The sequence below is a fragment of the Clarias gariepinus genome, chromosome 14 (genome assembly GCF_024256425.1).
Source record: "Clarias gariepinus isolate MV-2021 ecotype Netherlands chromosome 14, CGAR_prim_01v2, whole genome shotgun sequence".
Lineage (NCBI taxonomy): Eukaryota > Metazoa > Chordata > Actinopteri > Siluriformes > Clariidae > Clarias > Clarias gariepinus.
The window spans coordinates 16,308,922-16,365,892 of NC_071113.1; the positions used below are offsets into that span (position 1 = coordinate 16,308,922).

The window sequence follows — 56,971 nt, forward strand, 5'->3', positions numbered from 1 at the left end:
ATCAATAAAAGAAAGATTTTTTTTTTGTACATTGGTCAGATCTTGCTTTTTCAATGATACCTTTTTCACATTTCATACATTGAAGGACCAGTCTCAGAAAAGTTTTTGTCTGTGTGTTTTTTCAGCTGATTTGGGGGGAAAAATTCAGTAATTACTTAGTATCTGCCTGAAGTTAAAACTGTGAAATAAATGAAATCAAACTGTGGAGTATAAAGGACATTATGAGCAGTTATGTGTTTTCAGATTACATCACAGCATCCAGGTTTATATATAGCACTTTTACCCTCAAGGTGGCTATACACGTCACTCTACAGAGCCAATCAATTAGATAGTTTACTGTGTATTTATACACGTGAATAGGGTAAATGTGCATAGAATATGCAGAAGACACAGAAATGACGACACCCATAAGGCATTCAAAGCCTCACAAAACACAACGAACACACGACACAGCATGGCTTACTCCAAGAAAAAAAAAGCAAGTACACTATGAAATCTTAACCTTGCGCTATTAATGAAACCAAAATGTTAAGTAAAGGGAAGTTATGAGCAGTTTTGAGCCAGATTATGAACCACATTTATTTTTTATGGTGTACTTCGCATGCATCAAACTGTGGGCGTGTCTTAAATCAACCACTGGACAGAAATTAATGATACATTTGCAGTACTACAGTTTCACCATAAAAGAAATCTAAATGTTAAGTAAAAGCAATCGTATGAACAGTTAGGTGCCAGATTTAATAATCTACTCTAAAATAAGCTACTAATCAGCTACTTGCTCACCTGCACCCATAGATATTAATTATACAAGCTAAACTGAATATATTCACTGGGATTAGTTAATATTTTCACTGGTGAAATAACGGCGCTGACAAGGTATAAGTGAATTCTAATGCACGAGTCATTTTAAGACAAACCCTTTCTTTACTCTCCGATTACCAAACAAGGAGTGTGTGTGGCTGACAGCGAAAAAAGTACAACTTAGCCTTAATAGAGCATAAGATACTCCACCTTACAAAACTGTATTACTTTGTATTAATAAGGTAAGCAGAGAATTTTGCAGGCGAACATGTACGTGGCCTTCAACCTCAAATAATAATCACTTATTACACTAAAGCTGATCAGCTTATTCCATCATCCTGCTTTAACATTCTAACTATTATTTACACACTCTCTACCCATCAACGACAGGTACTTTCACTAGCCAGGCATAAAATAGGAAGCTGCAGAGATGTGCTGGAGTTGCATCCAGAAGAGGCACAAATAAATCAATCACAGTCAAAAGCACCCCTGAAAAAGCAGAGGAGAATTTTCCAGTTTTATTTCTCTTCTAGCACAAAATTTGTGTCATCTTTCAGCTGAGCCAAATCTCAAGCCAAATGTTCGATTTGAAGTAGCTGATGGTGGCTTTGATGGGGTTTGGAACACACAGGTCGAAGAGCATGTTTGGATCTAAACACAACATATCACAACGAAGGAGGTAGCCCAGCAATATAGGATGTGGTATGGAAAGAGTTCACTGCGGTACAAGAGACGGAGAAAGTAAATATCTCATGAAAAGTAGAAAAGGAGAGACAGAAGAACGCAGAGACGTGACGAGAAAGGTGCTATGTAACATTTGCAACTTCATGTTGTTGCTAGGTTACTATCTCATGATTAGTATAAACCAGTGCTGGGTATACAATGCACATGTGCAGCATTTTTATACACACACTATAGTCCCAAAGCACCTAAGCCCCAAATACATTTCACACAATGCAAAAAATCCTATTGTTCTTCTGTTGCTAAGGAATCTGGTGTAAATTCCTCTGCTCGCATCACTTGCTGCTTTTTAGTTTGCCATCTGCTAATGCATCTCACATTTGATCCTGTTCTCTCTGTCGGCAAGGCAAGCTTTCTCATCACAAATATGCTAATGAGCTCATATTCCTGATCCCACTGAGTATACAAAACAGGCAAATGAATCTGCACTCAAAACAGCCATCATCAGCAATAGGGTGAGCTGATCTGAGATGAGACTCGTGTTTGTTAGCGCCCTGTGATTGACATAATTACACCCCAGCCATGCTGAGATAGGGAGGTAGGTAATGGTGTAATATGCACCTACTGTAGATGATTCATACATGCATTTCAACGTTTGTCATTAGCCATTGCATTACCACAATGGGGTGTGAACGTTGTTTATACAGTGGCTTATGTAAGCACAATATGACATAAAATTATCTTAAAGTGTGAGCATCAATTATCTATACATTAGACGAGTCTAATGGTCAGAGAGATGGAAAAAATAATAATAATAACCATCTACAGACATAGACAGCTAAAGCGCGAGATGGATGGTGTAATAGGCGAACAATCTGATTAAGTGACTACCCCCAGATAGTTTTTCTGTACTGACAGTGCTCTAGTTGAATATTTTTCATATGTCTGACATCTTGAATGAGCTGAAGAAAGAGAGACAGAAGCAAAATCCCAGTAGATGGGACGATGCATTATGTAGAAACAGATGTTAGAAGTCTTAGGAAAAAAAACAGATGTCTGAACCTTTCAAGTCCGTCCCAAACATCTGATCAATTCCAAAGTGAATACAATATGACAAGTGAAAAAACATCCAAGATGAATATAAATTTTTCAACTGTAATAAAAATTCTGTCACACTGATGGAAATACTATCAACATATTGCATTGTCACCTACCACACTGTGTATAAAAATCCTACTCAGCTACACCTGAGATCTGGAGCCTATCCCAGGAACACTGGGCATGAAGCAGGAACAGAGTCACCAGTCCACCTACTGGCAGGTTTTAATTTGTGAGGTAGAAGGAAACTGGAGAGCTTGAAGGAAGTATTCACAGTCATAGGAAGGGCATAAAAAACTCAATACTGGCAGTAATCTGACCTCCAGATCAAACCATGTACCCTACTAGGTCAACTCCACTATCTTGAAAAAAACATCACAATGCTCTTGTTTCTGCATCCCAAACTGAACTAAGAGTGAGCCAGAAGGTGCTCTTATTGTTCCGTAGTTTGCACTGGGCACCATTAAAAGGAGCTCCAGATTGCCATTGACATTACTGAGCCTCTCACTCAATTTGGCATGTGAAGCAAGCCAAGTGATAGTTAGTTGATGCTAAACTTCCATATTGTGCACATCTGTGCTGTAATTGCTTGCATTTTTAACCAAATTAGAGAAGACTCAACACAGCATTTCCAAAGGCTCTAATTAAAGCTCCAACAGCTCTGATGAAAATCACACTTTCCTAAAGGGTCTTCATCATCACTCTCTCACCATCACGCATTACCACATTCACCACCAATCTCTGATCTGGCGCTCACTCATTAAACCTCATCATCACTTTACATGGTTATGGAGCATTAAGGACATGTAAACCTAATGCTTGTTAAACCAAAGCAAATCCATATGACCACATAATGGACAGAAGGTGGATATGGTGAATGTCTTTGTTGTAATCTCTACAAAATCATAGTACAAAATCTTTACATGTCCAGGCTAAATGTGTGGTGTCTCTACTATTATCATCTGATCATATTTTACCAGGATCCTTAGCAAACATTATAGATGAAAAAGTAACGTACACATTCTTGTATTCTCCACACCTCCTCCGCAGTGAAAGCACTGTTTCTCTCCAGTATGTGGTATTCATTCAGGCTTTAAGCCAGCCATCATGCACCTATATGAGACATTTTTATATCTTTCTTTTGTTCTCAAAGCGTGTCAGCTTAGTTGCAGGAAAAAACGCAGACTACATTCAAGCATGCAGATCATTATACACCTACGGTATACGTTCTTGGTTGCATTTGCATTCACCATTGTTCCCAGGCAAACATACATTTTTTTTTTCCAGACTGCACCTGACAGTTCTCAAAGGTGCTTTTTTCCTACCACAGAGTAAGGGCTCTATTCGAATTTACAGGGGTATTGCATGTTTGCAAATGTTGGCTGATTTCACCCTGTTTGCTCAAGGCTCTCCTGAGTGAGATAATGTCAGCACAAGCTAATGAGCTGTGAGGAATGCATTCATTATATCACCGAATAAAAAAAAAGAAGGCTACAGATATTAAAGGTGAGCAGGGTTAAACTGCGCATTTGGAAACAATGCTAATTTCATAACTCTGATTAAGAAGTCATTGGGCGACAATAACCTTTCCGGCAGACTCATTAAACCTTGGGTCACTCAGTCTTACGCTGAGAAAGACTGACTGACATTCTAACCGGAGACAGCTAAGTTTCATTAATGTGACAGAAGCCAGGACAGGTCAGAGAGCTCCAACTCCCTTAGTCAACTCTGAAACTGTGGGCAGATGTCTGGTATATTGTATGCGATGTCTTTATTGATCCACCTTGACTTTCCGGCTGATGCAGGACATGGTGAAACTGGACAATAGGACTTGCGCAGAGGGAAACCCAAGCATCCCTTTTTTTTTTTTTTTTTGGTCTGGTTTCTATTTTCCTGTGGCTTATTTGCTTTGCACTGCTGTAGAAGCAATGATTAAGTGACAATTTGTCAGAATGACATGAGGATAAACTAGCTCTGTTCTCAATTGTCCCCTGTTCTCATCAGGATGAGAGGTGGCATCTATTCTGTTCTGCACTGTCCTTTCATGCTGTTCATCATTTTGTTTTTCAGATTCCTCTCACAAACAAATATAAGCAATAATGTATTGTCTACGGCTCCCACCGGTCATGCTATACGCCATGACAAAACACTTTCTTCTAGTGGCTTGAACTGAGTTTTAAGATCAGAAGGAGCTGGGCATTTACCAAGTATGTCGCATCAGAGCAACCAACACTCTACAAGTTTCCACAACTTAGTATGCCGCTCAATCAGCCCATTTTGCATTATTTATCTCTTTGGGGAATACACACAGGAGGCTTGAAATACCCACAACCACACATAACCCATTTACTGAGATGTTGCAGGGACTCAGAAGTGTACAGTACTTCCATATGGTAGACTTTAAAAGGCTGCATCTGGCCTTCTCAGCTCATGAGAAGCACTCCTCAACTGCTTAAATACTTGCCTCGGGGTCCTGACTGTACTAAACTCATATTCCGTCCCCAGGCCCAAAGCTCACATTTCCACCAACCACACAGCTATCATCTTCCTCTACTTTTATTACATCCTCTCCTCCCACACAGACATCCAGACTCATGTTTCTCACAGATATGCTATTAAACCAGTTAACTGCATTTAAACAGGAAAAACGACTGGATTCTCTGAGTCTGAGCTCAACTGAGTAATGTTAATTCACTTATGTGGGGTGAAGAGACACAGGCTGGTTCACTTGCATGGCCCAGACTATGATAATTCTGTATGTGTGTATGGCTTAATTAGCACTGACATGGCAGAGTCAGTCAAAAAAGAGGCTGGAGGTTTTCATGAGCCATGAGCCAGCAAAGCTGAGAGGCTTTTATTTTTAAGACATGACCCATTTAGATCTCAGCAGAACTTTTGTTATAGCTCATTTGACTAGTCGGTTCATGTAGCTCAGTCTGTACCTCAAAATATCCACGGTGTAGCGTTAGCTAGGAGAAGATTTTTGCAGTGTGAGACCAGCATGAACAGACTTCTAAAAATGCGAAACACTGACAATAACCGTCTCTGACTTTTGTTTCGGCCTATAGTGCGTTACCATGGCAATGCGCTCACCTTTTTTTGTGCTGTCATGGCTAGGCTGCAGAAACAGAAGTCACTTCGATGATTAGCATAGTTAAAGCTCACAGCAAAGCAGGCCTGCCAGCACAGAGGCCGGCAGCAACGGAAGAACAGAGCAGGCCATGAGAAGTAGGGCTTAAATAAGGACTAATTAAATTGCAAAAGTCATGCTCTCATTCCCACTTGCTGAACTTTTACACCACTCTCCAACCAAATGTTCAACTTGCGTAGGCTTGAGAGAACACACAGCATGGCAAAGCTCAAATGTGGTCCTTTTGCAGAATCATGACTAATGGGATGAGATTAAGAGCGAAAGTTCCCCAAGCAAGCATCCATGTTTCTTGATAAGCAAATTGGCTTCTCTTTGCGGTTCAGGTGATGATCAAATGACACTTTGCTAGTGGGACCAAGGACAAACCAGCCTTTAAATCTCTGCCTGCTGTTTTTTTTTTTTTTTTTTGTCAGGATAACAGCTGTCCATTATTTTGTTTTGCTTTGCCAGCTTGTGCCTATCCTCCTGCTGTCTCGCTTACTGTCTCACAAGCGAAATTTAAAATTTTTTAAGTTCCTTAATGCGTCCTCAAACAAAAGTCTCCCACCAGGAACCAAAGAGCAGGTCCCTAAACAGAAAGGACCCTTCATCCAGGGGTATAGAGCACTCTGGTAAAGAACATCGAGCTGCACAGAGGAGGGTTGTTTCTGAAAGAGTGCTCTCTGAAGACTACATCAACAGACAGCGATGTCTGAGCCGCTGACATTTGCAAGTGAAGACGCGCCAAGTAAAACCTATTGACATGCACACCGACCCCCTGTGGCCCACTGTTGTCTTTCAGCAGTCAGCAGGTACAGACAGGCCTTTGACAAAGCCAGACCCTTGCATTTCCGCTTATATTATTTATTTCATTTCAAGTGCCAGTCGTGCACAGGCATATTGGCTGGAGGACAGAGGCAGTGGGAGGCTATCAGGACGCACACTTGACACATCAGTGAGCAGGGCAGCAAAGAGGAACCGAGCTGTTGCTCTGGTTGGAATTGGTGATTTTTAAAGTGAAGCTGTAAAAGCTGGACACCAGGGATTTCAGTGTGATCCTTATTTTACATTAATAAGGTAAATACATGAGAGACACTATAAATTGGTGCCTTTGTCTGCATACCTTTTATCATACACTACCATGCGTCTTCCACTCACTATAAACCTGAAAAAATTCTATTCCAAATGAACAGTTGATAAATATTGATTAGGATGAGGTCTTATTTTTTTTTTATTTTCAGCAAGCCTTTTCCTCCTGATATTATCACTCTAGTCATGGCTCGTGCCCACCTGTCAGACAGAGAAGGCAAAGGCTATCTCGTACCTTTTTTTGAGGCACATTAAGCCAACCGGCTGAATCCTTTTGCCTCCTCATGCAATGCCAGCGGCAACGTAACACACGTGAAGGAAGGAGCTATTCCGCTTTCCCCCAAATGAGCTCACAGTTGCACATGATTGGTTCGTGTTGCTGTGATTGATAGGGGAGAAAGAGTATGCCACCTATGCTTCCCTGAGAGTGGGCTAAGTTTGCCCTCTTTAATTCCAAGCTTGCAAGCTGTTTCTATTGCCCAACTTGGAGCCCTTTTTGGTGCCTGACATGCCTTGGTTAGAGGTGCAGGGAATGTGGAGATGGTGTCCATCAGGGTGCATCACGCTAAACATACCGATTTACTACCATGCCAGTCTTCTAATTAGACCCCAAAACATCTACCCATGTTTCTGGGTTGAGAGAAGGGGAACCGAGACAGACACAGGAAAAAGATGTGACGTGGCATCTTATCTTTAAAGTGCAGGAAAGGATCAGGTACCCCTAAGGCTGTTAAATAAGCATGGGTACTGCTAAAGTGTAAAAGTGCCCTATTTATTCATGAACACAAGGTTACACTTTCAACTCTCAGCAGGCAAATAAACAAGATTAAAAAGTAGACAGCTGCATCCTTACACTGTGCTTCTCCAGGTTGTAAGAAACCTGACACTACATACAAGCAAATTCCAAATACCTTCAGTGTGAGCTGTTCATTAGGATCGTGTAGATTTTTTAATTAGTGATTAAACGTGACAATTTGACATTAGGGTGTGTTATCAGGACAGAGTAAACAATAAATTATTTATAAAACAATGTCAGGGGGGACACAAACAAAAATTTGCATAGGGAAGCAGGATGAAGAAGGGCAACATGTTTCTCCCTGGAGGTTTGTCCAAGTTACAAGGCAAACATGGTGTGATCACCTGGAACTGAAGCACATCGCTGTGGGAGGCAGCCATTTGTCTTTGTGTGTCCTATTACTTGCAATCAGTTCTCAGCTGATTAACAGTGTTTGGGAATACAAAGTATAATGTTGCAAGAAGAGGAGGGAGGAGGAAAAGATTCACGCACCTGGTGAAAGAAAAGAGCTTAATCTACAGTAAACGCCTGTTCTTCCAGACATCCATGAGGACAACTCAGTACGGTTTGACATTTCAGAAACAAATCCAGAATGTTCTGGGTTGACCGAATCTGAGTTTCGTTAATGATTTACTATTTCTCATCTTACTAGAAAGGAACTAGGCAGATCGCTATTTTCTGTCCTCTCTGACCAGGTGCAAACACATTGGGGGACAAAAAACAGTACTGTGTAATCTAAGCAGCTGTATGCTTCTACTAACCAGTAGCTAAGGAGAAATTGGACATGTTCTGAACAGGGACATATGGGAGATGTCTTCTCACATCATACTTACTCGTGATAGGAATGCAGATCCCAGTGTGGCACATTGTACAACACTGCCATCTGTTGACAACCAAGCCGAGGATCTCATTTCCCCAGAACTGGGTTGAGAGGCGACGTTATTGTTTCAACAAAAAAACGGGGGTTGGGGGGGGCGGTGAGAGACATGCTGTATATGGAAAATGGCACTTAAAGAGACATTGCTGGAGATGTGTATGATTGCAGCTTGCAGCAGAGACATGGTGGTAGATGATGGCTCTTGTCTCTGTGGGGTGTCCCTGAGTGCCGAAGGACTCTTTTTTATCTGGCAGCAGGATAACACTCACAGTCTCAGATCTGATTTGTGTCTGTGTCAGAGGGCATGCCGTGACTGAAATGAGATGCTAATTATGCTCACAGATATGGAATCTAGTCAATCAATACTCAACAGCAAGCAGCTCAGAATGAGTGGATTTTAAAGACTGGTTGCTTGTTAGATCGGATGATAAAGTAACTGTAGCTGTATGATGAATTCATAGTTTTTGGGGTTACAGCGAATAACCCACTTGTGTGCTTAAGTAATTGTTATACTGCTCAGCTGTAACATATTGCAATGGCACCTGTCAAAGCATGAGGTATATTAGGCATCAAGTGAAAAATCAGTTCTCAAAGTTGATGTTAGAAGCAGGACAAAGGTGTCAGAACACACAGCGCATCACAGCTTGCTTTCAGTGGAGACCTGTCAGTGTGCCCATGCTGAACCCTGTCCACTGGCCAAAGTGTCTACCGTGGGCACAGGAGCATCAGAACTGAACATGCATCAGTGGAGGACATGCTCTGGTCTGGTGATGATGTTTTCTTTTGTGTTATGTGGATGGCCAGGTGCTTGTCTTACCTGAGGGGGAAATGGCTAGCGGATGCACTATTGGAAAAAGACAAGCTGGAGAAGGCAATGGAATGTGATCTACCACAGTGCAAAAATGTTTCAGGAATGGTGTGGAGAACACGACAAGGTGTTAACTTAAAATAATCTCATCAGATCTTAATCTGACTGAGCATCTCTGTGATGTGCTGGATAAACAAGACTGATCCATGGAGGCGCCACCTCACAATTTACAGAACTTAAACGCTGCTTATGTCTCGGTCTAGTGTAGTCCATGCCTACACACATCAGAGCTTTTTTTATTGATCTACACAATCTTAGTCAGTTAGTTTTAACACTTAGACTAATCTATGCATTAAAGAGGTACTACTTGACATATTGTTCCTCAGATTATGGCCACTAGATGGAGAGCTCCACCGTTCCTATTACAGATGTGCACCATGAGCCCATTTTAGACTCAGAGCTAAGCAACTGTCATATGTGTTCACTGATAAGCTACATATCTGAAATATGGCCATGTAAAATGTTTGTACATTAGACCTCACAATGTATGAGCATATCACTGCCACAGCAATTCATCATGCAGTAACGTGCCTAGGGATACGCAGAAATACCCGACGTGCCTGTAAAACAGACAGGAGACACACAAAAATCCATAATAAACGATGGCTTGTCTGATAAATGTATAAATATAAATAAAATGTTTTTGTTGTTTTTAATATTAAGATCAGGCATGCACATAAGCTTACTGACAGATATAGGCCACAAGATATTTAATTTTGAACATGGAAAACCACTAACGCCCAGCCATTGTCAGCCAATTAAAGGCAATTAAAGTGTTATTTTAGAAATGTATTTATTTACACATCAATTCATTCAGATTTTATAAGTCATAAATATGTTTTAAAGCCAGTCATAGTTGTGGCCTTTATTTATTCATTTTTTATTCATTGTGAGTGAACTGTCTCAATGTTGCAGTGACATGTGAAAACACCCTGGATGGGATGCTAGTCTATTTATGTGCATGTGCATAAATGATGCATACAGTACTGTATATGCACATGGTTTCTCAGCGAGAAATGTCCCCATTGTTATTGTTATACAGGTCACATTATGAAGAGCTACATTCATCCTTTCTCTTTAAACGCTGACATTCTAATGGAATCACAGAAGGAGGAGTAATAGGCTGAACTGAGGGCCAGATCTGATTACATGTCCATCCTGAATCTGAAATGAGAAATCAATTAGCTATACAGATAGCATTGTTTAAATTACTCTGAATCAATATCTCAGACTGCTTATACAGCATGCTCTTCAAAGTGTGATTAATGTGGCAGTGAATAATTATCCCTAGGACCTTTCCCTCATACCGGACCCTCAAAAAAAAAAAGATTTGTGGGTTTGACACATGCAGAATAAGACTTTTTCCTGGCTAATTGAAACACCATATATGATACTTCCTACCACTAATCTCACATTGATTTTCCTTTTATCACCCCACAGATAGAAGGACACTGTAGCACTTAGTCTGATGAGAATCTCTAGTATAACAACCTGGCATTGTTATAATATGTATATTGGAACATCAAATTTGTATAATGTGTCCCTGAACTCATATCACAGGTATGATTAATGCACACAAAAATAAACAAAAACAATCAGCAAAAGTTCTCAGTGAAACTGTGTGTTTGTCCCTTTTTTGTGTTTGTCTCTGTACATGCACACACACATACACACACATACACACTACCATCACCATCCAATCTCTATGTGAAGGAAGTTGTTTAGATCATCTCTTCCCCTTCACGACTCATAAATCACGATCTTAATGCGTGTTGTCTTATTTAAAGAGTACATAGTCACATAAATTAATGTGCAGCAGAAGAATTACAGTCCTTATTACAGTACTAATGCAATCCTCCGGATACACACAATTGATTTTGCATTCGAACTTGTGATTGATTAAGGGGTGGTCTTCACTTCAATTACCCTGATTATTTACTTTGATGAAATTAACCAACCTCTTAACATGAGACAGCAGTGTAAATAAGTATGTTGAACTTTGTGTAATATAATGACACTGCTGTTCCCTGTTAAATGGTTGATTAATTTCCTAACCAAAAAAAAAACAGCCAGTATTTAACACAGAATGAATCTCTTGCAGGTATTTACCACTAATTGTAATGTCATTCTTTTTATAAAACTGGGTGATAATAACATAGCGGATTTTTATATCACACACTCTTGTGCACAGGCAGGCACATGTGTCAGTTACATAGGTAAATAGGAGGAAGGTGTTGATACATTTACAACATTGATTTTTATAATAGTTCTGACCTGATATTTTTGAGCTAATTTTATTTAGGTATTGAACATTTCATGTAAGATGGCTTTTTCTACCATGAGAGGACTCTATCTATCTATCTATCTATCTATCTATCTATCTATCTATCTGTGTGTGTGTGTGTGTGTGTGTGTGTGTGTGTGTGTGTGTGTGTGTGTGTGTGTGTGTGTGTGTGTGTTGGCAAACTGCTCTGGTATAAGGAGGGTGCTACCACAGAAAAGTAATAAACTTGAGTATAGTATCGCACCAGTGGTTAAGTTTAATTATGCATTAACAACAATGTATACATATGACTTGACTATCTTTAATTATTCATTCATTTTGTAGAATCAATCTCTTAATATGGTACTCACATACTAACTCCATGTATCTGATTATTGATTGACATCTGCATCTTTGTTATTCATGGTACAACAGACCTAATTTAATTGAATGCCTTTTCAGCAGGATGTCACTTATTTTCAAAATTGGCCTTAAATATTGATCAGGCCACTTACGGTCTTCTTTAGACAACTGCAGTGAATTTTTATTTTTCTAATTAATTACATTTTACACCATCAGACAATATCAATCACAAATGCTTAACGCTTTCATTAATTTTAATTTTTTTTTAAGCAAAGTAAATAACTGAACTTGGATACATTTTAATTTACTAGCATGATATTAAATGGCGATAAAACGGGCTGAAGACCTGGGGTAATAAATTGGACTTGAGTAATTATATTACTTATATTTATATATATATATAACTTTACATAACTATTACAGTGGGGCAAAAAAGTATTTAGTCAGCCACCAATCGTGCAAGTTCTTCCACTTAAAAAGGTGAAAGAGGCCTGTAATTTTAATTATAGGTATACCTCAACTATGAGAGACAAAATAAGAAAAAAAATCCAGAAAATCACATTGTAGAATTTTTAATGAATTAATTGGTAAATTCCTCTGTAAAATAAGTATTTGGTCACCTACAAACAAGCAAGATTTCTAGCTCTAACAGACCTGTAATTTCTTCTTTAAGAGACTTCTCTGTCCTCCACTCGGCATCTGTTATCAGTATAAAAGACACCTGTCCACAACCTCAAACAGTCACACTCCAAACTTCAGTATGGCCAAGACCTAAGAGCTGTCAACAAAATTAGACCTGCACCAGGCTGGAAAGACTGAATCTGCAATAGGTAAGCAGCTTGGTGTGAAGAAATCAACTGTGGGAGCAATTATTAGAAAATGGAAGACATACAAGACCACTGATAATCTCCCTCAATCTGGGGCTCCACGCAAGATCTCACCCTGTGGGGTCAAAAAGATCACAAGAATTGTGAGCAAAAATCCCAGAACCACACGGGGGACCTAGTGAATGACCTGCAGAGAGCTGGGACCAAAGTAACAAAGGCTACCATCAGTAACACACTGCACCACCAGGGACTCAAATCCTGCAGTGCCAGACGTGTCCCCCTGCTTAAGCCAGTACATGTCTAGGCCTGTCTGAAGTTTGCCAAAGAGCATTTGGATGATCCAGAAGAGGATTGGGAGAATGTCATATGGTCAGATGAAACCAAAATAGAACTTTTTGGTAAAAACTCTGAGTTGCATCCAAAGAACACCATACCTACTGTGAAGCATGGGGGTGGAATCATCATGATTTGGGGCTGTTTTTCTGCAAAGGGACCAGGACGACTGATCCATGTAAAAGAATGTATGAATGGAGCCATGTACTGTAACAAACCTCCTTCCATCAGCAAGGGCATTAAAGATAAAATGTGTCTGGGTCTTCCAGCATGACAATGATCCCAAACACACCGCCCGGGCAACGAAAGAGTCGCTTGGTAAGAGGCATTTCAAGGTCCAGGAGTGGCCTAGCCAGTCTTCAGATCTCAAACCCATAGAAAATCTTTGGAGGGAGTTGAAAGTCTGTGTTGCCCAGCGACAGCCCCAAAACATCACTACTCGAGAGGAGATCTGCATGGAGGAATGGGCCACAATACCAGCAATGTATGTGAAAACCTTGTGACTTACAGAAAACTCTGTCATTGCCAACAAGGAGTATATAACAAAGTATGTAACAAAGTTTACGTTTACATTCTGGACCATTGCACAAAGAAACTTTAATAACCATTGCACAAAGTCACTTTTTCTATGCATATTTGCACACCATTATAGTTCTATGTGTACAGTATATTTCATTTTCAGGTTCTATTTTTTCTAGTTAAATTTTATTTAAATTTTTTATTTAAATTTTCTATCATATTTCTTCTATTGATATTTATTACTTATTATAAGTTTTAATTCTCTTTTTAAGCTCACTGGCAGTCGTGTAAGCATTTTACTACATTTCGTACTGTGTATGACTGTGTATGTGACAAATAAAATTTGAATTTTGAATTTGAAAGTATTGAGATGAAATTTTGGTATTGACAAAATACTTATTTTCCACCATAATTTGCAAATAAATTCTTAAAAAATCCTACAATGTGATTTTCTGGATTTCTTTATTTTATTTTGTCTCTCTCATCTTTTTAAGGGGGAGAACTTGCACAATTGGTGGCTGACTAAATACCTTTATTACTGATACATTGCAGTATCAATGATAAAGGTGCAAAACATTTTAAGATGCATCTGTAATTTGATAATTTTACCAAGAAAAAGAAAGAATGTTTAAGATATCCTTCCAACTCATGTTAGACAGGACTGCTACTATACTTATGGTAAAGAAGGTAAATAGTAAACATGAAATACTATTATGTACATACCTTCATTAATGGTTCTTTGTAGTGTATCTGCATGTTAAAATTATTAGAGTTTTTTATGTTAATATTTTCTTATTTGCAATAACAGAACTTGCAGAACATAAAAAACATTTCAGACATAAAAATAGCAAATAGCAATTTCAGACATTATACAGTACAGTGTTCCAGCATGATATTTAAATATGACTTCCTCAAAGGTCTTTAGACGGTGGAGTGTTCTCTGGACAGCACTCTAACCTTTTATCGGTTTCTCCAGAAGCACAAGTCTTGATTTCAATCTATTCATTTTATGTACTGCTTTTCCTACTTCTGTGTAGGGTTGCAAGTGGGCCTAGAGCCCATCCCAGGACACAAGATGGGAGACACTCTGGACAGATGGCAACTCATCTCAGGGCACAAGCACACACACACACAGTCATAAATTATGGGTCAATTTTGAAAAGCAAATCAGCCTGCACTGCCTGTTGCCGGACTGATGGGTAAAACTGGAGTACCTGGAGCACTGACCAAGCATGCAAACTCCACAATCACATAAGCACAATAGGGGCAAGGAGACAATGCTAACCGGAGAAAATGCGCCTGTGCAACGTACAACCACTTGTTTTCTTTACTTTTCTTTTTTTTTTTAGAGTGGACACTATGTATACCACATGGCTTGTGAACATGTACGTCTTGGGGGAAATAGTGATATGACAACTAACTAAAAAATAAAGACACTTAGACTTATAATGCAAGAACAGTACCGGTCATCACCCCTAAAATACAACCAAAATGTTTCATTATGTAACCTAGCCTCTGTATATACTCTATTTAACTATCTATATCTGGGGTGGGAAATATCCATATACTATAGTTATCTTTTCATGACCCAACCATAACTTAGGTCAAAAGCAAGGCAGGATAACCGAGCAGGAAGGGCAAGAGAGTGAAAGTGCTCCTGACAGTAGCCAATCCCTGAGCAGTGTCCGGGAGGATGACGTCGCTCCTTTTAGGCGCAGCGGCGCGTCCATGTTCAGATTCTCTTTAAGTCAAGCGATTGGGAGAGCGCAGTGCCACTGAGCCCCTGTGGGACACTGGAGAGAGTGGAAGCTGTCCTGGCTGTTGGTTCACGAGCTAAACCCTGGAAATAATATGCGAAATAACATCGAGAAATTCCAACAGAAGTCCAACTAGCTCGTCGGGACAAACAGGAGTCGTAGGAAAAAAGTGTTGAAGATAAACAGGCGCTGAAAGTCCGGGCGCACTGAGCCAAACTCCAAACCAAACCACGCATAGACAAACAAACAGACGGAAATCAACTTTTATTTTTTTTTATTTTTTTTTTGCTGTTATAGAGTCATCCTTTTGCTGAGGACACTAAACACACCGTTATAGAAAAGAGTCCGGGAATGTCCGTTACGCACGCGCGTCTGTATCTCACTCTGGATCGGTTCGGTTTGTAGAACCAGGGGACGTGATTGTGTTTGTTCGGGCTGTGTCCCAATACAATATCAAGCTCGACTCGGAGTGTCAGTCTGGATGTACAGCTGCGCTATGTGTAGCCAGTTCTTCTGGTGCGGTGCGCAGTCCGCGCGCGGAGGATTTATCTGGGAAACCGTGACGTCCCGCAGTTTGTAACAAAGTTGCTTTAGTGTGAAAACGGACCAGAAACAGAAAAAAGCCACGATGACCTTCTTAACTTTTTGGATATTGTTTCCTCTTTTGGGTAAGTTGACTTTGCATGTGTCCAAACGTGCGGACAGGTAGTCCCTTAAACTCACATCCTTACAGTAAACACATTTATATCACCTGTAATGTGGATCCAGGCTTTTTTAAAAATCGTAAATGCTTTGCATGGAAGGGATTTTCTCTCTCTCTTTTTGTTTTTTTACTTATCATTAGCAGATATGATAAAATAAAAATACATGTTTTATTCTAAAATAGAATTAAAAACAGTATTCTATTTGTCTAATGTGTACAAAATATAATAAGTTTATTTATTAACTGTACTTTGTTATACATAACTACAATAATGTTTCCATGCACATTTACCCATTTACCTTGTATGTGTTTCCATATATTACTTTAATTCCGATACAGAAATAAATGCTGTTTTGTACAGATGTGCTGCATGTGTCGGTATGTGCTGAGCTGGCGCAGACTCGAGCATCCCGGCTGGATTGTGTCCGGGCTCATGAGCAGTGTCTGGGTCGGTATGGCTGTAGCTCTGCCTTCCGCACAATGAGGCAGTGCTTGGCGGGTACAGGGGGCAACTTCAGCGCACTCAGCGAGCCAGAGGCACAGGATGAGTGCAGGAATGCCATGGAGTCCATGAGACAGAGCTCTCTATATAACTGCAAATGCAAGAGAGGCATGAAGAAAGAGAAGAAGTGCCTGCGCATCTTTTGGAGTGTCTATCACAGTTTACACGGTGCGTAAAAAATGGATTGGATGCTTAAAATAAGTAAATAAGCTGTTCTGCATTTGAGAAGATAAAGATTGTTGTTGTAAACTCTATCCTGCATGGCAAGACCACTCTGCTTTTAACTGTCTGGAAGTCATTTACACTTTGACCTTGAGTTGAAAAACTTTTGAATAGAGGATTATTGGGAATTGAGAATAGGACTCTAGAGCAACACATTTCCATCTAAAGCGGGGTAATAATTCTGCAAGCTGTGTTCATGTATGTAATGCTTTGCAACTGCGCTATGCAGCCTCCTGGCACTTCTCCTAGTGTTGTTTTCTAGTGCGCTAATTGAGTTGTTTGTTCTCATTTTCCAGGCAATGATTTGCTGGAGGACTCTCCATACGAGCCAGTGAACAGCCGTCTGTCTGACATATTCCGCCTGGCTCCCATCATATCAGGCAAGCCTGCTGTGGTTATAGCATATCCTGCTGAAATAGAAAGCATTTTGAAAGCAATATCACAAACTAGAAGTCTCAATGTAGCTATGTTTTATGCTGGGTCTATTCACCCTTGTTAAGTTATATGAATGTGCTCAGTGATCATTGATTCTCTTCTGTTTCTCGTGCTGCTTTATCTACTTTACTGGCATTTTATAATGATAAATAAGCCAGTTATCTTTGAAATACTGCGGTAGACCTGAATTGATGATTGCCTCCTTAGGATAATTGTCAGAGACACCAGGTTATTTATCCTCCTATTTTATGGTGGTGTGTGAGACCTAGTGTTATGCTGAAGTTGGAATGTCTTAAAATAAAGTAATGCTCTGTAGGTGGTGCTGTTTAACCCCAGGTATTATTTTGCAAATAGATCTACAGGAATTAAAGCACCATGTATTTTACTAGAGCTGTCTTGCATTGTGAACCTACAGTATTAAACCTCCAAATATTCACGGTTAGTCTCAGTGTCTTGTCCAATCTCTGTGGAATCTGAGGGCTTAGCCAAAATCGTTAATGATCTGATTCTGAATTGGATCAAATATTATTGCTTGAGGCTCAGACTGGAGGGATTATCATGTACAAACTCATCCTCATAGCTTCTCATCAGTGGGCATTTAAAAGCAAAAAGTCTAGCAATCAATACAAATGCATCACCTTTATAAGATTAGAAGATTACTCATTTCCCAAAGCCATTACAGCCACCTACCTGCAGGTCAGCATTCTTGTCACAGTTAGACACAGAGTACAAGCCAGTGGAGGAAGGAAACATGGTTCAGAATGAGAAGGCCTGTACAACTCATGTAATTACTTTTTGGCCATTGGAGAAAAATAAATAACAAAGCAATTGAGTTTGGATTTTTTTTTTTTTTTTTTTGCCTCAGTAATGTTTACATCACTCTGCTTTTGTGCGTCAATGCACTGCAGGTGCATTAAATCATGCGAGCTTTACAGACTAAGCAGTGAGGAATGCACTTAGCAGAATTATCTCCATATTTGAAAAAATTGAACAGATAAATTAATTTAAAAAACATAATTAAATCATGCATTCGTTCAGCTAACACTCCAAACGCCAGAAAAAGTTTTATTGAATAAAAGCCCACTATAAAGGGGTACAGTGGTGTTGGCTGGTCACAGCATCTTTCAGTATTCATTCATAGCTGTCTGATGCAGGGGCAGACACCATTCTTATAACTGCCACTACATATCTGTGCTGAGAGTCCATCTTGCAAAGCTCTGAATGGCGAGAGCAGTCTGATTCTTATCCTGGGTCTCTCACTACAGGAGGCACAAGATTTACAGCTTCACTGTTTAACTGCAATAGGCAACCAAACCTTTATACTCAGAACAGCTGGAATTTCTGAGGTAAAACAGATTCATAAATACAATTAGTTTTACCCTTTACATGCAAAGTAACTATATTTATGGTCAGTAATATTAATTATAAGAAATGGGAAGTAATGGTTTGTGTGGCAATTTATGTATTGCCACACTGACTCCCTAATTGGCACCTAGGTATGGTAATAATATCGTATCATCTGCTCCCTACTAATTCATACCGAAATTTGGTATTATCAAAACAGCGTGTTTATATGGTTTGTATGTACATTATTATTATGTTTATGTACATCAATAACATTATTCCATTTTAGTTTTTTTTTATCTACATTAATTATTAAATGACAGATTGTTGTTTATGAAATCTTTTTTGTATTCTTACAAAAGGATAATACATTTACTATTTAAATATTTAAAAGTAAAAAATTCAGATGACGTGCACTTTTAAGTAACAAAAAACATCCAAGGGATATGCATATTTTTTATGCATGAAATTGTTACATATTTGCAGCCTATCTTACTACTAAAATAAATGCCTGAATCTTTTATATCTAATCCACCCACATGAAAGGAAATGTGTTAATGGAGCATAATGGGTGACTTATCCTAATCCTGCCACTTCGTCTCAGCTCCTGTGTATATTTACTAAAGTAGCATTCTGTGCAGTAGAATTCTGTAGTATAAGTCTGAGACCATATTTCATTTAAAATTTGAAATTTAAAATACACAGTTGATGATCAATGTATGAAATATAAATTGAATATAAGATTCTGCACTATTTTAGTCCCTATTTAAATGTAAGTTATGTGTCATAGGGCCATGTTAACTGTTTTTTTTTGTTTGTTTTACAAAAGATTTCCCTTGGGTCTAATCTTTTCTAATGAAACGTGTCCAAATTACATTTTGATGGATTTAATCAAATAATGAATCAAAAGGTTTTGCTGCAAACTTTGCTTTAAAAAAAAACTGAAAGAGGAGAAAACCAAATACTGAGAAATTCTAAAACGAATGTAAATATTTTAAACATTCTATTTTTCACTGTAATTTTTGTAATAACAATTATAATGAAAATGTATACCTTTGCATATTCCTCTGCAGTTAAGCATGTTATTACACAGGTCAATTCAGTAAATCTTTGGAAGAAAGTAAAACGATATAGTCATCAGAGTAACTAATTTCACTGATACTTTTCAACTTATCAGCAGTTAGCAATTCTCTAATTGCTACAGTAAAAGGGCCTAATAAAACCAAACGCCATTATTTTAGCAAATGTCTTTACTAAGCCTTTACACTTCCTTTAAGGAATACTACACTTTGAGATCAATACAAATAGCTGCATTAACAATCAGCTTATTGCTGAGCAAGACACTTAACTACCAGAACAGCCCAAACTCTTACATGCCTATCTTTCTTACAAAGAAATAATAATGATAAATGGTAATGGGATTATCTCTCTGCTAATAAATATGTGATTAAGGATGGTGCTGTTGCAGAGGTGGCTCTGAGACATCAGTTGTTGTACGGCCAGGGTTATAGCAAGGGTTGAATTGCAAATTTCTGCTTTTACTCCTTATGACTTTTGACAGCATTGTGCTTTAGTTATATATCCTTTGGATGTACGGTATATAACTGCTGAAAATCAAGCTTAAATTTCTATTAAATATCATTTAGGATCCAGAGATAAATTTTCTTACATGTGAAGCAAAATGGATACTAGTGGCTGGTGCACTGCCAAACTAATGATAGTTGTAGTGATTATGGTTTCAGTGCCATTAATATATGGTAGAATAGTATACAGTTTGTTTGCCTCAACTGCCAAAGGACAAAAGGAACAGAAGGCATGTCTACACTGGGCACTCGGTGGCTTGTGTGGAGCCTCGCTGTGACTCAGGTCTTTTCTCAGAAGGGTTTATTACACCATTTATCCAAACCAAGCAGCATGTGACACACAGGCTAATACCCATTAGAATGGATTCACAAAGAAATGTTTGAATTAAAGCATGCCTCTACTTTATAAATCAGGAGAGGAGATGGCCTTGAGAGAGCACTTATTCAGCCACCTACAATACAAGGGGTTAGTATTTTTCCGGAAAGAGAGAAAAAAAGTCCGAAAAATTAATAAATAAAAAAAGAGAAATAAACACAAAACGAGACACATGAATATAGTTACAAATAAATCGAAATGATCAGTTGCTCACATTTGGTTTCGGAGAAAAAAGCAGATCCACATTCTCGCCTATACACCTGGATAAATGGTTTTTGAGCTGTGATCACATTTTTTAAGGGAAAGGAGAGCTTTGTAAGCAACTCTTTGGAAAATTGCTGAATGACAGCACATCAAGGGATAAGCTAAAATAAACATGGACGACAGAAGGCTGTGCATGGGAGAAAGATCATTCTGAACAGCTACCAGTTTCTAGAACGTACACTGGGCTGGTCAAACTAGTGGACCATTTTTGCCAGCTGGTAATTGCTTTGATAAAAACATTTTCTGAATATCTGTTATTAGTGCTACACATTGGATAATCTATTTCTAAATAAAAACAACAGGAAGGCAAACCAAAAATATCAAACATATTGTATATTGATCAATTATGTCTAGTAATAAGGAAAGCAAAGATGGTGTACCAGTTTGACCAGCTGGTAGCTTGTGAGACCGAGCTGAAATTTTCAGCTGTGTAGCTAAATCTCAGTATTTTATACTGCATATATCAGCACAAAAATGCCTCTAGCCATTTCTTCATTTGCAATAAAAAACCAGTAATGTAAATACAGCCTTGTGCTAGAGGAAGAGGTGATACACACTAGGAAATCAACAGAGCAGTATTTACTGTTCAACCATTCTTAGCTCCTGAGATGTTAATTGATTAAACTTTGTTAATTGATTTCTTTTGCTTTGGTTTGCAAGTTTATCAGTAAGTTACTAGACTGCTACTATTCTGTATTTCTTCTTTAGAACATCTAGAGGTAAGAAATTTGTTTGCATCATGAATTTTTTGTTCATAAAGATGATTTGATTTGATTTGTTAAAGTCAGATGTTAAGTATATTTAGTCCAGTTATGTAGAATGTAGAAAGTAATCCGATTAATGAAATTTAATTTCGTTTCATGGAAGTGGAAAAGTTGAAATTTGTTCCACAGAAGTCAAATCAAATTTAAATTTTTGTCATATGCACAACCATACACAGCATGCAGTAAAATGTTTAGCAACAGCCCTTGAACTAAAAAAATTTAGATTAAAAAAAAAAAATAAAGCATATAAAATAAGAATATAATAATAGAAGAAAAAATGAATATAAAAAAGAAAATATTCAAATAAGGAATATAGAATATAAAATAAGAATCTTATATATATTTTTTTAAATACAGTATAGAAAATATATATTTAAAAAAAACTCTTGGCTGTGAAATTTACATTATGCACAAGTACAAGTAATAAAAAAAATGTAATTAAAAATTGAGATGGAATTGAGGTGAATTGTCCAGTCATGATCATAGCAGCATAACAGTGTGCCAAGAATGTGCAAATGAGTTAAATGTGCAAATGTGCATTGATGTGCAATGTGCTGAATGGTATATGAGTGTGAACAGAATGTTTAATCCTTAGTGGTGTTGTGATTGAGATTCTGTATAGCCTGCGGGAAAAAGCGTTCCTCAGGCTCTCTGTTTTGGCCTAAAGGGAGCGGAAGCGCTTTTCGGACCACAACAGAAAGAACAGTTCATTGTTGGGGTGGGTGGGGTCCTTCACCATCTTCCTGACCTTGGTCCAACACCGCTTGTATTAGATTGAGTGCAGGTCAGGGAGCTCAGTGCGGATTATGCGATCAGTTGATCGAACCACCCTCTGAAGAGCTCGTCTGTCCTGCATGGTTCTGTTTTCAGACCAGGTTGTGATGTTTCCCATCAGAATGGTCTCTATGTAAAAGTTCCTGAGCACCTTAGAGGGCAGTCGAAAGTCTCTCAAGTGTCTGAGGTGGTAGAGACGCTGCTAGCCTTTTTCCTCACATCGTTGATGTGACAGGACCATGACAGGTCCTGCGTGATGTGAACACCAAGGAATCTGAAGCTGTCCACTCTCTCCCTCCACTGGGCTCTCGTTGATCATGGGAGTCTGGTAGTTCCTATCCTGCTTTGTACTAAAGTCCACTATCATCTCCTTTGTCTTGCTGACATTCAGGAGGCGGCTGTTCCTCTGACACCAGTTCTCCAGATTCCCAATCCCCTCAAGGTAGGCCGTCTCATCGTTGTCAGAGATCAGGCCCACCATGATAGTGTCGTCAACAAACTTAATGAAGGTGGTGGATTTGGTAGTGAGACATGTCTGCCAATTGGAGATCCACTAACACATAGATGGAGTCCCATGTGCTCCAGCTTGGTGGTGAGTGTGGAGGGAATTATAGTGTTAAACACCGAACTGTAGTCGACAAAGAGCATTTGAACATAATTCCCTTTCCTAGTGTCCAGGTAAGTGAGTGATGTGTGTGAAAGAGGTGTGAAATGGCATCATCTATTAAACGGTTCGGACGGTATGGAAACTGTTGTGGATCCAGTGTGCCAGGTACTGAAGAAGTGATGATGCCTTTGACCAGCTGCTTAAAGCACTTCATCAGTACTAAAGTCAGGGCTATAGGGCGATAATCACTGAGGGAAGCAGGATGGGGTTTCTTTGGGACAGGAACAATGATTGACTCTACTGTGAGGCTTCCCATACTTGTACGTGAGAATTTATTTCTGCTTTTTTGCTTTTGGCTGATGAGACTTGCACCATTAAATTATACAAATTTTGGAATTCTGCTATGGGGCACAGCATTGTTTATGTATCATCTTTCAGCTGAATACTGACATTTTGAGGAAATACTGAATATATTAAGAGGGACTTGTTATGAAAAATTTACTTTTTAGTCATTTTAAACCCAGTGTGTGTGCGTGTCTGTGTGTGCATGTGCATGTGTGTGTACAAACAGTTGTTTTAGTGTTTATCTAAGATAAAGCTTTTAGTTTAAAGCTAAATTTACGGGTTAGTATGGTCATCTTTAATTCCAGGGTTAACAGTTCAAATCTTATCTTTACTTTGAATGTTGGTTCTCCATCTGCTTAGTACAGTAGGTTTCCTCCAGGTTCTCCATTTTCCTCCCACAGTCTGAGTACACGTAGTCTAAGCTGATTTGGTGTTTCCAAATTGCTTGTAGTGTGTGATTTGGTGTGTGAGTATGTGTGCAGGTGCATTGCAATGTGTTGGCACCCCATGCAGGGTGTACCTCACCTTACAGACTATATATGAATGGATAGTATAAATAATATATGGATGATTGTGGCTTTTTGACTGGCTGCCTACTTTCCCCATTTTGAGTAAGAATTTGAAAACTGAAACATTTAAAAAGCAGCATGTGTTCTCCTAACAGCTCTCAAGGGACACAAGTTTCCTGAATAATTTTATAACAAATGCCACAAAAGTAAATGGCACTCATGCTAAAAGTAAAAGTCCAGAAGATCTTCTTGGCTTTTCTCCTGAAAGAGGGCACCGCTGTGTGTGAGTGTGGGTGGTCAGAGTTAAAGTGTGTGAGAGGATAGTGTGGGTCTGTCTGTCAAATGCGAGGAAAATGGATGAACTTGAAACAGCATGAGCATGTAATTAGAGTAGAAAAGTGAGAATTATTAAGAATCCATTGTATGAGGCTGAACAATTGTTAGCTTGAATAATTATAAATATAGAGCTCTTTTCATTTCCTTTTTACATGAAAACGCTATTGATGTGACTCTAATTTAGTTCTGGATATGAATATATTTTGAGTGAGATTTGATTTATTAATACTTACTTACTGTATAAAGCCATAGTTCAGTACTCCAGACAGTAGATTCTCTCTTCTTTAAAATGTTTGGCTTGCTCTAAATCTGAAACCTAATGTAGTATTCTGTTGAATTGCCATCGTGTTTGAGGGGGGGGAAAAATCCTTTCAGTTCATTCTCTGCTATTGGCATGAATTTCAACCAGGCTATACAAGACAGACTATATTAAAAATGGAAATATGGCCCTGTCAGCGTTTATTGTTTGAAAGTGCAATTCGATTCGGTCTCCTTTTTAAGCATTGATATTGACGTGGGTGCATGCACGGTGTACGAATGCCAAGTATCCAGTCACTAGCAGCATGTGAGACGGAGAAAGAGGAAGGTTTGTGGAGCTGAAATGAAAATTGCAAGCAATTCACACATCCAAAGTCAACTTAAGTCTCCTGTTTAACTGCTAGTGTTCTGTTCTCGATCAGACTTGCACACATGGATAGTGTTTAGAGTAGAATAAAACAATCCGAACTTAAGAAAGGAAACCTTTCTGTCCTCAGCCTAGTGGTGAGATTATCATATAGTATGACTGCATTTTATCAGGAAACTCTGAACTTCATAAGCACTCTGGATCATAGCACTCAGGACGCTATGTCATTGTTACAGAGTGTTCGCTTTGATTAAAAAAACATTCCATCTTACATTTTCCAAGAAGCTTGTGATCTGAAATTTAATCAAGACACAAAAAACTACACAAATTACACACAAACCAGTGTAACTTTTACACATTATATATTCATTAATAATAATTATTACTGTATAATGCTAATGTACAATATCTCAGGTATTTTACAGTGATTTTGAAGTGTGTGGAATGAGCTGTATTCTACTCTATATACTGCAAACTAATCAGCCACAACGCTAACACCACCGCCAGGTGAATCGAAAAACATGGATTATCAGTTACATAACAGTTAGTTCTGACCGAGTAATCCAACTGGACGAGAGGTATCCCACGGGTGGTGATAATAGACGGTAACAGCACTTTGATGTTTAACTATCTGTATCACTCCACATCACAGGTGTCCTAACAATCGTTAATTACTCTAACTGTTGCTCGAGCATGGGTGATAGTAGGTCTATACAGACTGCAGTACTGAAGATAGAGCAACCTACACTTAAAACCAGTCAAGGAAGCACCTTCAGCAAGAAAAGACATCTGATATTGTTTACAACACTATGTCTACTTCATAACTGCTGTATTAAGACCTAAGATGAGCTACAAAGCTAGAGATAACTAGCATCTAACATAAGATCAAATCTGTCTTTAATCCGTCATTGGGGTGTGGGACAAGAGTGGGACTAGTGCACAACATAGAAGTTAACAGAGCTGATATTCTAAAGCAGATTAAGTGGAAATATGAATGGAAAGTTCCACCAGTCACAGAAGGATGTGTTGTCGGAGCAAAATATCTAAAATCATAATCTGCTGATGATAAATGGTGTTTTTTTTGGAACTGCTGCATAAAAGCAGTGTCACACTCAGGTTAGCCTGCTGTATGTATCCTGATTGTTCTTGACGTAAAGGTTTTCTCTTTGAGTAGAAATAGGAATATTTATGAAATAACTGCTGTCCTGACTTCCACGGCTGTAATTATTTTCTCATCTTGGTAGATCAATATGAAGCTAAATTATAACTATCTGTGCAAGTGAATTGGAATGCTGGATTCTGGACCTGAAGTAGAGATGTTTAATGAGTAAGGCGAACTCATAAGACTAGACCGAAACACTGCTATGCTTCATATATTAGGTGGCCAAAAAAATATCCATTTTAATTATTATATTACTTTTAAGTTATGGTTAAGTAATACTTACATTTAAATATTAAAAACACATAAATGTACTCAACAGGATCTGTTCCGTATTTAGAGTATTTTTACTTTTTATTTATTCCTTATTACCAGGAGTGTGTATAGACTGCATATCATAAAAGAAAGGAAGACCATCTGGTAACTTCTGCAAAATTAGGTTATAATGATTACAATGATTTTAGCATAAAACAAAAAAATAATTTTCTACAGCACAGAACTCATAAGTCCTTCTGAGTTATAGTGATGTCATTTCCCTCAGACAGAGTAATGAGAGTGGTTAGTAATCAGTCAATAGCTTGGGTCACGTGGGGCTGTAAATAATGTGGAATAAGTATGGTGTAACCATATTTAATATTCATTTCTGTAGCGATGTGCACTGCAGAGAATTGGCTCTGCCTCCCAGCATGGTGGCGATGAGTGGATTAGTTTGTAGAATTGTTTCTGTGGCATTACTGGGTGCATCCAGATGAGAATGCTGTTAAAGTCACTGACTTTAAGCTAATAAAAACCTCCAGCTCGTAAAACAATTAAGGCACAAATTCCAGAAGGGATATATACACATGGCGTAACAGAAATGTTAATTGGATATTTTTATATTATGGGCTGTGTCATGATATTATATGCATAAAGGTCTAGTCAACCTGTTTCTTTATCAGTTATAACCAATCTGTAACTTTTTATCAGCCACATGGTATTTTATACACTGATCAGCCATTACATCACAACAAAAAATATTATGCCCCCGTATTGGGTGGATTTCCCTTGTGCTGCCTGGGCAGCTCTGTAGCTCGGTGGTTAAGGCATTGGACTATGGTTTAGAAGTTTCTAGGTTCAAGTCCCATGACCACCAAGTTGTCCCTGTTGGGCCCATGAGCCAGGCCATTAACCCTCAGCTGCTCAGGTGTATAATGAGTAAAAAATTTAAGTAAACCTCTTTTTATTATCAGTTATAATTAATCTGTAACTTTGTAATGGCATCTACCAAATGCCTAAATGTAAATGCGTACAAGACATCTGGGGTTGTGCTGTGCTGTGGTGTCTGGCCCCAGGAAGTCTGGGGAGGTTGGAGACTTGGGCTGTTTACCTGCCGGGCCCAGGTGCACTCAGTGTTTAGATTCGTTTCACTTTTTTTCTGGTGATTTGTAATTTGTGCAGCATTGACTTTTCTTTGGGAATGGACCAGAGGGCTGGCCTTTAGTGCTCGTGGGCATTGGTGAGTCTTGGGTGCCCAGGATCCTGTCACCAGTTTACTGTTATATAATTGATAATCAATGTTAATGGTAGAGTTGATCAGTGTATGTATGGTTCTTGTATCCACCAACTGACTTTGAACCTTGCCCATATGGTTTTAAATACAGTATCTGGTTTGTTCTGACAGCTTGTTTTTCAAACCTCCCGTGTGTCCATATTTTTTCAGTGACTCATTTTCTTTTTTAAAGTTTCAGAACATAAAATTGCACACATCATTAAAGCTGAGTGCTGTCTGGTAGTTCTTTACAGCCTGTGGCTACCAGAGACGCAACTGACATTTAACTTTAAAGTTGATATTTTTCTTGTACTTGTTCAGCGGGAGCATGACAATCTTTTAAGCATTTTATTGTCATGTGATTTCTGCCATGGCATTGAGGAATTAAATCATGCAGATATCATTAACCATATAATGTAAGTGCAGCTTAAACCTGATTCAAATGTTACGGAATGATCAATACAAGCTATAAAATGTAAAATCTATATAACTGTCCTGTTTACATGCAAGTGAGACTAAAAATTTAAGTCATTGTCAATGAAAAAGAAAAAAAAAACTCTTATACCAATAGGCAATTACAATAAACATATTTCATTCTGGAAATACGTTATGGTAATTTTTATATCTATACTTATTAGACCAAAACTACACCCAAATTGAAATTCAGAACTTGTAAAGTGCCATATTGAAAATTCACATTTTCATAAACAAAAAGACTATCACATACAAGTCACCTATATAAATAAAACAAAGGTTTTGTCTGTATATTGGTCAGAACTCGCACTTTCAATAATATTTTTACGTTTTATATATTAGAGGACCTGAAACCACTTATCACTTATTCATCATCCATACTGCTTTATCCTGTATTCAGGGTCGCCGGGGGCCATAACAGGGCCCACACAAATACACTCACTCACACACTATGGGAAATTTGGGAACACCAATTTAATATATACAGTATATATCAATGTGATAGTTCCCAGTGTGTAGACAGACACCTACAAACCGCCACGATCTTCACCAAACACTACTGAAAGCAAGACACAGCATGGCTTAAAAATGTAAAAAATTTTATTTAAAAAAATTAAGCCACAGCAAGGCTTAAAAATTAAACCTTCAAAGATGAATGGACAGATAAATGTTTTTTTTTTATTCTTTTAAAACAATATTTTGGTATTTCTAAAGTGAAGTTAAAATGAAGTTAAACCTGCACCATTAATACAATCTAAATGTTGAGTAGAAGAGAAGTTATGAGGAGTTTTGTGCCAGATTAGAAGTTTTGTAAGCCTACTACGCGTGCGTCAAACTGTGGACGTGTCTTAACGTGATCACCGAACAAAATGGCATGAAACTTTTGTATTACTTAGATATTACCTGAAGTTTAACCTTCACTGTAATGCACAATGTAAACAAACACCTGCACCAATAGATATTAATTAGAAACGCTAAAGGGAACAGTTTAGCTGATGGAATAACAGTGCTAAAGTGATAGAAGTGAATTGTAACACTTTGGAGTTGCTTTAAGACAAAAGTTAATCTTTATCAAATTTATCTTGTCGATATCTCAACTGTGATTCACTCTCCGAGTAACCGAACAGGGAGTGTATTTGGCTGACGACAAAAGAAGTCCACTTTGCATAAACAAGGCGTAACATACTCAACCTTAAAATTTAATTTCTTTGTATTAATAAGTTTAATAAGAAAGTTCTACCATTAAGAAAGACAGGCAGACATGTACGTGGGCTTCAGCCTGAAATAATATCATCACATTATCATTACATTAAAGCTGATCAGCTGATGACTATTCTATAAACTCATTTTCCGTCAACAACATGAACTCTCAAGAATGAAGTGCTTGAAGTTAAGAATAAAGTCCAGAAAGACAAGTAAGGAAGGTTGAGAGGGTATCTCTGTTATATTGATGACATGAGCTGATGGCTTCACAATGAGAATGCCAGAGAACTGATTCCTCTCAGTGTGCATGTGTGTGTGTGTGACATAGAGAGAAGAAATAGAGAGAAGTCTGCTGTAATTATGGCTCTTGAGACATGAACTGTGTGACAGATGAAGGATTGGAGGGCTAACTGTATACCGATTTCTCTCTTAGATGTAGCTCTGGTTTCTCACACTCACTCTGTATATGAAGAATATCACAAATTAATACATCTTATAATGGCTTCTTATATCCTGGCACTGAGTTGTTTACGTGACAAGTACTTTGAATAAAAAGCCTAAGAGATTATCCATTTCCTGCAGCTTTCTCTTATATCATGAAGGGCCTAGCCGGTAGGGTCACTGGCTTTTATTTTCATTTTCATTCTCATTTCTTCCTGATTAATAAACATTGGTTCAATATAAATGTATAATCATTAAAAGCAAGGCCATATACGTATGAGTACAAAAAATGGCAGACGTCAGTGCTCAAGCCTATTAGATATTAATTTTAATGATATTTGAGCTATCTCTATTTGATGCACTTGATATGGTCCCTTGTACTGTACAGTATATTGCTTTTACATACAGGATAGCTTTGCATTTTATGCTTTGGGGAATTTTTCTAAGCCATTTTTACTTCTAGATCTAAGCATTTAAAATCTAGACTAACTGTGGACTCTTTCTGTACACTTGAAAGACTTACATAATGTTTAAATGAAAAAAAGCAGCTGTTTGAATTGCATTGTACTGCTCTCATATTGGCGATCAAACCCCTGCAGATTTAGTAATTACATGGGATCAGTGTTACTCGGCAGAGCTGTCAGAAATCTCCAGTGGCCTGAGCCTGTCAGACATCAGTTGTCGTCTTGTACTGCACACTTCAGATTGCTATTTGTCACTGGAGATGATGTAGTACTCGAGTAAAGGGGATAGGATCCATGAATAAATTATCCCCTCAGTGGATATGATGTCATCTAATACTCGAGATAGCAAGTTGATAGCAAGACTGACATGTAGAGAGTTCTTATAAGAACCACAAGTGAAAGATATGAAGTTAATAAAGCAGTAAATTTCAGTTTATATTAGTGGGAGATTGACATTAATATTTAATTGTTGTGAGACATTTATAGTAGGCTAATTCCCAATGTGGCTAGTTCATACTGTATGTATATTCTGCAGGGTTAGATTATGAACCCATGTCATGATATTACTTTTATAATTTCAACACAGAAAACAAGAAGTATCTGCAATATAAACTGCTGTGTTCAACGTTCTTTAAGCATCTTTTGGATTGATAATAGATTTCAGTTTTTAGCTAAGAGAGACTAAAGAAATGATTTAATTTGCTAGAAGAGGTTTCTGGATGTTTGTTTCTTTCTCTTTTTTAAATTCTTTTGAATTATAAATCTTTAAAAAAAAATCTTTTAACAAATTAGTATTTTGTTATTCTGTGACTTTACTTGCAAACTGATCCCCTTTACAGGTTAATTACGACTAACAGCAAGCTAAAGAAAGTCATCAATAAATCAATAATGTTTTCCTCAATATATATTGTCCAAAGCAAACCGATGACAAGATTCCCTCAAAGAGGTCCATTAAGCCTCCCTGGGCAGTTGTTTATTGGAATGACCATTTGCACAAAGCACACAGAGCTGTTTAACTAATGAAGCCTCTTCATTAAAGCTTAAAAAGAAGCCCATAAGAGAGTCCATCTCATAATGTCTCATGACTCGGTGGTGCTGAAACAGCACCAGGGCCGACCGATGGAGACTTGACAGATTATTGATTCGTTCACTCTAATTCCTTCCCCAGAACAGGTGTATGTGTAAGAACAACTAATGATGAATAAGTAGAGAGGTGGATGGGAGTGCCGTGAAATGTAAAAGAAAAAAAATACAGAACCATCGTCTGGTCGACAGTGAAAGAAAGAGAGCATGTGAGATAAGAAATGAAGGAGGGGAAGAGAGACAGTATTAGTTTTATTATGAAGGTCGAGTCCTTGTATGATTTGATTTGCTGCAGCAGTGTGTGTTTTTATTCAAGTGTGGTAGCGACACTATTAGGCGCCACTCAGGAGAGCTTCAGGTGCCCTCCATCAGCACTTTCTGCCTCCACTTACTTTAAATCTACATTTAATCTATCTATTATTGTACATCAACAGCCAGAGCAAACAGTCAGCCAACCAGGCTGTTGCATTAACACACACAAGCACACACACACAGAAACATGCATGGCTCATTTCATATTGGAGTGGTGCTCTCAGTGACTCATAGTAAGGTACTCAGTCCAAAGCTCTGCACGCTGAGGATGAGAGATAGAAAGGCACGAATATCCGAGAAATGCTTTGCCAAGTTTTTAAGTCACTAGTCACTAGTCAGGTTAGTGGAGTTTTAGATTGTCTTTTAAAACTGTAAACATTCATGCACTCATTCACACAATTAGATTCAGCATTTAGAGCTGATAATCCACCTATGGACAGGTTTCTAGGAGGAGAAAGGAAACTGTAGCATGTGTCAGGCAGAGGAGAAAATGTAACAGAGAATCTGGGGCTGTAAGGGGGCACCAGCACCCAATGCACCACCGTCATCCTGTCACAAGGAAAAGTTTAGAATACATGGTTAACCTTTAAATTATTCATATTCATTTTACACCCATATGCATTCCCATTTAATCATGTTCTAACTCCTTGATGCACAAACATCCACAATACGCCTAAATACCACATCAAAAGTGTAATTAGTGTACGTAGTTATCACTGCAGGAGTTGGTGAAGTGAAATTAGCGAAGCTAATAAAGAAACTTAAAAGCACAGAGCAGCTTCATTTCCTTTTTTCTATTGAATGCAAAAGGAGAACAAAAGCTGAGTGAAGAGCAGATGAGGGTCGGCATGGAAACATAAATTATACTCAATGTATCCTGCAGGATAAACAATATAAGAGCGTACAGTAATAACTGCATTTTAAATATATCGCAGTTTGTTAAAATAGCCATTATAGATTTAGATATCAGTGATTTTAGGACTTTACCCATGAAGTGACTGATCTGGGATCTGTTTTTCAGTATTTTGGCGTATTCATTTTGAATCAAAAAGCCATAGACAAAGTGGGTGTAATTTCCACATTAGGCAATAGCATTCAAAAAAAGAAAAAAAAAGAAAAGAAATGTAAAATAAAGCAGCAGAGAAGAGGTTATATCAAGTTTGCTTTTAGTTGTGTAGCACATCTCATTGCAAATTTGCGCATTGTTTCCATCTTAAAGAAAAGGTTTCCAGCTATTTGGTTCAACATTATTCGTATAGCGCTTTTAAAAATAGATGCTTTCACAAAGCAGCTTTGTAGAAATCCACCAAGCCTCATCAGTTTTTTGCCTCCTCCACAGAAGTGAGGGCATTAAGCTTCCTGCACAGAGAGACAAAAGACTAAAAAGAGGCACGAAAATAAAACTACTGAGAACCAATCTTTTTCGGGTACATGCAAACACACACAAAACTCACACGTTAATGCGCAACAGTGATTCCAAATGCTTGCCTACTTGCCAAGTCTTACACAGACATGCATTATTTGTGTGTACCTGCTCAATGCTGCAGATGGACCATTAATGAAGACTGTAGAGGACAAAAGAATACAGAACACCATCTTTTTAACACAGAGAGATTAAAATTTATAAATGGGATGAACATGTAGGAATCCGCAGGAGCGCACCAACAATGCATACTTGACACCAAGTAGCTGTCACACTGCAGAACAACACTATCACTGTGTTCAGGCGGCGGGGAAACACGTTCTAGAGAGAGAGTACTGTATACTGAATGTAAATTGGATGAGTGCAGTATGAGTCATTAATGCTCAAAAAGTATCATAACAAAATAGTTTTATATAGAAATAGAACAGCATGATAGAACGCAATAATAATTACATAATTATTATTTATCATAATTATGGACTAGCTTTAGGGTTCTTTGTTTTGTTTTTTAAATGACCAGAAAGCACTGAGCGATACGACCTCAAATCATTATAACAAATAAATTCAACATTTTACCTTAATTATGATTAATGAACGATTGTTTTGCTTTTGTTTCTTTGTTTTCCTCAAACTTCACTGACAGTGTTTGTACTGTAAATATGCTCAAGTATTAAAGCTGGGACATTTGTTTTGGAATGATGTTCCATGTTGCTTCCATTTCTCAGACTAGATGAAGCGGACTCGCACGCAGTAGTAAGTACTGTAAGGGGACAGTAGATGAACACAAAGAGGGGAAAGTACTAACAGAATTTAACAAAACGTACTAATAGAATTAAAAAAAAAAAAAAAAAAGCGAAATAATTGACCTGGGCAAGATTACACAGATCAAAGGTTCTGATTTATTCTTTCTTTTTTAGTTTCGATTAATTGCTCAGCCTTACTTTACAGTAAGTGTACTTTTTCCACTTAAAGTAAAAATTGTTGTGCATTTTTTTTATTGTAACAGAATTTTATTATTTTGGATTTTGAGCTGATATAACTTAATTTTTGTTAATGGCTGAGTAAATTCACAATAGAATATGTTCTAAAGAACCTATCAGCCAGAGTTGACAACTTACTGAAGAAGAATTAGGAAAAAAACAGTAGTCCTTAAAGTAGCCATATGTTTACATTCCCACCAGACAAAGAACGTCAGACTGAGGTCCAGAGAAAAAAAAAAAACAGCCCCGCAGAGACATACGGTTTCACTCCTCCTGAGAGGACCTCAGTAATTAGCTGATGAATGAATAAGATGTTTTAAATGAGGCAGAATGCTAAACTATGCCTTCATCTGGCTCTTGAAGACTGAAGTCTAGCATCTGTGCATTAAGCTAAGCAATTTTGAATTCTGTCAAATGTCGGTAAAGTCACTTTACAAATTCTGAGGTTAGCAGACATGAAATGACCTTAACCGTTGCTTACGTGATTCCCTCTCTGTCCATGTAGGTGAAGCAGCCTTTAGCAAGGACAACAACTGCCTAAATGCAGCTAAGGCCTGCAATCTGAACGACACATGTAAGAAATACCGCTCGGCCTACATCAGCCCGTGCACCAGCAGGGTGTCCACCACTGAAGTGTGCAACAAACGCAAGTGTCACAAAGCCCTGCGCCAGTTCTTCGACAAGGTACCAGCGAGGCACAGCTACGGCATGCTTTTCTGTTCATGTCCATCTGGAGAGCATTCTGCCTGCTCAGAACGCAGACGCCAGACCATAGTGCCAGCGTGCTCTTACGAGGACAAGGACAAACCCAACTGTCTGTCCCTGCAAGCGTCCTGCAAAACCAACTACATTTGCAGGTAAGCTAGTTTAAGAAGAGGATGAATCCAGGTTTTTGGCAGGTGCTAATACCATTAAGAGTGAAGGTGAACTTTCTCAAATGTCTCTTTTCTACCTGATGATGTGCGTGACTGTAAAATGATGGCTCATTGCTTATTCCATGAGGTGATCTGGTACATGATGAATTTTTATCTATTCTGGGTGTGCTACATTAGGTCTCGCCTGGCCGATTTCTTTACCAACTGCCAGCCAGAGGCTCGTTCAATATCCGGCTGCCTGAAGGAGAGCTATGCTGACTGTCTGCTGGCCTACTCTGGCCTTATAGGTAAATCAAACATAGAGAAGGATCATCTCACATAAATACAATAATCATCTCAAGGAATACAGTTAAGCATGCTGTTATAGCATGTTTGGACTATATTTATTGTTGTGGAACATGTGAAAAACAAGCCAGTTCGTGCTTTTACTTACCAGCCTCTTTGTTTTTCTCTCCCGCAAAGATAATAAGTCAAATACATATGCATGGTCATGTTAGAATTACTCAAGGTTTTTTTTTTACCTTGAGTAATTTTAGAATATTTTTTGGAGTTACAACAGAAGGCAGTAACACAAAAATTGTGTGGGTCCAGTTGACTCATAAGAGGAAAGAATGACACTACATGAATACAAGGTTTTCCAACACATTTATCCTGTGATCTATCCTAGTCTGATAGAAATGGTCGTTCCAGAAAGACAATGTCCCCATGCACGGGACAGCAGCCACAAGGCACATATGATGTACTATACAGTAAATTTATTTCTGTGGCTTTCAAAATGACTAGATCTCAGTCCACCTACACACCTAGACTATTTGAACCAGCACGTTAGACAGTGTTCTTTACCATCATAAATACAACAGCCGAGGGAATAGCTTTGGGAGAAATAATTCCCTTCAATATAGTTTCAGGGACTCAAGGTCATGATGGTCTGACACCTTACCAAGCTACATTAAGTCTTAAGTCACTGTCTTTAGCTGCATTAAAAAATATTGAGTATAAAATGTATGTATGACTGGTTTCATAGTTCCCATATAGTACGTAAAAAATAACCTAAAATACCATAGAACTCCAATGATGTTTATGTGTCGACACAGGATACAATTACAGTAATTACACCTGAATTAATTCTAACTGATTAATAATACTTTTATAGATGAGATTAGGACACCAGTTTCACCCTTTACCATAATTTGGCTTAGTTTTGGTCAAGTTATTCATTTTTTTGTAGTATTATATACCCAAAATTACTTAAAATATGTTTCAAGTCAATGAGGATTTAAGATGTCTCTCAAAATTGGCATTTGATTTTTGTGAGCCAGGTACGGTGATGACCCCGAATTACCTGCGCTCAAGCATCAGCGTGTCTCCCTGGTGCGACTGCACCAGCACTGGCAACGGGAAGCCCGAGTGTGACAAGTTCTCAGAATTCTTCACTAACAACCGTTGTCTTCGTGAGTCCCCCTGCTCTCACTAATTCTTCACATCAGCATTCACCAAGATGTCCAACTCTGTTTGACTGTCATTTCGCTCAATGTCTGGCTGTCATGTCATCCGTCGTACTACACGGTGGCTTGATTGACAGGAGCCCTACAGTAAGACAAATCATGTCCAATGCTGTTTTGTTGCTACCTTGTGATTATTCATTAAACGTACCTGTAAATCAAATCTGTGGGCACTGTGTGAGGATGGCATGCTCGTCAGGGGCAGTCAGACGGGGAGTAGACAGACAAATCATGCTTAAGTGGGACAGCTACAGGGAGGCCTTGACAGGGAAAGGCAATAAAGCATTATTTGGGTGTCTGAGCTGTAGAGAAGTGGAAAACTGGCATTATTTTGTCAGCGGCTTATTCAAAAGCATCCATTTAGATGGAGTGGGTGTGGGGAGGTAGACAGTGAGGAGATGGGAAAGAGGATATGTCTTTGTGAGGCACTGGTGGGAAGAACAGCAACGTCAGGCCAGAAAGCTACACTTAGCATATTATGACATGTTAATTAAAAGTGCAGTTAGTCACACAGGAAAAACTACATCACCACAAATGGAACACTGTGCATGATATAATGCAGTCTGTTATCTATGTCCTTGAGCACTTATTTTGGAGGACAGTAACCTGTCAAATGAATTGTAAACTTTTTCCCACTTATTGTAATATTAAAGGTAAAACAGGTGACACACCTTTTGAAAAAAAAAAGGAGAGAGAAAAGAAAGAAAGGTGCTAAGCTATACAAACAATAGTCAAATGGTTCTTTTAAATAGGGCATGTTTACAGGATTTTTAAAAACATTCTATTATGAATGTTAACTCTTTTTAATTTTTATTTTTTTTACTGTTTTTGTAAGCTCATCTTTCTCAACAACGACCTCTTCTTCCTTAACAGAGTAAATAGGGAGCAGATGTTTCAGGATATAAAATTCCACCCACAACAGACAACATGAGGTCATGAGGTGATATCAAGTTAGCATGGCTAATCACAGAATCAGAGTTTAAAGTCTTTACCTTTAAAAAAGTTATAATGTATATACAAGTTTTAGCTTTAGGTTACTCACCATACAGATATATTTGTTTGTTAAATCTAAAACATTGATTGTACAGTGTACTGTTTGAGCAAGAAAATACACACCACTCATGTGAGTTAGCTGCCTAGCATGTTGCTAACAAAAGCCAAACCTGGGGGTGGGTAGTTTCCCACTTTCTCTCTCAAACACACTGAGACTATGTAATTCTGACTGGTGAAGTCCCCATTCAGGGAAAAAAAAAAAAAAAAACACTCTTCCTATTTGTCTTGGACTTATGGCACTTAGTTATTAGACTAGTTAACCCAGTGTAAGTATATATCCAGTGATGTAAACTTTAAAGCACTTTTTGTAAGTCGCTCTGGATAGAAGCGTCTGCCAAATGCCTAAATGTAATAGTGAATTATATTTTATTAAATAAACTGTCTCATCTGATTTTCAAGTCCTCAGCAACATACTGTCTGTTCCATGATCTGGAAATACCTCAATTAGTGGCAGCACAAACACAGTTTTTAAAGTTAATTTGCATTCACCCGAATTAAAACATGTAAAGGTATAGTATGAATATATATACCATCACATCCTTACCCAATTAGTACTCCAAAAAGTATAATTTTTTTAATTTATTTTATTTATTTATTTATTTATAAGGATTAGACTCTGATGTTTATTAAGATTACACCTTTAAGGGAACATGCTACAGTAAGCATAGTCAGAGAACAGAAGCACTTAAACAAACAACATAAATGAACCTGGGTTGTTTACAACAAAATGTTAGCTTTACTTATAAACCTGAAATGACACTATAACTTTTCTTATAAACTCATTCAAGAGCTTTGCCAAGGACCAGAAAGTGCAGATACAGATCAGTGGCACATCGTTTATTTTTAAGGAACAGGCCATGCACAACGATGAGACAGCACAATGGAACTAAGTGCCTTTGAATATTAAAGTGCTGTACCTTTTAGATAAAGTTAACTCCAGAATTATTGGCAATCTTAAGTCAGAATTTAATCAACTTTAATAGTTTTGAAGTCTCTCCAGTTTGGTCAGCTGCCAGTTCTCAGCCACCAGCCAGCTCTCCCTAATCTCACTGCTACAGGAAATACAGTAGCTATCTGTCCTCTTTTGCATACATTAGCTCACAGACACCTGTCATTGGCTAATGTCTGTCTAATTAAAAATCAATATATAAAATCATTAGCACATGCAGTAAGTGATTATGTGCTTTAACGATGGGATGTTTTATTTTATTTTTTTACAGTACTGTGTCTTGAGCTAAGTCCAGTCCTTGTACCAAAGCAGTTTCAGAGGAATGGCCTTTGTTTGTTTGTTTGTTTGTTTGTTTGTCAAGCCACATAGTTATCTATAAATCATACAAGCATAAACAATCATCTAACTTAAAGCATTACAGTAGTTTCTTTTTCTTTAATTTAATTTACATCATTTAATTTAATTTGAAGAAATTAGAGGTGGCTTATGACATTTGCACAGTACTGGCTTTTAAAACTATAAGTTGTCAGACAATGCATGTTTTTTCCTCAAAACACTGGTTCTGAAATTATTGACATTCCGCCAAGAAATATTTAGCAAGGACTCTATCTAATTATCTAATATGGAATATTAGTATTTTCTGAGAGAATAACAGAAACATTTTGATCTTTATTATATTCCCAAGTTTGCATGTGTGGACATACATTCTCATGGGGTGTGATTATTATTTTCAAAATTATTTTTGCCCATTATTCCACAGTGTGCCAATAATTCTGGAGTCAACTACAGAACAGTCCCACTGTCAGAGGTCGGACTGCCCTCCTCCACTGACCCATCACACTCAGATATGCTGTGTTTGCTCATGTAGACACTGTAACATATCAGAACATCTTTTATCCTCTTAAACTAATTACAAAAAGAGAGAAAGTGTGAATATTTACCTTTCAAGGTGGTTAAAAGAATTAATTTGTGTTAACATTTGAACCTCTGTTATAATGAGTCTTCTTTTTATCCTCCAAAAATTACACAACCCTCCTGGGGCCTGTATGTTTAAAGCATTAATACTCCTGTCTGCAGCGTCTGTGAACTGGGGATCTTTATCAGCTTATTGGCTGTGGCACAAAATAGAGAGGACCATACCTATTAATATTAGCTCTACACAAAACAAACAATGATGAATGCAATTCTTCAGTCAGCAGGTACGTGGGCAACATTTTAATCTTCATGTCTGCATGTGTGTAGGTAATGCTATCCAAGCATTCGGCAACGGTACAGATGTTGGTGTGTGGCAGCCACAGCCACCCATCCAGCCAACTGGCCAGTCCAGCACTCTTCAGAGGGGACAGGAAAGGACAAATAATGGACTGGAATACCAAGCGTTTGCTAATGGCCTGGATCCCAGCAATGGCCATCACCTCTATAGCTTCTGTGGTAACCTCCAGGTAAGATAAGTGTAATAAAAGCGGTTTTAATGTTCTGTAACTGGAAACTTGAAATAGGAAACACAAAGTTCATGAAACAGATAAATGCCATGATGCATATTTGAAAAGTAAATTATTAGTAAGCTATATTTATTATTGGCTTCTTACTAGGTGGTGAATATAATATTGAACTCTTCAGCTAAGGATTTCTGAATTCCTTTATTTTCTGCCTTTTTCCACTAGATGGTTTGTATTGGGGATCCTAGCAATCCTATACTGTCCTATATGTTCTATATGGCCAAAAGTATATAAATACCTGACCATGAGGACTATATGTGGGTCTTCCTCAAACTGTTGCCACAAATACTAAAGCATACAATAGTCTTTACACTGTAGCATTATGATTTCGTTTCACTGAGACTAAGACACCCAAACCTGTTCCAGCATGACCCTACCCATGCACAGCGTGCGGCCCATAAAGACATGGTTTGACAAGGTTGGTGTATCACTGACCTGGACACAACAAGCACATCTGGTCAGGTGTCTAAACACTTTTAACAATTTAATGTATGGTTGGTGTAGGGTTGTAAGCAGGCCCAGTGAGCTCAGGGCACAAGATGGAGGACATGTCAATTACTGCTTTACTCCATCACAAACATCCTTCTTCACTCAATCTTCTGATTGAAATCTAGTTCTACCTAGAATCAAAGACTCTAGATGTCTGTGACTAGAGTAGGTTTGCTTGGTTTATTAATTGAATCACAGCTGGTTCTATTGGTGCTGCTAATATGTTGTAAAACATGAGGACAATACAAATATGATTTCATTTGCAACATGATGCTATGCTAACAAGTATATTAAGGTGTTTTTTCTTTTCTTTTCTTTTATATGTTCACAGAAACAATGTATTATTTGCAAGTGTTATGTCCACATACTTGTGATTAGTAGATTTGGTAGATTTGAATTTTGTGCCATTTATTTATTTATAAATTGTACTTTATAACATGTGTTTCGCCAATCTACCTTGGTTAATTGTTTATTAAGTGGCAGAACATTAGTATAACAAAACTTTTAAATATTTGACCCCAAGAAACTTTAATGCTTCTTAGTATGAGGGGAAACGGGTGACCCAGTTATAAAGGGTTTGTGCTTATGATTGGTAAGATGCAAGTTCAATTCCGTGCACCACCAAGCTGTGACTAAAGGTCACTGAGTAAGACCTTTACCCCTCGTAATTCATGCATATTTAATGTTAATATAAAATATAACCTCTGCGAGTGGAAGTGGTTATCTAAGCTTGTACTGCTGATGCAGAAAATTTCAGATACAGACTGATTGATGCCACTGTGAAGACACACACACACACACCAGCTGTGGCCCTTCACAGCAATGCAAGACCTGTGTTAATATTACAGCCAGTCGTTTGTTGAACAGATGACAGTTGCGTATGAGATCTTTCACTTTTCTGTTAAGACTCACTGGTGAGATGACAGCTCACTTTTGACTGATGGCTCTGGGCTGTCATAATGATAACATAATGATACCCACACACAAACACACACACATACACACACACACATTTGCAAGCCCTTTGGATAAAAATGAGATACATCAAGCGACCAGAGCTGTCATGTCATGCCTAATTAGCTGTCACATTAACACAAGGAACATCCTTAAGTAGGAACTACCCATCCATAGCACTGTGCCCTAACTGGTGTCATCATGCTGACGCACCCAAGCATCCCATATCTGTCCACATCGTCTGCTTTAACTGACTTTGCCTAGCATGACAGGAAGCCTCACACACAGTGGAGGAACACACAAATGCACACCAGGGCTCAGATTATTCCCAGGGTTCAGCATGGCTCCTGGATCTTTAGACTTTTTAAAGATTTCTGCGAGAACATCTTTATAACCGAATCTGATCGCATTAGATATACACTCATATCTTTTGCACAGCCATACATCATAATGTTTTAATAGTCATATTATGATTTATTAGTGGGCACATTTTCTTCAGCAGGATAGACCTCCAGGAAGACCATTAATCATGTTTTGCCACAATCCTAGTCCCACAAATTACTTCCATTCCCTCTATTGCGCAGCAAGTTTATTATTTTCTTAACTCTCTATGGAATCACTTTATCATGCCACCAATTCCGTCTGTGTGTAGGATTGTGAATAGTGCAGTAAAGTTGTATTTATAAAAAAAAACAACACTAAATATAAAATCATATTATAATGTATTGTGCTGTCATACACACTAATGTGGTCTGTGCTGCCAGACTGTTACTACAGTCGCAGTGCAGATTGATTAGTGAAAGATAGTTTCAGTGTGAGTTCACTAAAATGACTCTGGATTATTTTATAAACATAAAATTTCTTTAGAGCACCAGCTTGACCAGTCAGACAGGCTTTAGTAATTTTTCTACTACTCTAGAGTCCCGTGAATGTCTTACATCTTTGTTCGTATTCTGTGTTTGTCTAGGCACAGAAGTTAAAGGTGAATGTTACAGTGGATGTTGTGTGCATGGTAGGTACAACTTTTGTTCAAGTAACTCATTTATATTTAAGGTTTAATGAAAACATCAGATATACCAATAACACTTATACTCATGTGCAAAATGTCTTGAGCCACACTTTGTTTCTTTTTTTATCAAATTCAATGATGTAGATTAAATAAGGCTTAAGTTAGATCATAGTTTATACCTGAATTATTCATAGGTCACTATGAGGCTTAACAAAAAAGAAAAAATGCCTCTGAAACTGGTCGGGTGAAGAACCTTAAATGAGAGCCTTCAGTAAGCCTGAAGAACTATTACTGAAGACTACACTAACAATGCAAGAAAGTCCAGCTCTTTGAAAGCAGAATATGAAGGAATGAGGGATGGCTCAAGACTTGCAAAGTACTGTGTTAAAAACATAATAATATTGCTGTATGAATACGATTTATTTGTCTGATTATTTACCGGAATAATGGTTTTACATTGCACTTTGGATATTTCTGAAAGTGAAACTCTTGTTATAGGCTTTGACACAAATCCTTTACATCAGTGGTCCAGCTATTCAAATATTAGGCTCGTTTAAGACATTTTTAACCCTGAACTTTCCACTGAAAGAACTCCAGACAGATTCCAGTAGATGTGGGCTGAAATGTTGGAGTGAGGTTATTAAGTATATAAAAAAACTAATAATACAGTACCATAGATTAATAACTTTGGTAATAATAGCATCTTTGATTGTAAGTTCTACCAAATGATAGATGATACTGTAGATAGATATGAGGAGCGGTCATAAAATTCGTATTATCATATGAAAAAAATGAAAACATTTGCCCAATTTATGTCCCCGGAAATGAGTACATTCATGAACATGAACAATAACAGGGGATTATTACAGGAACCTCCTCAGGAAATTACGGATGGAAATCAAGACGAAGAGTCATGGAATGCTCACAATGGGGGTTTGCCTTCCTTATAACAACCTGACAGCCAATTCAGCTCACAAAATAGTAAATCTTACGGGCGACATGGGGGAAGAAATTCTGCCCCACCCTCTCTACCCCCCAAAGCTCGCACCCAGTGACTTTTTCCTCTCCCACAACATGAAGAAACCAACCCGTGGCAGAAGTTTTAATGATGACAACAAGGTTACTGAGGTGGATCTTTTCCTCAAGGGCCTTGAAGTCTCCACCAGCACTTCCATCTTTTTAAAGAAGTGTGTCACCTTGGGTAGAAGATATGCAGCGAAGGTCTAAGCTCACAACCATTGTTGTTTTCATTATGTAATTTTGTTTTCATAGCAATTTTATGACCACCCCTTGTAAATAGATACATAGATAGATAGACAGATACTGTAGACAGATCGATCGGTCAGTCAGTCAGTGAATCATGCACTCCATGCTATGCTTCACAGCTCCAAGAGTCTCAGTTTGGTCACAGTTTAGAAACCTTGCTTTTCATTTTGCTTATTGCATTTAAAAGTACTTATAAAGACCTATTAGCTCTTATCATTCTGTTCTCCACAGGACCCTCCTTTGGCTGACCCTAGTAGCTTCAACGCTATATCAGGAAGCTCATCCAGCCTCGTCCACTCTTTTGCCATCCTTTTTGTTCTCCAACTCTTGAATTTGTAGCGGCTCTCAGTTCCAGAAAACACGGTTCCTCTAATGCAACTGATGCTGTTCTAAGTATGATGTCTTGATGTGCTAAAGCCAGTTTCCTTTTTGATTCCCAATGGACCAAAAAATGGAGCCAGTGTTACTGAAATGGGAATAAAAGGTCATTGATCAAAAAAATAATAATTTAAGTGGACATCTTCGTCACTAAAGTATTTGCTATTAATGTGGTAACTCGTGTTGGAAATAACTTTTGTTTTATTCATCCATGCTGTCAAAAGAAATTGTGGAGGGAAATAAGGATCATTAAATGCATTAAGATGGACCCCCTACTGCAGCAAGTCCCTTTTGGTTAATGGGAAAACTCTACAATTTACAGATGTTAATTGTCCCAGAGACAAGTTGAAAGAAACTCAAGCTTGCACTCAGCTGTCCATGCCACAGCCAAAATCCCACATCTCTCAGAAAAGCATCTGCCTTCTAATTCAGTTCATTAGCTCTTTCAAGACGAGCAGTTGTGGTTTCCCCAGTGTGGCTCCAGCATGGCCCTGATACAGACTGAGCCTTAGGGCAAAAGCATGAGACAGAAAAAAAACTAAAACGTCAGGACTGTTTTACAACACTGTTTCTGTTGAATGTTGCTCCAGTAAGACTTTAAAATGCAAATGTTTAGCATCGGTTGCTTTTTCTGTTTTTAGGAGAAAGATTATATGACCACTGCTGGGTAAAATATATTACCTGATGTGTTTTAACTGTGTACATTAAAGTTAAATGGGAAGCAAAAAAGGACAAAGATTTGAATGTTAAAAGCCATTGAACTTGTATGAACAAATTCGCTTCAAGGTTTGATGAAGTTGTGATGTCATACTGGGATAGTTTTCTGTTCACCACGATTGTATAGAGTGGTTGTTTGACTTAGCAGAGCTTTTCAGTCAGCTTGTTCAGTACCTGTCTGAATATTTTGCCCTGATCTCTCTCTCTCTCTCTATTACTGGTTGTTTTATTGTCTTTTACAGCTTTCTATGTAAAATCTAATCAGTGGTATGTTTGAAGTTCCTAAGAGATCAGCGGTTTCACAAACCAACCATGCCACAGTCAGTCACAGAGAGCTAAATTCTTCCACATTTTGATGTTTGATGTCAAGATTACACTTAAGCATTGACCCGTCCCTACATGTTTTTATGCGTTACCCTGCTGCCATACGATTGGCTGATTATAGGCATAAACGTGCAGGTGTTTCTAATAAAGTGGACGGTGACTATTTCTATGCTGTATGCTATGTATTACTAAATGGTGTTTAAAAAAGTTCTGCAATCGAGAATTCGATTTCTTTTATCACTCAAATCGTTGCGTCTCTTTTTTGCTTCTATATTAAATCAAAGCAAAGGTCACCGTACAGAAGGTTGATGATTCAGTCAAAAGCACCTCTATGTATAATGTCCTGTAAAATAAGTGAACATGGTTTTTCTCTCTTTAAGATGAGGTGTTCTGAAAATTTAAGCATTGTTGTGATACCGTGAACTGTTTAAAAATTAATTAATAATAATAATAATAATAATAATAAACACAAATGTATAATAGGGCTGTAAGTAGTGATACACTGAAGATTACATTAAAAGAATCAAGGATGAGCCTTTAATCTCTGTGAGATCTTTGTCCTTTCAGGAAACCTACATCACTGTGCATTACACATGGAAAATTCTCATTTACGGATATACTGATAATTATAGGTTATAGCAGAGATGTTAAATGCATTACCCTATTAAACGCTGTTTATTATTTAGTAACTACAGTGAAACTACAAGTTCTGCTGTGAGGAGTGCATGGAGTCTGGTGGTCAACTGACCCATTGTTACCAAACACACATAATCTAATGACCATAGCGGCCCATCTGCTCAGCCAACAGAAGAAGACACAAATCCATCAGAGCATTGATTTGGAAGATCGATTCAGATGCCCGTTTTTTGCTTGGTTATTTCATTCCGAACAGAAATGCACACTTTACTGATTATACGCTGTTGAAATGCAGCAGATGCCACAGGATCTTTTCAGGATGTTACATTTTACTACAGTTGACAGTTAAATGAGGTGTCATAAAACGCCGGCTATTGCTTTGACTCAATTTCTGTTTCCCTGGCAGTTAAAAAGCAGCATTTGTTTTATTAGAAGCAGCATGAATACACTGTGAAAACAGATTATACATGAATAATAGTGAAACCTCAATTAATATTAATCCATTAACGTTTAATAAGCACTAGTAATTTATCCTAGTCAAAATGCCAGTGGATCTGACATGATCTGGAAATACACACTGAACGGGATGCCAGTCCATGTCAGCGCACACATTCACACTACTTTACATATCATGTAGCCAGTCATCATATTGGCCTGTTTTTGGGAAGCAGAATTTTGGAATGTGGAGGAAACGTTGGCAGACTTAGAAAGTGAGAAAGTGCAAATATCCAAATCATTATTAAATTGTCACACTATCACACTTAGCCCTGAGAGTATATCTGGCAGTTCGGGCGCATGCATGAGGCTGGCATTTCAGCACAGTGGGAGGATTTCCCATTGTTACCCCTCAGGGCAGTAGGTCTATGTTCCCTGCATTGTAAAGTTGTGTAGTTGTGACTCGAAGCTGCCTCAGTGTCGGTCTGCCTGCTCTGCTTATCAGTCTGTGCTAACTCTGACTCCTAGCAGGCAGGATTAAGTGATAATAGGGACGCAGTGTGATTGTCAATCAGATCACATCTGTTTGTTCCACCAGGGACAATAACACACAAGGACACAGCCTGTCCCCATCACATACACTCCATTACAATCCGAGTCTTTTTGCCCTATTATAACACACATTGCTGGATATGCTGTAATTTGTTAGTGATAAGAAATGAGCTTAAAAGACATTGTAGTTTCTAATTAACTTTTTATTCAAAGTGGCATTGCTTGGTCAGATCCAAATATTCAAAAGCAACAAGGTCACAAGTTTCAATTTGTTTTTTCTAAATCTAAACCTGTCTGAAATAGCTGTCAGAATATGCATTTTTTTTCTACCTCAAACTACCTTAATTTATTTTGCTCCATTTCCAAATGTGTAGTTTTACTATCTATGTAAATGAGCTCCTGCTGAACCATCAGTGGTCTGAGCAACGAGCCAGGGGCGGGGAATCCTCTTAAATGAGGTCATAATGGGGAAAATAAACTTGACCAACACGAAATTGAAAAAAAAGCAACAAGCAAGGAGTAGTTTTTTTCCTTTTTTGTTTGTTTTTGTTTTTATATACACACACACACACACACACAAACACACACACACACACACACACACACACACACACATACTGGAGACCCATCTGTATGAAAAGTTAGGGAAATCAAGGGAAATTGAAGGAAAAGAGGAAAAGGAAGGAGAGTGAAAACCTTATATGCCATTAATCAATTTAATAATTTTATGTAATATTTTATTGTCTAAAGTGCAGATTGAAATCATTTTATTTCCTCAGCTACATGCTTATGAACTAGATTACCCACTAAAATGTGCCAAATAAATTCCTGATTTATAAAAAAAATCCTTTTTTTCTGTGTGTGTGTGTGTGTGTGTGTGTGTAAAAGTTTTATCCCTGAAATTCCGTTGCATCTCTGTCGCCGTTAGAGATTTAGGATTAAAAGTGACGGTAGGAATTAGACCTATACATTGCATTGGGGGAGATGGTTTCAAGAAAAAAAAGAAAGAAAAAAAAAGGCCAGAGGCAAGATTTAATATGATCTTAGGAGACTATTGTGAGGAGTCCAAAAGCTTCATTGTGCTCACGCAGCTTGCCAGATCTGCATCAGCTCTGTTATGAGCTGTGGAACCAAATGAAAAGCAGAAATGATATGGTAGCAAATAAACGAATAATGTGCTGGGTTTATCTCGGATAGCTGTTCAATAAGAAAGCAACCCTGATTAGAAGGAAACATGTTCCTTTGTACAAGTATATCAATAGCAACAGCAAAACCTCGGAGCTGAAAGAGAGAGAGAAAGTGACCCGTCGCCTTGAGATAATGACTTTCTTCAAATAAAGGGAAGGAGCCAAGCCAGGAGAGATAATGTAATCAGAGTGTACTGTCTGCTATGAGAGAGGAAATTATATCTAATTACTTCACCTCTGACCCCGGTGACTGACATCGCCCACGTGCGCACAGAACTCTTTTCCGAACCCTTGCTGCAGCACTCACCTTTACCATTTCACAGAAAATCACTTCTTCCAACATAAACACATTGCTTTTTTTTTTAATGTTATTGTGCGCAGTAAATGTCACGCTGTGTGTATCTGGCTTGAGAGATCTGCCGAGAGCGTGTGTGCGGAGATGATTTCTCCTCAGAGCTGGAGAAGGGCACGGGTAATAAGCCGGGATAAGGATTTGACTTACTGATAATGTTGACAACGTTTGACCCCCATTTCTGCAAACTTCGAACTAAAAAGCATGACAGACATTCACTCTTTCTACATGAGAACATAAAGAGGAGAAAATTTGCTCAGAACGTCGAATGGAGAAAAAAAGGCAGAGAAAGCTTTAAAATTGTTGCAAGTTTTAAAGCGTTAGAAAGGATCAGGTGACAATTACAGATGAAAAAAGTTACAAAATAAAAAAAAAGGGAGAGAAAAGTGAGGAAAATGACTAGAGTGCAATAATAGACAAAGCAAATCTCTCCCTTTAGCTATGAAGGAATCTTAAGCTTCCGAAACAGGAAAGTCGTAAAATGGAGTAATGGATTGAACAAATTGCTATATTGATCCAGATTACGAGAAGCTCTTGTGAAAATCACTACTTGAACGCATCCGTTCACCGAGCAAAACTAGCTGCAAGTGCACACTTCATAGCACATCCTGCAAACAATCACTGAAGTACAGAAGGATAAAATTAAAAAATAAAAAACTCTGCGTATATTCAGGAGGTCACTGAGCTGGGACAAGACATCCAGGACACATGAAGCTCATAAGGGACTTATTGTTACTGTAAATAAGAATAATGAGTCTAGCCGCACATCCTCCACACTCGTTTTAGTCAACTAATGCCCCAGAGAATAAGAAATGCCTTTGTGACCAGATCAGCTACGTCTATGCAATTTGCAAGCAAAAAAAAGACCAGACGTTCGAAGGGAAATGACAGGGGCACGCTGGGAGCCGCGCCGGGGCATTTAACTGCTCAGCGAGGTCAGCTTGCAACCAGAGTTTAAGACTCGGTTCAGAAGGCATTCCTGAAAGTTCGAATAAAGAAGCCTCTGAGAGTGCTGCCAAAAAACAAAGTAGAACAAAGGGCAAGCTAAGTACGTATGCAATGTCTGAAGACGAGCTTGTGCAACCTGAGGGGAGAAGGAAAATTGCTATGTAGGAGTTGTTGCATGATTGACCATGAGCACATTTCACTTCACAGGAACTGACTGCTCAGCCTGTGCTCTTAGGTAAAATACTGCTCAGCAAGATGGCATTTCCATCAAATACTCAACAGGGTGCTCGAGTAAATGTACTTTAGCTTGAACCCTTGCGTCCTCATCCAGTCAAAATGTCTTCTTTGAAATTTTTAGTAATGTGGAACATGGCTAAATCATTTCCCTCAACACTATGTGTACTAATGTACACTTTTCTTCTTGTCCATGAACCTGATAGTATTGCGTACATACAGTAGCATATAAGCTAAATCATGGATAATGCTAACATTCAATAAATATTCTTTACTTCGCTCTTGTAATGTACATAGAATATTCTTTAAATGATCATGTGTCATGTGTTAAAAAAAACCCTCAGATGATTCCTAGTTTAAAATTATGCTTAAAAATGTGTTTGTATGAAAGTATTGTAAAGCAATGTAGAGACAGGTGATATTAAGATGTGTCGCTACCCATGATCTGTAATAGCTTCATAACGGCTCTAATCTGAGACGCTGTAAATCAGTGATTTCTGAGGCTGGTAACTCTAAATGAGCTCCTCCTCATCTCCGCAGAGGTAGGTTTTGGTGTTGCTTTCCGGGGATGGTTTTCATAAGAGACAGGTTCATCATGGTGTTCGATGGGTTTTGCAAATGCTCTTGACAATACTGTTCTTGCAAGAATTGATACAAAAAGGCTGACCTCCGTGTCTTAAAAAAAAAAATATATATATATATATATATATATATATATATATATATATACACACACACTACTACTCAAAAGGGACCACAAATTTCTTTGCTTCTGTTTAGTGATTTCTACATTCTACAACAATATATGTGCAAGGCCACATAAAATTACAGAGCGGGATCAGCGGATGCTGAGATAATGCATAGAGGTCACCAATTTCCTCAATAGCTACAGACCTCCAAACTTAATGTGGCCCTTAGATTAGCTCAAGAGCACATAGGGAGCCTCATGGAATGGATTTCGAAGCTGTTATATCTGCAAAGAGTGGGCCAACATCATATTAATTCATCTCATTACCCCCACCCTTCAGCAACTTCACTGGCTCTTAAAATTTCAAATTTAGTTTAAAATTCTCCTCCTCACATTTGAAGCACTTCATAATCTCGTTCCCCCATACTTATCAGAGCTCGTTCAATTCTACTTCCCCTCTTGCACTCTACGCTCTTCTTCATCAAGGCTCCTTGTTACACCCCCTGCCCGCCTGACCACCATGGGCTCTAGAGCCTTTAGCTGTACTGCTTCTCGTCTCTGGGATTCTCTCCCAGAAAACATCAATAACACAGATCCTCCGAATAAATTCAAAACACAACTTAAGACCCACTTATTCAGAAACGCTTATTCTATTCTTATTCTGAACTCAAATCATCATTTAAACCTCCTTCTGAATCTTAAATTATGACACCGTCTTTTTACATGTTTTAATATTTTCTTACTACTTAACGTTATCTTTGTTATCAATGTTATCTTGTTTTATTGTTTAATTTATGTTTAATTTGGAAGGCACCTATGTAAATAAAATGCATTATTATTATTATTATTATTATTATTATTATTATTATTATTATTATTATATTAAACCCTATTGATTAAAAATGGGATGTTATTAGAGTTTATATGCATGTGAAGGTAGGTGAGCGAATACTTTTGGCAATATAGTGTACTGTATATGCTCCTCTTCTGATGGTTAAAAGTTAATATGCACAGTCTTGTCTTTTAAACTGAGTATTTTGCAGTCTGGTGCTGTTGTATAACCAAGTAGAAAAACACTCGTACTGGTAATGATTAGTTTTCAGTGCTATTCTGAAAAAATCAAAAAGCAGGTTGTTTTACTATTATTTAAACGTAGAATATTCTTGCTGCAACAATAGTGTTGTTGCTTTCTCTAACTAGAGAGCTGTGTTGTAGTAAATTATACTTTCCTTTCTTATTTGATGTTGTGCAGTAACAGTTGTACTTTCAATCACACGATTTTACATTGTGGCAGTTTATTTGGGACAGGATTTCGGGCTTCGCTGTACAACACAGATGTAATGACGACGGGAGTGATTAAATGATTAGAAATGTTTGCTACTTCAGAATAGACTGTAATTCTTAGAAATGGTTCTTATGTACATTTAAACTGCTGATTATTAATAAATAAATAAACATATATATATATATATATACATAATTATAATAAAAATACAAAATTATATTTTGTTAATGTATATTTGTTAGTGTAAAGAAGAAGGAAATTCTGAAAAACAGACAGACACAATAACATTCATGCATTTTGTCCTCTCTGTTGTGTGACGTAGCCTGAAACTTCAGACAGTGGTTTGGGACGCACATGTTGCCAGTGTTGATCATCATGGGGTTTAGGACGGGGTGTAAAATAGAGAGCTTCTGTAGCTAAAGAAAAAAAACACACTGCAACACATTACCATTACTTATAAGACCTTTAAACAAATTTCCCCTATTAAATTTTTATAACATTGTACACCACTGTGTCATTAAATTCTTGAATCTGATTAGTCAGAATGTGTGCAATATTTCAGTATAATTGTATGGCTCAGACAGCAGTTTTAGATGAACAATAGGTTAATATTAATTCACTTGTTGTAATATGTTATTTTTTAATTTTTTTAAATAAAATAATTAAATGATTTATTATTTAAACAATGCACACTGATTAGCCATAACATTAAAACCACATTACATTAACATTATACTGTAAATTATATACCAGTAAACTGCTTACTGATCACAGGCACAAAAAACTGCACCAACACCAGCAAGGAACAAAGGCCGGACCACCGGGTCCAATCCCACAGAACAGCCAGCACACCACAGATTGCTGTGCACAGGAGATCATTCACAACCCACCCTCCAAACTCCTGATCCTAATCTGAACAAGCAGCACAATGAACAATCCACTTCACGGAGGCACCCAGAGGAATCGCAGCCAACGTCCTGGTGGCAGGCCCGTTTGGAGCCATGGTCCAAGCAAAAGGGAAACTTCCATAGAAGTGAATCTTTGCCCTTGTAGGGCTGCATTCAGGGGACCAAACCAGTGAACGTTCGACGGAGCGAGATCAGGATTATAGGGAGGAATTTTTTGAGTGTCAACAGTGTGCAGAAGTGTGTCATGCAAGATCACAACATGCAATCTTAGGCTCATGTTGATAAATCTATGTCTCATCACCAGTAATGATTCTCTTTAAAAAACTTTCACCTTATTTAGAGTATTAGTATCAGTATATTGTTTGGAGATATCCTCAGTTGGCAGTTATTAAGCCACTTCTTAAAAAATCTAATTTGGACGCGAATGAAATAACAAATTACAGACCGATTTCAAACCTTCATATAAAAAATATTAGAAAAAGTAGTATCAGCTCAAATATGCACATTCTTGCAGGAAAACAACATCCTCGAAGAATTTTAGTCAGGTTTCAGGCCCCATTATAGTTCAGAAACTGCACTAGTTAATATTGCAAAGGACTTGTTTTCAGCTTCAGACCAAGGCTGCATCTCAATACTAGTCTCACTTGATCTTAGTGCTGCATTCGACACTATAGATCAGAATATTCCAATAGATCGCCTACAAAATCATATAGGTGTTCAGGGGCAGGCATTAAAATGGTTTAGATCATACCTGTCTGATTGATACCATTTTGTTGATCTGAATGGAGAACCGTCTGGTGTAATGCCAGTGAAATATGGGGTCCCATAAGGGTCAGTTTTAGGACCTCTGCTGTTCTCAATATACATGCTTCTCTTGGGTAACATCATTAGAAGACATGGGATTAGTTCCCATCGTTATGCTGATGATACCCAATTATATATCCCAACAAAACCAGACGAAATACCCAAGTTGTCTAGACTAACTGAGTGTGTCCGGGATATAAAAGATTGGATGACTAATAACTTTCTTTTACTAAATTCAGATAAGACGGGGATATTACTCATCGGCCCAAAAACCAGCACACAACACCTTTTACAATTCAGCTTGCATTTAGAAGGATGTACTGTACTGTTATTACCAGCTCAACAGTAAAAGACCTAGGCGTAATATTAGACAGTAACATGTCCTTTAAAAATCATATTTCCAATATCACAAAAACAGCTTTTTTCCAGCTTAGAAATATTGCCAAACTTAGTAGCATCCTATCCGTGTCTGATGCAGAAAAGCTAGTTCATGCATTCATGACCTCCAGACTGGACTATAATAATGCATTACTAGGTGGTTGTCCTGCATCCTCAATAAACAAGCTTCAGTTAGTCCAAAATGCAGCCGCCAGGGTTCTCACTAGATCCAGAAAATATGATCATATAACACCTACTGTATATTATCATCCCTGCACTGGCTACCTGTTCAATTTAGAATTAATTACAAAATAGTATTACTTACATACAAGGCTTTAAATGGTTTAGCTCCCACATACCTAACCAGTTTTCTGATACGGCATTTTGAGATTGTACTAGCTTCAGTAGACAAAGGCCAACCCTGCGAGGATCCTGAGGCATCCAGAGAAGGACCAGCTCCAGCTGGATTCTGCCTTATTATGGCTGGAGCTACACATCCTGCTCCTGTGCTCCCAGTGATCCAGACCCCATCTGCCCTCTGCACCTACTGACTCCCTGTGCTGAACTGGACTTCATGTATAACTTCTGATATATTGAACTTTCACCTGCACAACACACTTGATGTTATTTCTATCTGTTATCACCCAGATGAGGATGGGTTCCCTGATTGAGTCTGGTTCCTCTCAAGGTTTCTTCCTATTGCCATCTCAGGGAGTTTTTCCTTGCCACCGTCGCCGTCACCCTTGGCTTGCTCATCAGAGACATTTCATTCATCATTCATTCATCTCATTATTATCTAGACACATTTTTCTCACACATACACACTTCCAAATATTTTTTTTTCTAAAAAATTCTTTCATTTTTGTGAAGCTGCTTTGAGACAATGACCATTAGTAAAAGCACTATATAAATAAAATTGAATTGAATATCCAAACGCTTCTGTTTATGCACCAGCTACATCCTCCCTCATCATCTATACCGCTTTATCCTGTATACAGGGCTGCAGGGGGCCTGGAGCCTATTCCATTCGCATACTACGGGTAATTTGAGAAGGCCAATTAGCCTAATCTTCAGGTCCTTGAACTGTGGAAGGAAACTGGAGTATCCTGAGGAAACACCAAACACGGGGAGAACATGCACACAGAGATGGGAATTGAACCCGTATCCTGGAGGTGCAATGCGACAGTGCTAACCACTACACCACCGTGCCACCCAGCTACATCCTCGGACCACAAAACGAATCATGGCACGCTGCTTTTCTTTGACGCAAATCACAGTTGGGGAATTCATTTTTGTTCGCACCACAGCTTCAAATGAACAGATGTAACACATTCACACCTGCACAGCAGTGACACTGAAAGTGCTGATAAGACTGCGGCCAACAGACATCTTAATATAACTGGAGTGCAGATGACTGTTTTTTTTGTTTGTTTTTTTGACTGGTATAAATAAAACATTGTACTTCTTGGTAAGTCACTGTGGTATAAGTGGAATAACCCTTTAGACTGCTTGGTTTTGTGAATATGAAAGTAATCCACTTTGGAGTAATAATAGTGGACCCCTGCTTCCTGTCATGCTGTATAACTACATGGCCTGCTGTACCTTGTGTCATTCGCTAGAGATTTAATATTTGTTACAAGAGCGGCTGGAATAAAGGGATTCAAAGATAGCGAAAAGAACATGAGGGTTAAATGCTATGTAATCAAAAAAGCTTTAACCCACTACAGCTTAGCTTAGATTGCTCAAATATTTGTCCAATAAAAAAAATCTTTTTTTCTAGCGAGACAGAGAGAGAGAGAGAGAGAGAAAGAGAAAGAGCGAGCAAGACAGATATTTATGACTTCATGTGGTTTGGGCATCAAAAGATAAGTGATATAAGCGAGTCATCACTCAGTGTCTGTCCCAGCCTCTGTATTAGCAGTAAGCCACACACTCATTAATATCTCTTAATGTTAGCGGCAGACACCTTGATTTACAGTGGGCTCCTCCCGGAGCTATAAGAGCAGAGGGATCCCTCACTCCACTCGTCTGCTGACACATCCATCCGAGACCTACAGCTACCTAGAACACACACTCACCGTGAGTTATACTGCTGCTACTGACAGATTCATCTCCATGGAAATGTTATTTGAACCTCATTCCTGAAAAAGAGAGACAGCGAGAAGAAGATGCATTTCCATCTTAATGTTTTATGAATTTTAAGACAGTCGGCAAGACGAAATGCAAAAACGTTGCATGCTTCCATCAGCGGCTGTTAGCTGAGCATTCTGAAGAAGAGCGGTAAACAAATAGTCACAGAGAAATATCTGTGCACACACACACACACACACATATACACAAAAGCTTTTCCTTTTTTTGAGCAACAATAAAGTATGTTTGCTTTTTTCATGAGCAAACATAATATATACAAAACCTCACTGCGGAAGAATTTGGAATCTTTAAATTGTGTATCTTAATGTAAGAGTGGTCGAAACAGGTCTGTTTGAGGTAACTTGAGGTCAAGCGCTGCAGTAAGCTGAATGAAAGGAATAGATGATTTTAGGTCAAACAAACCTCCTCATCTGTTACGCAATTCTTGTATTCTTTTTTTTTTTTTTTTACTCTTCCTGCCATTCGTTGTTAATTTTTTTTTCTTCTTCATTTTTGTTGCCATAAAACATGAGTCATAACTGAGTCATAGACCTGGGCAGCTGAATCAACTCCAGATCATAACACTGCCTCCAAAGGCTTGTACAGTGGGCACTATGGATGATGGGTGCATCGCTTCATGTACTTCACCTCTTCCCCTGATGCACACATCACTCTGTAATAGGGTCAATCTGAACTCATCAGACCACATGACCTTTTGCCATTCCTCCAAGGTCAAATCGTTATCATCCGTAGCAAAGTGAAGCCCTTTTGTCTAGACTAGTCCCACTAACAAGTGGCTTTCTTATTGCTACACACGTGTTTAGTCACAATCTTATGATTTCTGATCACATTGTGTGTAAATGTTACTTTACTGTTAAACATGGTTTTGTTATGAACTTCACTAAGTGTTTACTTGACCGGTTATTCAAGCACCCCCCTCCCCCCAACTACAATTTAGCACTATCCTTCCAGGTTTTAATAATGCTTTTGACAGTTTTTATTCCAATTCCTGTTACTTAACCTTGAAACTCATTTGTCACATTTACCTTACAGCACAGAGAAATAGTTTTTCTTAAAACATATCCCTGTTAAAATCCAATAGGATTAATAGCCTTGCTTAACAGTAGCAGGTTAGCGGTGCTGGGGGATTGAACCCCCAACCTTCTGATCAGCCTTAATCATTTGCTTCACCTCTAAAATTTCATCAATCTGCATGTTTGATTTCTTTTGCACATATGAGACATTCCTATCCTGTTGTGTTAAACCGAAGCCTCTGAGATACAGCCTAGTGTACAGGACGTTTCCGTCAGCCTTCGATGACAGCCTGCACGAATCCTCACACACATCCTCTCACTTACATCCACGAACGTGCATGGAGTTATTCACACTGCTCCCTGGAGAGTGTTTATGGACGTTAGTCAGCACGACAGCTCATTCCGTCTCTGTCACTTTGGGCGATGTTTACACCTGAGCAGACTCTCTGTCTAATTAGAGTCTAGTGACACACATGCAGTGAGGTACACAGGTCTGAGTAATTGACACCGAGACAGAATGTCCTAGA

General features: G+C 38.2%; 1 protein-coding gene across 1 annotated transcript; it reads left to right on the forward strand.

Annotated features, from left to right (window-relative positions):
* Positions 1-15,445: 15,445 nt before the first annotated feature.
* Positions 15,446-45,300, forward strand: gfra1b (gdnf family receptor alpha 1b). The gene is made up of 9 exons (XM_053511710.1): positions 15,446-16,070; positions 16,467-16,775; positions 17,126-17,209; positions 34,364-34,715; positions 34,911-35,020; positions 36,053-36,184; positions 39,480-39,679; positions 42,147-42,191; positions 43,686-45,300. Exons 1-9 carry the CDS (start codon positions 16,031-16,033, stop codon positions 43,791-43,793), a joined length of 1,380 nt encoding a protein of 459 aa, XP_053367685.1. The 5' UTR covers positions 15,446-16,030; the 3' UTR covers positions 43,794-45,300.
* The last annotated feature ends 11,671 nt before the right edge of the window (positions 45,301-56,971 follow it).

Bases quoted from the DNA above. Each gene is read 5' to 3' on its own strand.
- gfra1b (XM_053511710.1), top strand. From the start codon at position 16,031: ATGACCTTCTTAACTTTTTGGATATTGTTTCCTCTTTTGG. The intron at 16,071-16,466 runs GTAAGTTGACTT...TGTTTTGTACAG, and splicing joins GATATTGTTTCCTCTTTTGG to ATGTGCTGCATGTGTCGGTA. The intron at 34,716-34,910 runs GTAAGCTAGTTT...GTGCTACATTAG, and splicing joins AAAACCAACTACATTTGCAG to GTCTCGCCTGGCCGATTTCT.